The following is a 72089-nucleotide window of genomic DNA, read 5'->3' as shown; positions in this document are numbered from 1 at the left end:
ATAAACAAGGATCGGTGCTGATATCTAATGTTTATGTATCTGTTTGACAGTAGTACCTGTCCTCCATTGGTACATATCTCTACAAATTTCCCAGATTTCAAGCGATATTTACAAACCTGTTTGTTACCCAAACCCAAGAAGATTCACTCATTTCTATTAAGAACAGACTGTACAGAGCTTAAAATACAAGGAGGGCATAGCAGCAGAATGAGCCAATCAAGTTTGTTACAGTGCAAGGAGCTATGCTAATAGGAGGAGAGAGCAGAATTACATAGACATGTGCCACCTCTCTTTCACTGTCCAGTCACAGTGTATTCAAGTGGAAGGCACCTGTAAATAAAAATGAAACATCAGCAGAGAAAATTCAGGTCCCATCTGGTTCTAGACAAGGCTGTTCTGTAGGGCAGAGCTGTGTTATTCTCAGGAATTATTAGACAGCACTAAAAAAACAACTGGCAGGTAAAACATCTGTCATATATATATTTAATTTGGGTATTTAGATTGTTGTCTGGAGTTCAGCTTTATTGGGTACAAGAATTGAAGGAGGAACAGATTGGGGCAGTTCTCAGGTGTTTATCATCTTCTTTGTACATGCTTGCATGCTTTGGTATATTTATTGGTTCTATATGCTCGGTGAAGCATTTTTAGGTGGCATTAGCTTTTGATAAAGCCTTTGTTTCCAGTAGGAAGGAGTAAACAAGGATAAAATGTTATGGTGAATTTTCGGTTACACATGTGTACAGCAATAAGGCAGATTGTCTGCTCTTCCACCTGTAGCATTGGATTAGCACGGGGAGCTGCATTAGGATGCACTGCTTTATAACTTTGCTTTACTGAACATCCCATAATGGCAGACACATGGCTTATTTCCTATGCACAGTCACCACAATCACAGCCGCATGTCATCCCAGCTCCAAGCATTCATTCTTCCAAAGCAAGGATCACTGCTTCTCTGAATCACTCCATTAAATTGCTAATATCTGATTGTTCTTTAAGATTTTGAAACTTGCTGGGAAACATTTGCAGATAATTTTTTTCGCCTGCAGTCACTGTGCCTAATGCCCATCTATTGAGGACCATATGTGTTTATATGCGCTGCAATTTTCCAGTTGATTACATCTTGCCACACGCATTCTCATCCACACAGAGAAGACAACTGCACAGTATCTATTACGTCTATTTCGTTCAGTGCTGGTCTTTCTATAGCTGATCCACAGAGGTGCTTGTGTGTCTCGTGCCTCAGAAGTTCTAATGAATGGATGAGTTGCTACCTGATGAATATTAGTATAGTAAATAAAATGCCTTCCTTCGCTGCATGCAAGATACAAGTGTACTTAAACATCATGAAGCCTTTTCTAAAACAGAGACTGATAGACCTAATTATGGGTGGTTCTGGTTGCTTTACAGTGCAACAGAGAAAGATGATTCTGTTTGCTTTAAGCTTTAAAGATTGCACAGCCCTATAAAAACCGGCATTGGCACACAATAAAGAGCGGTAATTTAATCAAGACTGATGCTACTTCTCCAATGTCCATCCAAGCATCTCAGTGGTACAGAAAGTGTGCTCCATATATTATATAATAATACAAAGCATTAAAGTAACCCCCTCCAAACCTCCAAAGCTATTGGTGTTACATGTGTAAGAGTTATGTCATTCAGGCCAAGCAAATCAATGCCAAAGACCCTAACCAAGAAGAGAACCGGATCAAGATGATGGCACCCACAAAGGAGGAAGGGGAGCTGACTGCAATTTAAAAAAATGCAATAAGACAGGTAAGTTTTTTTTTATTGCAGAAGGGGCATCATCTGTTTCTTCTGCAATAAAGAACCCCTCTGCATGTAATTTTTTTACTTTTAGTTCCACTGTAAATCTGAACATCAGGTGATATAAATGTTATCTAAATCCATGCCATTTGTACATTGCTAGTTGCAGCATCATTTGAATATTTATCTCAGGGTGATTGGTCTTATATCTACCCCTCTGTAGTTTTCTGCCAGCAGCTAGTAATCGGTTGGTGTGTTGGGTCCCTCTTACAGTTCTGCTGTCTATGGGATGTGTGTAGCACAGTGATGATGTAATTGTTACTTATAAAGGCATTTACTGCAATAAAAAACAAATATTTAAACCTTGTGGCTGTCAAGGGGTAAATGAAGATGCTTTGAAGCATAATTGCTCCTCTACCTCCTCCTACAGCCTAAATAAGTCAACGGGGCTACACTGTTCACGAGCCAGCAGGAGAGAGGACCAGTAATAGTAAAAGGCAGGAGTAGACAAAAGAACAAGGTATGTTACTGCACAAGGGCCCCAAACCCTCCTCAGCCAAAAGTTTAGTATGGAAGGCCCAAGTCAGTTCTGCACAGGGGTCCACTGTTGGCTAAGTTCACTGGTACAATATATACAAACCCTGGACTGTGACTCTTTGGATCTTGGTAAGTATGGAACTGTGGAGAGGGAGGATGGATCAGGTTAGGTAAAGCAATGTCAATATGTCATCCAGTTGCAGGTATAAAGTAATTTCAATACTTCATAGGCTTGCATTGTGAAAAGGAGTAAAACAGATCAATGTGCAGCAAAGAAAAGCAAGAAATCTGCAAATATAACAAGCAAATATAGATGCCCCGATGCCTGTTACTATACAAAAGAACATATTTTTTTTTATTTATAGACATGAACAATATTATCCACATCACGCCAATCTTGTTTAAATGTAATAAAAAAAAGTTTAACAAATGGTATTAAATGTAACCCTAACCAGTGACAAGCCTATAAATGTTATTAGAAGAATACCAATAACACCAATAAAAATAACATAAAGTTTAAAACCGTATTGCAAATGGTTTGCAAAAGTCTGGAACTGAAAAATATGGAGGCACTGTCAAAAAACACTTTATCTGCAAAACAATTCTTCAAGTAACGTATTTTTTTCTCAATGTTAATGTATTTCCAAGCAGGATCATTCTTTAATGTATAGCTCTTTGACTGGGAGCCAAGTGCCACCCGACAGAGCTGAATCTCACTTCTTAAACTTTGCAACGATGATCAGGGGACACAAAATCAATATCCTTTTTAAAGAACACCCAACTGGAACAATGTGCCAATGACCCCAGTCTCTCCAGGGTAATACACCACAGCAATGCAATAAAGCAGGTCATCTAAAGACAACACTCAACTGGGAGGCACTTGCTTGTTTACACATAGTAAAACACTCAGGAGTTTTCTCTGCATGTGACATACAAGTTCCAGTCTTTAAGCATCAGACAGTGCTTGAGTGCAGCGACCTTTTAATGGGCACATGCAGATGTTAATTAATGGCTTGAATCACTTTAACAAACCAATATGTGCTCCCTGGATCCTATACATTACATTAGATGACATGTTCATTTATTTAGTGCTAACAGTTCATCGGTGCATAGAGTGGACGTTTCCAGGTGAGTCTAAATTCTATTATATATATAGTTCTCAGAAATATAACATGTAAATAATCATAAGTTTCTCTTATCACTTGTATCTCAAAGTAGAAATAAACCTAATATTTAAACAAATTTGCAAGCAGGCAGGCTCTTTATTGCAGAAGGTAGCGGCTATGTCTCTTTGCAATAAAGAAAACTTACCTGCCTGTTCACAATCTTCCCTATACTGAGCAGCTCAATTTAAAATACCTACCTAACTGGGGATGAGTGAACTCCAGTGCACATGTGCGGTTACATTCTGGCCTGGCCAATCAAGATGCCCAAAGATAGTGAACCGGAAGAAATCAGTGCCAGAGAAGATGTTCAACAGGCTGGTAAATTTGTTTTATTTCAGTAGAAACACAGCCCATATCTCTTGCAATGAAAAATCTGCCTGTTTGCAATTTTTTAATTTCTAGTTTCTGCTAATAAAATGTTTCTGCTAATAAAATTGCTATCTGTTTAATATCTGTATAATACGTCCCACCTTTTGGATGTAGGGGTGAACGTTTTACCTTAGAGGTAATAGAAGTGGGTAAGCAAATGATAAACCCATGCAATTCCCTTATTTTGCAAACCATAAAAAATATATATGCAAAAAAAAAAAAATAGCCTAATCTAGGATCCGATTTTATTATTATTAATATTTTCCACGATAACGGCAATCATTTTTTAATGAATTTGCTCCTGCAGCACCAACAAATAGTGTATTTCTATAATTGTGCATGTTAAGCTAAAAGACGTAAAGGAAAATAAATAGGAAGCTGACAGCCAGTTGTTAGTTTGGAAACTAAATTTAGTTGGATGTGTGAAAAAAGAAACATATATACCCAAAACAGAATTTACAATACTATTTATAACAGCACCATTATGAATGTACAGACACCATACTATTGCTTTAAAGAAAACACATACTACAGCTTATAAACAACTCAGGCTTACTACAGTCCCCCCCAACTACACATCATCACAAAAAATATTCCAAGTTTATCCAAAGTTGTCATGGGGGGAAGAACCAGCTCCTTTTAGACCCAGCACTTTTCAGTAACCACCCACGCAGCCAATTGGGGGCACAATACAGGGGATACCACCCACCTATAGCTTCTTCCCACTCAGCCTAAAAAATATGTGGCTCAATTAAGGTTAAAGAAAGATTTTTCAGAAGGTTTAAAAAACTCCCTTTAAATTGGAAAGATTTTCTGATGCCTTCAAGAAAAACTGACCCATACATTTCAAGTGATTCTAAAATAAAGTGTACAACTAGTTAATATTGGGCTATTTCTTATTACAGGACAAGCACCCTTGCTTGTAGGCCACAGATATGTAAAAATTTTAGATGCTGTACTTCCACCCTTAAAGCTTATTTTAGCAATAGTGTAGACCAGCGGTCATCAAACTGGCAAAAATGGCTACTAGGCCATTTTAGGAGGTCAAGAAGGCACACTAGGCCGGACTGATGGCTCCAACCCGCACCAGGAACTCCCCTGAAAGGTATTGCCTCTCCTCCGCAATGCATACGGAGGAGAGGGAATGTCCCCCTACCCTGGCGGCGGAAGTGTTAACTCCAGCGGCGGTAAACAGGGAAGGGAGCCATAACAAGGAGGTTCAAGGGCCGCATGTGGCTTTGGAGCTGCGGGTTGCCGACCCCTGCCAGCCGGCATTAGGCCAAAATCGACGGGAGCTCGGCGGCATCTGGCCTAAAGGCCGGAGTTTGCCTACTCTGGTGTAGACCATCATGCTTCTCCCAGGAATACTGTTACAATTACTGTTACAATTGTTTTTTAATTTAATGATTCTTTGCATTTTGTTATCTTAAGACGTAATGCTATCTCTGTTGAGAAAAAACAAAAGCCAAATTTTGCACATATACAAGTTGCTTCTCAGTGTTTTTCAGGTTCATATTTTCTAGAAGTAAAGTCTATATATTTTTTATTGTCAGAATTAAGTATATTTAATCCATAAATATTTATTGACGGGTGCATTCTATAAACTAGATTTACAAAGTGCATAGAAGTGGTTTTCTTTCACACTCTCTCCAATTTAAAGCCCAACTCAATCATAAGCAAAATAATAAATAAATGAATATATATATATATATATATATATATAGAGAGAGAGAGAGAGAGAGAGAGAGATATCAGCTAAAATAAAAAAGCAGCTCCAGAAATTCTAACTCTATCTGTGTTGTAAAATGCAGACTGAACACTCTGAGATCGAGCACCTTAAAATTAGGCATTGGTTCAGATGGGTGGTAAGGTTGTAGTGCAGTTACCGTTTCCTCATGCTTTCTCATGCACTACATGTAGTGTCTCACTCATGGCCACCCATAGGAAATTATTAGGGCGCAGCAATGTAGAGTTGAGAAACACCCATTGCCAAATGTTGAAATGCTGTCTCATTAAAAACCAGTGCAGCAGTTGGCACAGCCAAGTGGCTGGCAAGGTGCCAACTACCAGGAGCCCCTGGGGAATGTCTGTTCCCTCCTCCCATCTAAAAGTAGTCTAAAAATAAATGTAAACCCAATACCTGGTTATCCAGCCTTGAAGGTCTTTGCTCAGACATCTCCTGTTTTATGTCTGTGTCTCCCAATTGGGCTTCTGTGTTGTCATCTTTTCACATGGGTTTTGGATGGCAAATGGACTTTTTAACATACATTGGGCAGGCATGGTCCTCTGAGAAATGTCATGAAGCCATCACTGGAGTGCATGTAGACAGATAATGGCTACAAAGAGGCTGCAGAAGGTCAGTCGCACTTAGATGAAACAAAAAATAAAAAAGGTAAAAATGGTATTTTATTTAAAAAAAAAATTGTGTTGACCATATATTGCATTTTAACAAACTTAAACTCATTCAGTTAAGGTGGGGATTTATATTATTACAAAACATCATACAGGAGGCATAGAAATGACAGTTAAAATGTAGTAAACTGTAACATTGTCTAAAAGCAATGTGACATTTCACAGAATACAAATCTGCAGAACTATAAAGCTGTAAATAAACACAACCACTGGGGATATACCTACAGGCATTAATCATTTCAAGAATTAAAAAACGACAAATGCATATCATCACTAAAATATTTTATTTGTTACGTAGATTGTCAATTCCACTGTTTGAATGACTCATTTCCACATCCGTGTTTACAAAGAACGTATTTCTTTTAACCCCTTCTGCCCTCGCTTCTAATGCTCTTGCCCCATTGCCACTTACACTGAGCTGATCCAGAGCAGACAGGTAATGAATCTCTCAGCAATGCGGAACATGTCTGATCATAAACATACATTACAATTACATGTTGTGTACTACCACAAGAACACTCAAATCAATTAATAAAAGCTGAAACCTTCCTGGCAGACACATCTGGGAGAAGAAAAGCTGTCATTTCTGATTAATTAGGTGCCTTTACAAAAAAAAAATATTTTGAAAGAGTGAAAATGTTCCGTCAATTTTATAGCACATAAAAGAGATCATTACCAAAAGCTTAGATATTTTCTAATATTTATTTCTCCTTAAAGGATAATAGGTGGACTGGGCTCATATTTGAACTTATTATACGTTCAGGTTTGGAATACAGATGGGAAAACAATGCAGTTGTTTTTTTTTCACCTTCCTCCTTTCACTTTATTCAAGTGTCCATATGGTTTTAAAAAGATCTGTCATTAATCACTTTCTTCGGGGAATGATGTGGTTATAAGCAATGAAAACAAACGCATTTCAAAGAACCAAAAGCAAATAAGATGAGAGCTGTCTGGACATATCTAGTACTTGAAGATGGTAAGATTGTAGTCTTGAAGATAGATGACCAGTTTGCAGCCATCATTGGTATTCCAAAAAACAATTACTTTTATATGTTCATAGTTACAACAGTCCCCCGCCATTTCTCTTTGAGTCAGTAATGTGTGATGTAAAGTAAAGATCAATGGAGTTACCTGTTTTCACTTCATATATTCAGTTACAGGCAAAAAAATCATTTTTTTCCAAATTCCCAAGCACATGGTGGTATTTACAGTATATACATTAATTAGTAAAAACATCAAAACCACTGTATTGAGAGATTAATAACAAAACATTATCACTACTATAAAATGACGCATGTCAAGGGGTGCAATATGCTGGAGGCTCTTGTGGGGTGTACCAATTATGCAGTGATCAGTACCTACTAAAAATGATCCAAAGAAAGACAAACGGTGAAACCATTGACAGTGAGTCAAAGGTTTATTGATGTGCAAGGAGGGATATTACCCTGTCTGGTCTAACACTGCTGAAGAATAGCTGTAGAACATTTTGGTAAAAACATAATGCATGAAAAAAAAGTGTGTGAGCACCCAAGGATTTTAGGTTATGCATATGTAGCCTCAGACATATGCTGACCTCTGTCCGCTGCCAAAAAGGTTTGGTTGGTTTCGTGGGTAGTCCACTTGGGGTAGAGATAGCAGCAGAATTCTCTAGAGCAGTGGTCTCCAATCTTTTGGATTTCACGGACCACTAAATTTACGGACTTTGGACCCTGCATGCGAGGGGAGCCACGTGTCACTCATGTGATAATACCGTCATGATACCAGAACCTGTCCACTCTCCCATCGCAAGTCTGTGCCCATCTCAGGTCCGAGACACAACCCGTCCGATGCCCTGAGCCTGCAATCCGTATGGGAGACATGGTCTGCAGCTCTGGCCAGTGCTTTTCCCTAAGCAGGGTCCTTTTCCTGACCCCCAAAATTTTCTTGCGACCCACCAGGTTGGTGGCCGATGCTCATAGAGTAGCTTTTCTTTAAACAATGAGCAGTTTGTGACTCCCAAGTCACTTTAGATGAGACCAATGATCTTTTTGGATATCTGTATCCAAATGAAAAAAGAATGAAATTCTTCCCAACGGGCAGCAATATAATAAAAATTTGTCCTATTGACCACACTAATTATAGCAAGGGGTCCCAGAGGATGAAGGCAGACTAGCAAAGGCCTTCAAAGAGGTAAAGGATCTACTGCAAATATCTTGGTGCCAGATACCACCTGACACCATCAAAGGTCTTGAAAAGTCTAGACCTCAATGTATCAAAGCTGTTTTAACAAAACATTAGAACTTACACAATATTAGACAGTTGGTTTTAATGCATCAGATCTGTGTGATCAGTAAAAACTATGATTACTACATCCAACACTTTCGTAAGGTAAGCTCATTGCTACTTGCACCCTGGTAGAGTGACCCACAATAGTCTTGAAAGATTGTTTTTTTTTATTCTTTGACCTCTGATAAAGAAATAAAACAAGCCACTTCTTTTCATTATCATCTCAGCAAATGGCACCCATTGTAAAGTCACAGTTTAGTCTGTTGAAATGATATCAATGAGCAATGTATTGTATTTGAATGTGACCTAACAAGCTCATGGGCACCAGAAATGATTTTGTGATTGTATTTACATGTAAAGAATAGAGCAGCTGCAATTTATAAGATTTCATTTTTATTGTATGCTTGTTATTTTGTTTGGTATGCTATGACTTTTCAAAGAAACATTCACTTATATCATCTCATTGTAAACTAAATCCCCAAAATGTCTTTAGAACTTTAAAGTTTTTAGACAAGGTGGCTATATTTGTTTTTGGGTTTTTGGGTTTCTTACTTCTTGTGGATGTACTGCGGGCCCACATGTGTTCCCATCCACATTCGTTTAACTGAACAGGAGTAGTCTGGAACCATTTTGGGCTGGTATCTGCATGCAATTGTAGTTGAATTTGGCTTGTGACACAGTTCAAGGAAGCGGCAATCTCACTTCTGGCTATGTGGTTGCCTTTCCACCTCTGGAAGAAGAACCAGGGGTTAATATGAGTATTCATTAACAAATTAAAAATAAGATCAATTTTGTTCAATCACAAAGTGGCAGTTATTGCATTTCTGGCAAGAAGAAACTGTGTTTACTAAAATTGTCCCTACCCTGAAACATAAAAACAAATGCATTCAATAGGATTAGTAAGCTGCATTTTGTACTTTGGTTTAGTTATCTTTTAAATAAAAAAAAAAATCTTATATTATCCACTAGCATTGCTTAGGGTCTTTTTTCTGAGGACTTTTTGTACTCATTTTTTTATTATTATCTTACAGGAAGGACTCAAAAAAAAAACTACTGTGTTACTGCTACTTAGATACACCATCATATATGTCATTTTCATTTTGCCCATAGTTAAAGTGTCGTGCAGTGTGCATAAACAATTTAAATATATTAATCAATTGAATGATTATTCAATTATATATCCGAAAAAAAGACTTTAAGCAACATGCCAGGGGCCCCTATTTTCCGAAGAACTGATAAGCACCTATATCAAAGTCAAACCAAGCAAGCCAGGAGCATTACTTTAATAGCTTGCTATAGGGTCACGTCATTGAAAGGCCCCTGGCTTAACTTTCACTTTAAACAACATTTTAATACTGAGACCTGTCCAATATAAAGCATTGGTGAACACTAGTTGTTTGCAATTTGACTGACCTGTCTGCACTACAGTGTATGCAGTGTTTTGCCAACATCGTTGCAGCTTGGTGAAATTATCATCTTTAAAGCCGATGCAAGGGACCCCAATAGGTTTTAGGTATAATGTACATCTTTCAAGAAAACTCCAGACATTAGCTGTATGTTATGGTATTTTATTTTAGTAGAAGTTTTTATACTCCTAGCCTAGCAGTGAAAGAGATGCAACTATACCAATACACTCATTGCAATGTGAGCCTATAGGCTATATCAGTAGCAAAAGTGATAACACATTCAAGCAGATATTGGTGTGGGTCTTTCAATTGCATTGTTGGACTGTCGTCAGCTACCCAGATTTTGATTGGCACTAACAGCAAAAGAAGAGTTGGGGTCCACGCTACAATTAAACTCGAAGTCAAACTACGGCCCCTGGGCCAAATACGGCCCGTTAGGATTTTGTTTATCCGGCCTGTCGAACTCTCTCTCTACTTCAGCGGCTCCGCTGAAGTAGATCTGCAGTCTGCGGCTCTGGCAGGTGCCCCTCCCCCTGGCCGGTGCCCCCCCTTCTCCCCGGGTAAGGAGAAGGACTCCGCTGGGGGTGTGCACAGGCAAGAGCCACGGACCATGTTCCCTGTATAAATCCCGGACCATGTTCCCCACTCTCACATCGCAGGCTCGAAGGGGAGAGTGGGCGAGGTTATGTCATCATGATGTCATGTTCAGTGACACCCGTCTCGGCCCTCCATCGATCTGACCCTGGCCCGGCTCCCCTGCCAAATTTTAGGACCTATTGCGGCCCCTGAGCCAAAAAGTTTGCCCACCCCTGTTCTATAACAAATATATTATTATACCAGACATAAAAAAATACAAATGACCACGTTCCAGAAAGCTTCACCACTACTGCAATCTTCTAAAAGTGGCTAAAACAACAAGTGTAGAGTAGAAAAAGTCATATGAATTGTCATTGAATGTGACTTGTAGAAATGTATTAATATTTAATTACATATATGCTAAAATTGTATATGACATGATAAACTATATTTAAACATTAATATAGGTCTCCTGAGGAAGCGGACGTTGTATCCATGAAATGCGTTGAGAATGATGAGCTTATCATCATTATATAAATGCAATGTTTTTTTGATGTTGGTATTGTTATTTACAAAAATCTATAATGACAATTTAATAAAGATCGCTAGCATTTTATTTGTATATTTTTTTTTTGTTTAATTTGATGCCTACAACGTCCCATTATTTGTTGTTATTTTGTCTGCACCCTAAATCATGCCTGAGTTTTATGGAGAAGTGGTATCAAGGAATTAATGTTAAATCGGTTAGAAAGCTGATGATTTTTATTTGCCATTCAATGGTGTGTTTACATTTCATTTTTTGTATACATTGTATTATGTATTTGTATATAATATTGTATATGTATGTATTGTACTAAAAATTTAGTCCTCAACAAAATACATAAAGAAAATACAAAAGCAATATAACTTCCCCAATGTATTGCTTTTTTCTGTACTATGTATTTGACTTCCTCTTCCTTTTATTTTACTGATTAGGGTCTACTCTGTGGCTCTTACTATGCTCTTGATCTGTCCTATTCCTTACATGATAAATAAACAAACCCATTTGTTACGGGGAAGAAAGATGCAGATTGTCCAGGTTATTTTCCAGGTGGAAATATAGGAATCAGTTCCTAATTTGTAACATGATGAGTCATTTGAAATGGATCACCAAGTTGATCTTTCCGCTTAGTGCTGGAGTGGACCATCTGTTAGGGCTGTTAAGGAATTATTTGGACTTCGCCATGAGCAATGAAATTCATGTGCCAGATCCAAACTGATGAGCATAGTGTAGAGGTATAATGTTTGAGCTTCAGCATAAATGGAATAGTTAGCTGAAGTTTATAAATTAGTTGTATATATAATGGGTTGATGCCAGTGTTTGATTTACATGCGGTGTTCTGCTGCCAGACAGAAAGTTCTCTACATGCCAATTGAGACTCATTATAATCAGATAGCAAGTTTTTTCTGCCATGTACTCTGTAGACTCCAAAACATGGCAAGAATGTAATAGAATACATATATGTTATCATTTTTAATAAATGCCCTGAGCTCATGAATAAAAACCAGTAAGTTCAAGGTAAAGGAGAAAAGGTAATTTAAAGATGATTTAGAGCCTTTATCTACACATCATCTCCAATACAGCTATGGACAGCCATAGTTCACATTGAAACGGGTTCATTTCTAATATGTAACAAGAATAAATATTAGTTGTAGTGGACTCCAGCTAAATTCAGCTTTCACTTCGTTCTTCCACAGTTGCACAGGCTCTTTTTCTGTATCAAAAATGTCGAATAGAACCTGTCTCATTTTATGGTCTGAGGACATCAAAAGATCATCTAGTCCTTTTCTCCCCAGCCTGACTGCCCCTGGCCTCCCATTTTATTCATTGGATTTCAGTTATTTGGATCATGGAGCTCACATGTAGGCATTATGATAGCTTTCGGGGTTTCAGATTTAAGGAACTAAGTACAGCACCGCACCAGACCCTCCAACCATCTATGATCTGCATTGAATAAAGGAGCCCAAAGAGACCTAGGGATAACGTCTAAGGGGTTTAAAATACGGTATGTAAAAAAGACAGAAACATCAGTATGTTTATAAGGAGGTGGTGGACCAGGGAAGGCACAATATAAGCAGCTTTAAAATATGCTTACCCAAAACTTTTTGATTGTGATAGAACATGTGGGGATGGTGGTTAAAATTCCACCAGATTTTACCCCTTTTTTTTCAGGGAACCAACATTACCTCCAACTTTTGAATTGTCAGAGGAACAGGATGTAACCTGAGAGTAATATGTTGATTATCCTCTGTAGCAAGATGAAATATATGATGCTAAATTTGCAGGATATTCGGCATCATCTGCCCCTGGAAAAGGGATTAAAGGGCCTGAATAGTGCCATGAATATTTGTATTGCGGCAGTATTGTGCCATTTTATTTGGCATCCAGGCTTGGAGTGTTTATCTGATAATAAAAATTTACCTGCCTTTGAGACAGAGGAAAGTTGCAGCTTGAGGCCAGGTGGGTCAGCTGCAAAGGCTGTTTGCAGCCTGTGAGCTGGAAGTAAGTCTCCCACAGTAATTGTCTGGTAGACCTAAACCAGGGGGTTAAAGTTTGCATTTTTTTTTCATGTTGTCAATTATTATTATTATTATTATTATTATTAATAAATTATTATTAATTACATTGATCTCCTGCAATCCCACAATCCTATGATGAGATTCCTGCTTGTTTTCCTTAAATGGGTGACACTATCGCTGCCAGGAAACAAAGTAGGCAAGTTGTTCCGATATCTGACCTATGGTTTAAAAAAAATGATGGTGGCATTGTTCAGTCCCACTTCTCTAACATCTGTACATGATTTTTAGGTTTGCTAGACAGCAAGAGACCAAGTCTGCGAGAAAATTTGAGTGGTCCCCGGCTCTGGCCGGTGCACCCCTGAGCAGGGTAAGAAGAGAGACCCCGCTGGTGGGACGGAGACTATGTCCCCCATACAGATCCCAGGCTCAGGAAAGTGGGTGAGTTATGTCTCTGAAGAGTGGGTGAGTTCTGGCATTGTGACATCACTAAAGGGGAAGCTTCCCACGCATGTGCGGTCCGGAGCTGGTAAATTAGTGGTCCGCCAGTCCGAAAAGGTTGGTGACCTTTGTACTAGACTGTTCTTTTTTCACACAAGAGTTTAGAAATAATTTTGCAATGTGCATTCTGTTCTCCAGTCTAACACAAACACTTAGAGCCCCGTCACATCCCCGATATGAATCTGTCCATTGTGCCCTCCCTGGGCTCACAGCAAAATGTACTGTAGGTAACCAACTGTATTTGCATGCAGCTGTGTTTATGGTTGTAGGACATATCTGCAAAAAGCAACTGTGCAGCTAAAAGCGATTTCAGGTGTGTGCAGCCATGTGCAGAATAGGGATGAGCAAGCGAGTTTTTAAAACTCGATCTCGCAGAGAATTCGTCCGTTCTCGCTTACCGAAATTGGGAAGATTCCAAAGGCTGCAAGAATGAATGCAGCCCTGAGAATCCACTGTGATCCTGGGGACCTCTATTGCCAGGGATCCTAATGATTTCCTCGATCTTCCAATGGTTTCGCAAAATCGGTTTGCTGAAATTTTGCGGACCCATCGGAAGTTCGGCAAAATTTTTCCAAGAATGCCAGAGGCATTCTCCCTCATCCCTCTCAACCACTCCTATTCACCTAAATAGGAGCAGATGGGACTGCGATTGAGCCCATGGCAGAATGCTGAAACTCACAGTGGGTAGAAATGGCCCTTACTTGGTAGTCACATCAAAAGCCATTTATTTATCCACACATTAAAAACTGTTATTATGTTTGATATTGCAGGTATATATCTTTGATCTTTGAAATTAAAATTTTTAAAAGATTCATGTAAAATGTAGGCACTTTTCTGAACATTTTTCTTTTGAACTTAACACAAACATATACTTTGAAAACTGTTGTTTTTCTTTAAAAATCAGATACCAATTGTGGTATATCTGAGTCATATTAATTACAGGTAGTCCCTGGGTACATACGTGATAGGGACTGTATGTTTGTTCTTAAGTTGAATTTGTATGTAAGTCAGAACATGTACATTATTTTAGGACAGATGTTTGTCTCAACATATTATTAGGCAGCATGGTGTCAGTTCCTGTATAAAATACAGTGAGTTAATCACAAAGAAAACAAAAAAACCTTATGAAGCCTAGACACCTTATAGAGCCTAGAACTTATAGAGCAAGCTGTGCTTTGATATGCAAAAAAAAAACAACTGCAGAGTTTGTCTTGGTCATTAAAAAGTTACAAGAGGCTGCAGAAAGAGCTCAGTCCTTAAGATCACCCACAACCTCAGCTGTGTTTAGCAAAAGATTTCTTGTGCAAGTCATGCAAACCGCCCTCCACCCCCCATCAAGCCTCTGTCCTGCACAGGAGCGAGCAGGTAAGCCCCGTTCGTATCTAGGAGTCGTCCGTATGTTAGATGTCCTTAACTCGGAGACCACCTGTATATTAAAACATGAAAAGAAAAAAAAGCAGATAGGAATTTCTGTTGACAATCTGAGCACAGGAAGAAATACATTCTCACACCCAATAGATTTTTAGTTTTGATTAGCAGGCGGTGATTGTTGCTGTTCTGGCAATGAGAATATCCATCCAAGACCTGGATATGCTCTCTACCCATTACCAAATGGTTTAAAAACCCATTACCAAATGGTTTAAAAAAAAGGTTACCATCTACTAAAACCAGTGACAACAAATTAAAGTCTAATAAAAAATTATAAATTATACTAGCAATAAGATGCACTATTGTTGTTTACTATTATGTATGATAATTACTTACTGCTACCTGGAGAAGCACCATAAGCCGATGTACAGTTGCTCCTGCTGTGCCCATACAATCCTTGTAGTTATATATCGAACATGTAGAAATGTTTTCCAGGCAATACAATCTGCCATTTAGGGTATGCTACAAACATAATCTCACTTTTCATAATATATACTTTTTTTTTAATTAAATATACGTTATAGATTTGTATATTAGGTGGTCACCGAGGACATGTTTTATGTTAGAATTTACAACTAGCTGGATTAGGGAACAATCTGGAGTTTTAGAATGGATGTCAATGCCATCAGCTTTTTGCAATAAAAGATAATTAGCTATCGGACAGGTAGCAGAACTGTCATACTTACTATTTTTGGGGATTTTGTAGCATTTTGCAGCATCTTTTCCACCACTCTCTACTCCACATTACCAATAGCCATGGCTATGACTTTAAGCTAAGGTTCTAGGGCAGCTATTTTTTGTATTTTCATGCAATTTATCCAATTAATATTTGGAAAACCTAAGGTCATGACAAACATTTTTTTACAATAATCTGACTTATACTGTAGATTCTGATTGTTATCCATTTGAATAATGGAAGGGACAGAAGTTTGAACCACATGAGCCATGGTAAACACATGGGCACATATATGAGAGTAGTTTTGCCAGAAGGGAAGTTCTTGAAAATATATGGCCAAACTTGTATGGATACCTAATCTTTACACCTACAAATGTGTAGAGTCAAATTAGCCTGATCATCTATACAGTATTAGGAATTTACTATCTAAAATATCAAACTGCCTTTAAAAAAAAAAATCTAGACACATATGATTATTGACTAAAAAAAGCTAAAAATATGTTGTGCTATAGTAATTAAATTGTATCTCCATAGACTATGGTACATCAAGTATTATTATTCTTAAGTGAATAGCAACTTAAAATATTCAGTATGCTTATATGTGAGGTAGATCAAAGCTTTCTGAATCCAAGAAGACTTTGCTTCTAAGATAATTAGCCATTTTGCTGTAAAACCCTTTAACAAATATCGGTGGAAGATAAAGTGAAATAGTGTTTTAAACAGCAAGCAGAAGGACAGGATGGAATTGCGTTGATCGCATACTGGCTGTCGGGGATACCGGCTCCCTCTTCATTGCTGTGTCACTTTGGTAGGAGGCAGGGTGATTGGTGAAAGAACACAAGAATGTCAGAAAGGTGCTGGTAGACATTTCTTGGTTGCCTCAAGAAAATAAAGGCCATATCTGAACCTGTCAAAATGATTAATAGCTTTGAGAGTAGAATATGGGGGAGGGAGACTGTGATAGAGCACAGGAAGGAAAAATGGTAGCTGAATATGTAAATAGAAAGAACAATAATTCCAGTCCCCAAAGCACAAGATACAAACATGTTCTAGAGAGAGGACGATCCATTGGTGTAATTTCAACATTTTCTGCAGATACTTGCATGTCTGTATGTTGAGTGGAGAACAGTCATAGCAAGAATGTACAAATGGTTTTGTACGACTATATTTAATATTTTAGCAACATGCACATATCTTATAAAAATACTGTTATAGGATTTTGATATAACACCCTCATTGATGTAAAAAGGAATTCTGATGTGCATATTATGGATTTATCACTATCAAAGAAAACTTCTATTCTGGTAAGAAAGAATAGAGTTATAAAAAATATTATATAAAATGTGGTGTAAAATATATGAAGCTTGCCTGTAATTGAGAACGATGGATGATAAAGAACAGAAAAGAGGAATTGGAGAGGATAGATAGATAGATAGATAGATAGATAGATAGATAGATAGCTAGATAGATATAAAAGATGATACAAGTTATATTTGGTTTTTATATTTTGTATATATTAAAAGTGACATAATATAAAATAGCATATCCACTTATGGTGGTGATCTCACATCTGTCACAAATGACAGTCAGCCTAAACTATCACACAACAACTATTACATAACTTATTTATTAAATTTGTATTGGACTTTAGGATTACCCAGTATGGTTAGACCCACAGTTTAGTACACCAGTAACATCTGCAATGTATGAATAAACATACATGAACTGCCATGTATTTCCTGATATGGTATATTTGTGATGGCCTCGATCCTATTGACTGGACCAAATTTAAAGGTCAACACACCAGAAATGCATCATGCAGGACTTTCTTTTCCAATGAATGGCTGTGACTGCTGACATTCTCATAATTTCAAATATGAGCTCCATTATTCTCATAGGTTGAAGTATACATTTGCTTGAATAATTGTTATCATGGCAGCACCGTACAGCTGTTATAATTTTAGTATTCATTGTAGGTGATAAATATTAGCGAGAATATGCTTATTATAGATGAGAAAATATTTAGGGGGGTTAAGCTGCTATCATAATATATCAAAATTGCAAAATATAGAATAACTAAAAAAGTTAATCATTTAATTTTTCACATTTGCTCCTATTTGTAAATAGTTAGATCTTTTCTAAACAAAATTGTAAATTAAGGTGCTATGTTTTTACACAAAACAAATATTCTTTATACATTGACTTTTTTACAGTATGTTTTGCTATGCCTATTTTTTAATAGTTTTTTTTATCAATGTATAGTAAAAGTGATCTCTAAAGACAAGTGGACATCTTGAAGGCTCATAAATACGAGAGTCTGTGCACAGCTGGTATACCTGCACCCAGGTATCACACATTACCAAAGAAATCCACCTGCTTCACACAATGGAAAGAATTTGGTCCTGCATCTCCAACCCACAGCTTTACTATGACCTCTCTACAGTTTCACGTTGTCCAGAGGCAGACATTAAAAATTGAAGGTTCTATTAATGAGAAGCTAATTGTAGCTCTTGGACAAGGAAAGGGATGGGAGGAGGGATACCTCTCTCTCATTATTTGAAAACAACAACTTAAAAAAATAAAGACATGGGAGAAAATGAAGATCTATAAATATTGTAGAAGAAGCAGAGAAAACAATGGAAGAGTTAATGAGCCCCTGTTTTTGCAACATTAACCTCCTTCTTACCATGGCTTGGTAGTTTGCGGAGAAAATAGAAACACCACAATGAAATCAAGACACTCTCTTCACTGCGGGTTCTCCGTTGGGCTAAACATTCATTCCTAATACAAGGTCAATCTAAGAGCATACTTACTAACTTGTTATCTTATTAGAAAATGCTCTTTTTTTAAGCATATTATTTTCCCATGATGTGGCAGCTCAGGACTAGCAAGGAGAGTTATTTCTAAATCCTGTCCTAAGAGTTGATGTGGTCTCCAAAAAGTGCAATGATACTGGTGATCACTGTGCACAGCCATGCGCACATGCAACTTTATTGTATTTGTCTATACCAGCCTTTCACAAAATTGTTATCCTAGATGAACCTTGGAAAAACCAATGCAACGGAGCCCCTGCTAAAACTGATCATACCTACAGCTCATAGTACATTATATTGTATAAAAAAATGATTTATTTTATTATTATAGTAGATTGCAACATTAAATAAGGAAGAATTTTATGTGTTGAGTGCATTTGACATCCAAGGCAGATTTTTTTTAACATTTGCCTATTGTATACAACAAAAATATATTCAGTTATAACAATTAATATTAAAAACCAAAAGAAATTTAGTACCCTAACCCCACAATGATTAGTTTAGTGATAACTGGTATGCTGACCAATAAAACGTAGTCAGTGTAGACTTGGGCATTTGAACTATACCTCCTTGTATAAGTGGACAGTGTAAGTGGCAGATTAATTTGCCACTTAACACTGCCCAAGAATCTTTCGTTAACCTGCACCATGACTTAAATAGTTAGAAAAAAAACTAACTTTTCCCAAGATTTGTGTGAACTCAGTAGAAAGAATGCCTCCTACATTGCTGAGCACTGGCAATATTGTCATCCTTACAGATTACCAGATCATTGATATCTAATAAAATGACTGGAGAGTCACAAACCGCTTATGGCACAAAGGAGACCTTGGCAACCTCTGGAGGAACCCTGGGGTTCCACTGAACTCTGGTTGAGAAACCCTTTCCTAGAGAGTGTTAGGAAGCCTAAATTCTGGAAAAGACAATCCTGAGAGAAAGAGGATAGAAATTAAAGGAGATTATATTAGCTATTTCCCCCAAACAAAGGTAATTTAAGAAACGGGAAGGAGGGGCCGATTCAGAGACCGACCCCTCAGTATGCAAACAAATGAAATTGCAGAAGGGTCTTGCACTCCTTTGGAAATTCCTCTTTTCCTATGGGGCCCATGTGCAGACACATAATGGTGTTTAGATGTGAATTCAAGATCTGAACTGAATTCTTTAAGAAGGATCGGTACAATAACTATGCTCTTTTTTAACTTCTGTGTACGCCTTGTGCAAACATCCCTGAAGATGATTTTGGGGCAAGAAAGTAGAAATGATCAGCAAGGAAATTACAGTCTGAGCAGTTTCATTTTACCTCTTGTCCCCTCCCTATATCACAGGTATACCAGGAACTGAAATCAGTCATTGATAATTCATTTATGTCCATAGTCGCCTGACTCTGCTATGTTATCATATTTATCCATCTGCAGAAAGTAGTAAACTGCCACAACTAGGTTTGGACTGCTATTAATCAAATTGCTTACCTATGTGTGTGGTTCAGCTTGAGTATCATCAAAACTTTGTATTTTCTGCAACATAGAAACATTCTGTTAATTCAGCATTAGCAACTAAGCATATACATGAGACAGAACGCTGCAATCATGTCATGCTTTGGAATACTCTATTCACTTTCTGTTGATTACACCTTTACTACTTTTTTGGCCTACTTGGTTTATTTAGGATATGTTTGGTCTTCTTATTTCTTCCATCTTCTTAACGAAGATTCAGATTAATGATCCCTCATTCCTAATTGTCAAATTTCTTTTACTTCATCCTGTGTCTAATCACCAGTGACAGAAACCATTACGCAAATGAGAGCAGACGACTTGCCACAACTGTTCTCTTTGGTAAAAACCTTGTAATTTAAAGCTCTGATTTGTAAAAAGAAAGCTGTGTTTCCCCAAGGCGTGCAGGCATCTGTTCCACATATACTGCGACACCATGCACTTCCTTTCCTCTTCCTTTCACCCCCGCCACTGCCACTGCCAATTACTCCTCTGCTTGCAACAAATATTTGACTTTGCAAAGCAGTAATTAGAACTTACTTGGCACGTGTTCATCATGGTAGGATCAGATGTTTTCCAACCCATCATTTCCCTTTACCCATATTAAGGTGAAGGGTTCATTAATCACAAAATTTGGTGTCTTCAGCAAACAAAGTGATTTCCACTACAAGGCAAACCACCCAACAGTGACTTCTAAGAACAAAGCTTTACTATTGCCACTTGTATCATTATAACTTGGTATTGTATCATTACCACTTCTTCTAATAATGACTTATGATGTAATATATACATATATGAGCACAATGATGACTGCAATTCACTTACAGATGCCATCTCCTTTTAGGAAAATCCATTTCACACCAAAGATATAGTAAAAAAAAAAGTCACAAGGCAATAGGTAGAAGTTTCTATACTGTGCATTTTGGAGATACAGTATCTGTCAACGGATAAAGAATACTGTATAAAAAAGTAATACATACTGTAGATCAATGGAAAATACTTTTTAAACAGACTGTTCTTATGGTAATATTTTGGAATGCACATTTGACAGTTTGCGTTGAAAGCAGACACAATCAGAGTAGAAATGTCTGTGCCTGACCCATAGATGTAGAGTGGGACCCTTGCTCTCTCTATGAAAGCCAAGGTCCCAATGTCCAACACTAACTGAATCAGACCTATCACTAATGCTTTTATCTCACCCTTTTATGCAATATAAAAATTCATTTATTTTTTTCCTAATTTTTTTTAACCCCTTTCTTTAACAAAAACAATGAAGCCCTCCCCTACTGTCTTTATTGCTGAGGCCTCCAGGGATAGACATGTCACGCATCTCAGGAGGCTTCTGGCTGCTCAGGCCTGCCCAGAAGGGGCTTTTTTTCCCTGTAATGCCAATCCCACACATGCACAATGAGATCCGCACTTTTACCCAATTTACAGCAGCCTACGTCATCCAAACTTGCACCTGCGCAGTGCAGGATCAGATAACATAGCCAGAAGGAAGAAGAAGGAGGAGAATGGGGGCAACTTTGTGCTTCCTCTGTGCCAGGACGAAAGTGGATTCTGGGATGGCGCTGGACCCAAACGAGGACAGCGCCAGAGAAATCCTGATATGCGTGACATGTGTATCCCTGGAGGCCTCAGCAATAAAGATGGAAAGGGGTGTGTGAGTTATTTTGGTTTTGGTTTAGTTCCACTTTAAGCTTGTACTGCTACCTTATTCCTTATTTTGGGGATTCACCCCTCTTTATGTAGTGACATCTATTGTCTCTAAAACAAAAAGTGAGGGGAAATCTAAAGTTTTAATGGGGCACCTTTTAATTTACTCACATCTTCTATAAATGAATAACATTGTAATTTATTTGGTACATAGACATCTGACATATGTACAGACGTTATTTATCCACTCTCAATTTTTGACGCGTTTCGTAGAATCTGCTTCTTCAAGAGTTATGCGACTGCTATCAAAGTTGGAATGACAATCTAACTTGTTTAAAAACATCAAAAGAGTTTGATGTCATTTATTCTGGTAATAGAAAATTTCCTAATGGAGCCCCCTCCATTATTTATATCGTAATCAGACCTTTCTGCCAACAACCCTTAGCCACCAAACATCTTATAGTTTCGAAATACTGGAAGAGGTATAAAAACATTAGTTAGCAGAAACAAAGAAACAGATTTGATACATACATTATGAATATTGAATGATGTTGGAGGAATTATCTGTTTGATCTGCTTACAATAAAAATAAAGAAAAGGCTAAGGGGTATCAGTAGATGCAAGTGCTGCTTATCTGGCTCCACTAGGAAATTTACCATTACCAGAATAAACTACAGCAAACACTTCTAATGTTTTTAAACAAGTAACATCATCATTTCAATTTTGGTACCAGTTTCATAACTCTTAAAGCAACAAATTCTGTGATCTTACTTGTGATTTTATATATATATATATATATATATATATATATATATATATATTGTCTGTGCATATGCCAAGTATGAAAGGTATATCTTTATACATATAATTATGTAGAAGATGTGAGTCAATTAAAAAATGGCACCGGTGTATACAAAGCTGTCCTTGAGGGATAAATCAAAGGGTCAAAGAAACACTAAAGCCATAATGACTGCATTGGTAAGCATTCTTGTATTCAGAGTTCCTCAATAGTTGGTAGGCAGCAGTTTGCCTCTGTATCTCATAAGTTACTTTGAGTATAGGTTGGTGGTACTTATTGATGATGACACTGGCAATTGCTTCTCAAGCCAAACCTACAATGTATATATGTATAAGATCCATAGGTTACTTTGCCATGAAATTATATATTAATGTTACAACCATGCATTTAACTATACATTTACTGTTCCCAAACTATTCTCTACCTTAAGAGTAAGAAAAGAGAAGCTTTTATATTTTGGAAAAAGAAAAGAGAAGCTTTTATTGAGGCATCCCAAACCTGCATTTTGCTTCATAACAGATTCTCTTTTTGCTGGATGGGGTTCTGGAGAAACAAATAGAACACATTTAGAGACCTGTGGCTCTGAAAACACATGATTCCTTTAGTGTGGATTGGATTTGCATAGCAATGCACATCTGTGTTCTTACACAGCAGCAAGAGGACAACAGGAGCACTGAGGCAGAGAAAGTGCTGAGTTCTGTGTTTCACTCTGAAAAACAAGCAGACATTGATGGCAACTCAAGTATTTCTTACTTATTATACAAAGGAGTAAGGATGTCAGAAGGAATGTACAATAATAATATGCTCTTGGATTTCTGTGATACATAGATAGAGTGCAGTTACCAGTCATACAATATCAGGGTTATTTCAAACAAAAGCCATCAACCTATAAATACTAAACATTAATGAATACTGCTGCTTGAATTTGCCTTAGATCAGTCGGAGGGACATTTAACAAAACAAGTCCAACAATTATGTACTGTAGTCTCTATTTTTCATATCTGAACACCATTGAAGTCAATGGGGACTGGTTTCTGAAAACAGCCAAAAGCACCAAAAAACCCCAATGCACCATAACATTGCGTAATTAAAAAAAAAGAAGGAAACTGTGCACAGTGGAAGGGTCAATTGTGATAAATGAAGGGCAACATGGGAAAGAAACAAATCCTTCACTTTACTGCCTTGTGTGGTCCTTTAATAAATTTAATGTTGTTACGGAGTCACTAGAGGTCATTTTTGGGAGTCCCAACATTGAAAAACATAAGCAGGCAATGCATATTTTTCTCTATAGGTCACAGTTTTTTTTTCACCAGTTTGTACAAGTCCTTGTTATGGGCACAACAATCACCTTGTTATGGGCATCCCCCATAAATATTTTTAAAGAAAAAAAATGAAATGAAATAAAAAAAACTTTTTGTAGTATGAGCCGCAACTGGTGTCAGTTATGCAAACTGTAGTACTAATGGTCTGTTCCTGAAAAACTGCAACCGCAGGGTCCTTCTACTTCCTTCCTTGTCAAATCCTACAGACACACTGAAGCCGGTGACAATGGGGAGTCTGGGAAATATTTCATCATTCTACTGTTTGCATAGATGACACTAGTTGTGGCTCGTACTATATTAAAATAGATTTTCATTTCCCTGACATTTCTTTAAAATGTTTATTGGAAATGCTGATGTTGTGTCCAAAACAAGGCATTTGGGGAAAAAGAAATAATGCTGTTGATGGAGGACTTTGATAATAGAACCAAAGGGAAAGGTCAAAAACATTCCATGCACTGACGCCTAACCCTTTATATTTCCCTGGGAAGGAAAAGGAATAGGAGGAGAGCAGAGAAAGGGCAGAGGAGTGTAGCAGATAGAGCATTACAGTAATGGACAGTCGGAAGACTAGAAAGAAGAAGTTGAGGAGGAGAAGGTTGGCCAGACTCTTTTCATCACAGTCATCATAAGTTAGTACATATAAATTGGCTTTTCTTATTTGTCAGCCGAGGTTAGTAGCTGCAGCTTGTTCTCTAGGACTGTTCATGACATTTTTGTCATGTGTGCATTCTTTCACAATTAGTGTCATCTAAAACATCTGTCAGCAGTACTTGAAATGGGGCAGAAATGTTACCACCTTGGGCACCACATGCACACTGTAGCTGCATCCTCTTCCTCCCTCCCTGGTGAAGCCACACAGGTAACTCAGGTACCTTTAGCAATGATAAGAGGTACAGATGCTGAGTCAGATGTATGAAGTGGTGCTGAAAGTGGAGCGAACCTTTCCAACAATGAGCCTGATTTTTTAAAGCTCTCCAAGACTGGAGAAGATACACGTTAATTAGTAAAACAGGAATTAAAAACTTACATTAACAAAAAGCAAAATACTTGTAAGAAATCCATTCCAGGGTTGCTGGATCACCTGGGTTTGCAGATGAAAGTGTATCTTCTCCAGCCTTGGAGAGCTTTAATAAATCAGGCCCAATGCATCAACTCCAAATATTTCTGTATTGTTGTTTAGTAGTTAGTCTGTCATCTTGCATTTTTAAGTGGCAAAAAAGCACCCACAAACCATTCCCATGTCTAGCACCTTAATGCTCTTACTGCATGGCTCCAGGCACATGCAGACTAGTGGACAGTCACCTTCTGTGAATTTGTGGCCTTTGGTATTCCCCAGTAAAACAAGCCCAAAATCCAATTTCTGCCCACCATGACAATATGGCCAATAACTCAGGTAGTGAGTTCCAGGGTGTACTTGACCATGGATATGTTGTCCAATATGATTGCAGATATCTGCCAAGGAGATGGTAGCCACACAGGTCAAGAGCTGTTGAGAGCTCTGCAAGCCTGGGTTGACCCAGGACTGGCCCTACACCAGCTCCACTTAGGTATGGTTGGGTTTCAAATTGGCCAACCTTTTGGCAGCCCTTTGCCTGTGACATCTGGCATGTCCCTTATGTTCCCTGACCCACATAAAACACTACCTAACAAACTACCCCGGCTTACAACTGCCACTGGATAACATAAGGAAAGAATGATGTCATTTTTGATGACTTACCATGCAGATGTTCAGATGTTGAGTCATTTTTCATGTCTGAACCATCTAACCTTATATATGCTACAGTGGATTTGGAAGCAACAGGGCTTTCATGGACTACAATTTATGCAGATCACATGACACCACTGGAAAATGGGATGGAGGCTACACAAGTGACTTTGTATCCATTGCAAACCACAGGCATGGTAAATGGGGGAGAACTGTCAGGGGCCGATATTGTGCTGCCTGACCCACATGAATCTGGGTTCTCAGCGTAGAGCAGTTTAGGTCACATTAGTGACTTTCTGTTGCTGTTTCTTTACATAGCTTACATCAAAGCTACCGATTATTATTGGGTAAATACCCTTTTGGGTCCACGCTACAAGGCCAAAAAAGACGAACCAGCAAGGTAGAGGAAAGTCAGCATGTGACACTATGAGGAAATACTTTTAGGTTGCTAGTGCAGAGACTTGTAGGGCTTAGATCAGCAGTTGCCAACCGGTGGTTCGTGAGAAAATTTTGGTGGTGTGCCACCAGAACTGGGGACCGTGTCCCCCGTAAGGTTCACAGGCTCAGGATGGTGGGTGGTGTCTCTCTGTATACAACCCACCCAGTCCCCCATCACAGGCTCAGACCTTCGATGGGAGAGTGGGCGGGTTCTGGCATAATGACGTCATTCTGGGGGAACTTTATTCCCCACTGAGTGACACACGGCTCCCCGTGCATGCACAGTCCGGAGCTGGTAAAGTTAGTGGTCCGTAGGTCCCAAAAGGTTGGCGACCACTGTCTTAGATGGACAGTGACTGTAGCCTCCAGAACACAGAGGTGATTACCTGCTACAGCCAATGTAAACCATCTGATTTTTATTACAACGAACCAGGCTTGGATTTCAGATAACTTCTAGACCTGGATTCTACAGATTAGATACACCACATGGTCAAATATTTTGCCTATGACAAAGAATAAGGGCCCTTAAGGGCCTCCTGTCTGACCTCTTAAGGTGCGTACACACTTCCAATTTTTATCGTTCAAAATGAACGACGAACGAACTACGAACGATCGATTGGGCAAAAATCGTTCGTGAAAAAAGTAACCAACGACGCCGACGAACGAGGAAAGTCGTTGGAAACGAACGACCGGACCGGCGGATTGGATTGGACGACGATCGTTGACCATCGTTCGTGTGTACGATCGTTCGTTGATCGTCCATGGTCTGAGCATGCGTGACGAACGAACGTTCGTTCACTTCCTGTCGTGCACGTCACTCCCTCTATCGCTCAAACGATCGTATCTATTGTGTGTACAATATCTACGAACGATCGTGTCGTTATCTGTATGTGCAGGATCGGTGCTATACGATCGTTCGAAGATATCGTGCAGGATCGTTCGTCGTTCGTTTTTCAACGATAATAATTGGAAGTGTGTACTTAGCTTTAGGCTTGTCAGTGCTGCTGTCCAAATCATGTTTCCTATCATGGTCTGTTTCCAAAGGTTGTTTGCATTGTAGGTATGGGTTGCATTGCTTTGTGACCCTGCAATAGGTTATATATTATAAGATGTTATATTTATATATAGTATCTTTACCTAGAAAAAAAATCTTTTGAGTAAAAACACCAGGTATGCTTTATTATCTGTTCTTTGCAGGTTTACACTGCTTACATAAGGGATATTTAGTGTAAAAGCCTTACTACTTCTGCCCTCTAGTGGTTGTAATATGGAACTGTATGATTCTTAAAAATAAGATCCAGCAGACTGTAAAAAGAATGGATCACATTAATTAGCAAACTACAGGCATAACACAAAATTCAGACACAATTATGCAATAATAATAATTAGTTACTCATGTCTACATTTTGTTTTTGGACGCATTGTTTGACAAAAACAAATTAACCAATTTCTGGCATTTGATAATTTATGTACTTACGAACAATAATGTTTATGATTTAAGAATGAGCACTTTGATATCTTCTCCATGGATTTTAGCCTAATTTATAAAATTAGGTGCCTTAAAAAAAAGTAAACTAAAAAAACAGAACTATAGAAGGTAGCGTCTTCTCTGTCGCACCCAATTTTTTTTCTCCTTGGCTTTAGTATATTTTTTGTAGGATGTCTGGAATGGAGTCAGGTGTGCTCATTTGCATGGCTGGATCACATTGTACTGAAGACTGGCAAGAAGTCATTAGTAGTAGCAGCAGAGCAATGAGGAAGATATTGGACAAACTGAATCCTATTTATTAAAGCTCTCCAAGACAGGAGAAGATAGACTATAATATCTACTACTATTCTACTATTCTACTATTGTAGAAAAAAATTCCATGCACCATCTCCTGAATCAATGGGCCTGATTTATTATTGTTCTCCAAGACTGGAGAAGATAGATATCATGGGAGAACCTGGGTGATCCAGCAAACCTGAAATGGATCTGGTCCAGGATTGAAAACATTTGTAAACTAATAGCAAATGATTGTTAAGAAATCTCTTCCAGGTTTGCTGGATCACCCAGGTCCTCCCATGATATCTATCTTCTCCAGTCTTGGAGAACAATAATAAATCAGGCCCATTGATTCAGGAGATGGTGCATGGAATTTTTTTCTACAATGCGCTCTAGAGTCTGCGATAAGGGGGCAGCCCATCAGGGTCATTAAGTAAACTTAATGGGCTCTCATCCTCCATCTTTAAAAGATACAGCGTTGCAAAAGTCATGTTCTTTTATTGGAATCCAATAAACCAATAAACTGACCCTAGATTTGGGGGAAGGCGAAAGTTCTAGTTGCAGGGAAACTTGATTTGGGGATAAGAGAAAATAATATTTAGTACAATTCAGAGTTAGAAATGGGGAAAGTGATACCTCTAAGTGCAGTTATCCAGGGATAAAGACTGTCTACCTCCACATAAACTTTTTTAGTGTTCCAACACCTTTTGTGTGTTGTAGTCCCTCCTGATGCTTTCTCCAAAACTTACTGTAGATATGTCTAGGAGAGAAAGTGGGGACCCCTCATATGGCTACGGCAGGACTGCAGACCCAGGAACAGATCTAACAGTTAGTCACAAAAGTGATAAGAAATTGTCAGGTGGTCTAATTCTACATTGACATTCACTGGTAAGATTTTGTACAATAACTTAGATCTTATGAGTCCTTAGACTTTAATAAAAGTATATTGTTCATTACATACAACCATCCTTCAGGTAAGACGTATTATGTTTTATGTATTTCCTTACACCTATAATAAAATACATATATCTTCCGGAAGACCTGTATTGATGAATCTGTGCAGCAATAAATACTGTATAATAATAAATGCTTTAAATGTTTGACATTCTTCACAAAGGTTAATCATGTTATGCAGGATAAAGGAATGCAGTTTTATTGCTGTTCCGTAGAAAACCTTTCTTTACAAGAAGCCATAATATGCAGAGATACCAAACAACCCTGTGTATCAGATGTACTGGAACAGTAAGTAGTTAGAGAAGCCAAGACAAAGATAAAAGCCCTACAGATTTTATTTTGTAAATGTGCAAACTTCCCCTTAACTGCCCTTCAAAACCTTCACCCAGCTACTTACCTGAGAATGATGGCTACAAGCTTCTCTCGTGTTCACCTGCAGGAGTTGCCAATGGACTGACCTCTGACCGAGAATAAATGCCAACACCTACAATTTTACAATCACAGGTTTCCTGAAGAATTTGGGGTCTCTTATATTTAAAAAAGTCCTGAGCCGTTATAATACGTGTGAATTATTTTGGGTGAATGAGCATAATTTGGTACGGAAACTGTATCTTTATATATGCCTCTGATACAGATGAAAACAAGTTTTTGGTTTATTAATACAGCGTTACATTTTTCTAAATCTCCTTGGATTGTCAAATTAGAGGCAGCAAGACCTTAGATTAACACAGTAGGTGTACAGCTATGAGGCTATAAACACCTGAGTGCCTAGGCACCCTCACATATCAGGAAGTGCATGACAATGTCAGAACCATGTAACATTGTAAAAGGTTCCTTGATGACTGAGAAATCTAGAATTTAATTCAGATGTATCTAAATAGGGTACTGAGGCCATGAAGAAGCCAGATAAGTAAGTCTAGGAGTCTGAGTTGGATCAAATATTGAAAACTTTTTCTTCTCAGACAGTTTCTGCATGTCACCTGTCCAGGCCTAATAAAACATTTGTAGCGATTTATTATTGAATAGTGGTTTGGAAAGGTTGCACGTTATCAGTAGCAATTCCGGTTTATGCCTTTCCATAACAAAATTTACAGTGTGAACTGTCCAACACAGGCACATCTCACCAACAGGTAACGAGAATACAGAGAATATAATTTCCAGATTAGGAAATTGTAGGAGAGTTTGCTTTGAAACAGATTTTTTTTAATTGCAGATGTTTTATATGAAAATGCCTTCTTCTGGGAATCTTCTGTATACATCAGTTCACACAAACGTTGGGAGACATTGAAAATTCCAAACGTGAGATAGCCCATTCCAGATTGTGATCCAAATATTACCAGCCCAAAGTTGCCTGCCTCAAACCATCATCTTATAGACACTAATAACATCCAATACGATGGAGATTTAGGCACAGCTATTCTTCCTTTACCAGCTGGTAATTATACAAATATGGGTACAATCACAGGTTTTTTTTTAGGTGTATAAATGACAATGTATTTTTGTGTTTTACTGATGGATTCCACTATCCAAATCACCTGCATCTTTCAGACAGCTGGGGAGAAGCATCCACTTCACTAGTGTTTGTAATGCTGTATAACTTACCTGCTTAGCAGTATGTTACTATATTGGATCCATGCTGCATCAACCAGAATTCTAACAATACACAAACTTCAGTAGGTACCATACTATCCATAGCCACGACCCAGCAACAAGTATTTCTTTTTCCATATGTACATTTGAGAAGGGGGGAAGAAACATGCCCCAGTATGAGGAGTATCTGCCAAAAACTTTTATTTTTTTTGCTTGCCTGCAACAGGTCTCATGTACGAGACTTCAAAATGCAGGATACAGTTGAACAGGATATAGTTATATTGTAATAGGGACACAGAAGGCATATGCAGACACTGCTAATAACTGCTTCTTAAATCTCTTAGAAAACCCTCAGGGTGGGACAAGAAAGAATAACTAATACGTAGCATTGCCCTTTGACATAGAACCAAAGGATGTCCGAATCTACCTGGGTGGACTGGTCCTTTTAGAGTAGCAAAGAAATCTGTTCCAGGATGTTCATTACTTGCCGCTCCAAACAAATAATTTGGACCTGTATTAAATGAATTAAAAATGTTGATTGCAAACATTTTATTAGGAGGTAGAATTTATTTCCAAACATAAAGATATAAAAAAGGCAACAAAAAAGGGTTCCCTCCAATTTAAAAACAGCCAGAGTAATTGTTTTATTTATTTAATAATCAAAAATACATTAAAAAGCTGCTAACACTGAGGCCAGAAAATCTAACTACAAAATGTACATTAAATAAATGTGCACATTAAACCAATGTTACTGAGAGCCCAAAGTCAATGAGAAGAGGCAATCACACCAAAGCTGCAGTAATTAGGGCAGACTTCTAGAGCAGATGTACAATCGTTTTCTAAATGATCATTTTCATTCCTAGAAAGGAGGTTTTCTTTTACCAAAGGCTTTAACATTTGATAAATAATGCATAAAAGACGATTATCTGATATCTTTAGATGTAGCAGAACGTAGCATGAACCTGCAGGAGCTTCCAGCCATGAATGCATTTCTAAAACAAAGGCATTTATTCTCAACAGTAAAACACAGAAGTAGCTTTTTGTCTCTTAGGATCTATTTTCTCTTCTTCAGTTTAGGGCTTACCTAAAATAAATCAGTATTCTAATTTCAGCTTTGAAAGGTCCTGCCTGAGAGTAGACAGCATGGGGTGCTAATATTCTATTAATACATTTATTCTAATTTAGGGCTTTTTTTAACAGAGTTGACTGGGGGTCCCATAATTTAATCAGAACACACCTAATGGCCAGTATTGTAGAGCTAATGAATGGTACAAAGACAGCATGAAGCTCTAGCAATGAAGTTATGTAATGGTACGTTCCAGAATTAAAGTGAAATAATAGGTATACTCAATTCTCCCCAAAAGTATTTTTTGATTCATATTTCCATCAACTAAAGGTAACCCCTATAATTCTGTCACCTTTACACCATGCCCCTATTGCTTCTTCAAACTTTCTAATGACCACACTCCTAGTATGTCCGATTTTCCATTGTCTTAGTATTATACCAATTCTGTCCAGTGCCCCTGTATTGTGACCTAACCTTTTCAATACCCACCTAAAAACAGTTAGGTAGTTAATCAAAATCTGAAACAAAAAAGTCTGTGTATGTGTGGCCAGGATTATTCTCAGCAAAAGTAGTAGGTGGGCCCCATAGTCCATACGTAGAATTCTACAGCTGTGTTATCGTTTATTAACCAACAGGGAAAGTATTAAGACGACAGTAAAATGTTATGCAGAAACAGTTTCAGTTTGAAGCAGACCAGCTGAATCACGTACTGTTTTCATTTTTTTTTCTTGGTAAATCTATGACAAAATGAAGTGTCAATATCCACAACATTGCCAAACATCTATTTCCCTAGTAAAGCCAAGTCACGTTCCGCTTGCTGTGACAGCTATGAGGAGAGATCACCAACCAATCTAAAACAAGCTAAGCTAGCCAGTGACTCATGTTATCATCCATCTAAAAGGGAAATATCAGTAAGAGGTAAACTTGGCATTAAAATGAAATCAATAATGGTAAATAAAGAAATAGAGGCAATGTCATCACTGGGAAAGGAGGGCACAGACAGCAAAGAAGGAGAAAAAAAAAGTTGGTATCGGAACCCTTCCGTACTGTATTAAAAGGAAAAAAAAAATCTGTATGTTTTTGTCTTAGAAGAGAATTTCCATTACTTCCTGCCCTGATGACCGGGACACAAACAAAAAAAAAAAATATCCATAATTGGAGTTGGGACTTCAGGGCCCATTCCCATTATTGTGTTAGCACAACACATGCAGAAATGAATGTGATAACACAACACAAATGTCATGCCAGCATTCCCCCTAGAGATTTTTTTTTTCATCTGGGAGAAGCTTTAGATGGGTAGAGGAAAAGTAGTAAGGGCAACAAATGTATTGTAGCAGGAATCTAGTAACCCCTATAAATTCTCTCAGCCTTCTAGCCCCCTCCCTCTTGGAACTTTGATCCAACTTTAAAATGCCCACCCTTAGTATGCCACCAACTGACCAGGCCCCTGTATTGTGACTTTTCAGTAACCACTCAAGCACCTAGCTAATCGGCACTAAGGAGAAAACTGCAATGCTGCACTGTTTTGCTATTTTTTTTTTTTAATTACACCCCAAACAAAGCTTTGCAGCTCACTGCAGAGTGTTGCTGTGCATTACACTTTTAACAACCTCCAGCAGTAATCTGACATTTTAACACAGATAATCCTTTTAGGACTATGTACACACGTCAGATGATTCTTGTCAGATTATCGTTTTAGGGCTAATATCAAACGAGAATCTGACGTGTGTACAGTGCTCGTCTGACGTCGTTCATGGATCTGGGCAATGCACGAACTACTGTAATGCAAGTGAAGGGGAGAGAGCGCAGCGGGTGCCACTCACTCGTTCTCCCCTCTCCACAGAACAAAACGGCGCTGTATGTACAGCACTTATTTATGCATCTTTCAGTCTTTTGTCTCTTTTATGATCCTTTCCAATGACAAAAGACTGAAACATGCATAAATAACAAAAGTCTAATGTGTGTACGTAGCCTAAGGGAATATTTGTTCCTATAGCTTGGAAGAGGCAAAGTAAAGGGGATAATAATGTAATTTCTTATGTTAACCCCCTAACCGCTAACCCCGTAATTTTTCGTCTTAAAAAAAAACAAACCACATTCAAGCACTTTCAACCTGTACAATATACACAGCAATAGTATTCATTTTATGTTAAACAGACTGGTTTTAATGCAGCCAATCAGAATGTAAAATTCAGTGCCAACACTTTCAGACACTCAGCCCTATTTAAAATGAGTTTACATTCTTAAGTGCCAGTTCTTAAAGCATCACTAAAGGAAAAAAACAAAAAAAAAAAGGAAAAAAAAACAAACTCCTATTTGTTTCATGATAGATTTCCTTTTAACGTTGTTCTATTAAATGTGTCCCCATAAATACCAGCTATCCATTACAAAAAAAAAACACATATCCCCAGCGCCTTTAGCTACAATTCATGCTCCAATAAAAAAAAAATGTTTACTCTGTAGCCACCCCATTATACTGTAGTGAGCGAATACTACTAATGTATAATACCCATACCCATGATACACAAGGAATTATCGGACATAGAGTATTCGTACAAGTTAGAAGCCAAATGTGCAGTTTTCTGCTTTTCTTTAGTATTCCACCAAAAATGGTAAAAACCACCAGCAACTGCATAAAGGAACAATTCCAGGTAAAAATCACATATTTCAAAAATGTATTACCAATATATAATTAGGTAATCATTCTTAATGTGAGGACTAACTTTAGATGCAGAAATCACAATCCAACTTGTACTGGTGTGACCTAATTCCTATTGGCTTCTCAACTTAAAGTCTATATAAAGCCAAAATAACCACCCCCCCCCATTTGATACATGAAAACCACCACTATTTTTGTCACCAGTTCTTTTTATAATTATGGAAAATCTTATTAACATTCCAATGTAACATCCTGTACAGATGTCAGATTTCTGTCACTGGAAATATTCTTTCATGATTGTTTCCAATGACAGTAGAAAGAACGAGCACTGTACACACTGAATTGTCCTATGGAGAGGGGGGAAAGTGTGAGCTGCACCCCATGGTACTCTTCTCCATAGGAGTGAACAGTGGTCATTCATCAATCTGCCCCATGTTGGGAGACCCGCCGTACATATGCTAGAGACACGGAGACAACTATTTGTCCCGGGTGACAATATACTAGATTAACCCCCTTAGCGGTAATCCCGAGTCACAATGGGGGTTGCCTAAAAAAAAAAAAAAAACCCAACACTTACCTTGCTAAGTCGGCAATCAGAGACTATCTCCGGGGTTTCCCGGTGACATTGGTGAATGTGTCGGTGCGGGCAGGAGGATCGGCGGGAAATTCGAATCATTTTGTATTAGATTCAATACAAAATAGCCGTTTTGAGTCCAATACAAAGAATTCTTCAAATAATATATTTATAGTTATATTATAATTCTAAATGCCACTGTACAGTTATATTACGTTTAACTATTTTTTTTTTGACAGATTTTTGTGTTTTGTTAAATATTGGACATATTTTGTTGAGTAATGCCTAAAAATTATAGCCTACAATGCAAATCAAATTTCCATGTATTAAAAAAAAAAAAAAAAAAAAGTAACCCTTTTTTGCGTGGAAATACGGATAGATTTCCACTCTATTCCTGTTTTGGCAGCAATCACAAATTTTAATATACCCTCACTTGGAATACTGTCAATCACAACAATGGATCTCATTTCTTACCACTCCATCCAAATTTTTCCTAAATATCTAAAAATACCTTTAGTTATAGTTTAAGAATGAGTGCTTAAGACTAGAAACTCTTGATTGGAAAGAACAAAACAATGACAAATTTATTAAGGCTGGAAAAATAAACAATCATTTACAAAAATTACACACGAAAAGTGCCTGAAGGGATCTGAGGGTGTGCAGACATGCACGCACACATTGTCACACACACCAGGATCAGGAGGCATTGTGGTCAAGAAAATGTGGAAATGTCTTTTGATAGACAGGGCAATTGTTATCTAATAGTAATGAGCAGCTCGATCAAAGGCAAACGACTGTTTTAGAATAGCCAAATAATGAGTTCTGACTGATAGTTATAGAATATGTTTTTCAAAGGGCTTTGATCTCAGGAGATCCTGCCTGTCCGAGAAGTTTAGGTGTAACAACTATAAGGTCCTCCTCATGGTACAGGTGCTGAGCCTAGAATAAAAATGAGTTTAGGAATTGCAAGCAGTGCCAGTATGTGGAACCTCTTGCTTACTAGAAAGACAGAAAGTCCAAAACAAACAGGGTATTAAACTTTTAATAAAAAAAAACTACCTGAACCTCCTGCACTAATCTATGTCCACTCCACCAACTTCTTCTCAAAGCAGTACAGATGTATAAATGTCCATAAATAATATTTCTGTGCTTCTTACCTGTGCAAATCAAACCATGTGAGTATAATCCTCTAACTTGTAAAATTGACATGTGAACTTTTTTCCCCAAACAAATTCAGCTGCGGTGTTAGAATTCTAAAACAGATATGGCTAGAGAGGATGTGAACAGGATAGAAAGAGGTAAGCAGGAAGTTAGAATAGGAGAGGGTTTCGTGTAGATGAGTCTAGGATCGTACAGAGGGTGGGTAGGGTAGGTTTTAATATAAAGGTACAGTTGGCCCTTAAATATAGTGTATATTGCCATAATACTTTTATATAAACAGTTATCCATGTTTTTACACTTAAAATGGCTTTTTTCATTGTCTGTAATTTAAAGACACACTTAGACATCAAATCCCTGTCTGTAAACACTAGTCATGGTTAAGTTATATAAAGTCTTAGGTACTCGCTATGGAGAGACTGCAAATATTCACTGGTCTTGGTGCTGACAGATGGGCTGGAAACGTTGCCAAGATTCATTTTACGGTTGTAGGCACAAGCAAGATCAATAATTTGGTTTCCTCTTCCTTAATCCTCAGTATCATACAAAACCATTGCGTGAGCAGCAAAGAGGTATGTTTAATTATATCACTTGTCCTTCGTGTGCAGCCGGGATATCACCCAACTCTTGTAAAGAAAATCTGGGTTTCTGAAACACTAACTTCCACTGTAAAACAGATATCCACAAAAAAATTGGTTATTCTGCCATTAAGAAATGTTATACATGTTATTTCCAAAAATGAAGACATCTGTGCTGCTTGAATATATTGCCTGAGTAGTCAGTAAGCCTTTTTACAACCGGTTTCTTCTTATAATGTCTGTAAAGCTTAAGCTTTAATAGAAAGAGAACAAAGTTCAACGGCAAAAACGAAAAAACTGGATAGAACATCATTAAAAATTGTCCATGAAAGGATCCCTTAGGTAAGCAAAAAGTTTATGGCTGATAGAGGTCTTTGGATATGGTACCTGAAGCAGTGAAGGGACGTGGTAAACATGCAGATTGGAAATGGGCAAATACAAAGCTATCCATGTCCACCGTCTGAACAGAGTGCAAGGAACGCAAGGTGTTGCATTGTTTTGTTGATCATCATCCTCATCTTCAGTAACCATAAAATAAATACAGAAGATCTTTCAGTACAGTAGCTAGTGGTGTAATCCAAAGTACCGCAGAACAGTTGGCCAGTTAAGTGCTTCAAGTCCTTATTTTGCTCATCAAGAAAAAAGAAAGCAGCAGCACACACGCCAGTTCACCGCCCTTGCAGCTCAAATTAATCATAGCGCCCCTTTATCATCGTGTTTAACAAGGGTCCAACCTGTAGACAATATGGCATAAAAGGGAGATTAGCATCAAAATAACCAAAAGCAATAAAAACATTAACATGCTAACCCTGTATACAGATTTATACGTTTTGGTTTGGATGGGGTCTGAGTTAGTCTGCAAGGTTTTTACTGCTGGGTGGAACCCAAGTGATGAATTCTTTCCCCCACCTATTGTGGTAACTAAAGAGGGCCAGGGATACTGGCGCAAAAATACAATCAGATTGTACAATCCACAGCTTTCTCACAGGGAAGTATTTCCCTGGAGTTCCCCAGGAGCACAAAATTTTTATGGATATGGTTGTTAATTGTTGAAAACACTGATGGTTAAGGGGATTTAGAAGGAGCAGAAAAAGCCTGGATAAAGCTGTGCACCCAAGAGATCCAAAGAAAATTATAGGAGGCGCCATTTAAATTCCCCCATATCTTTTGAGCAGTCATAGAAAATATTGCTGCAAAAGGAAGCTCATTAATAGTAAACACAAAGTAGAATGTTTATTAATTTGGGATTTGGTTTATATTGTGACTTGGTTAAAGGACAGGTATTCAAGAGGAAGTTAAACTATGTACAGTGACAAAAAAAAAAAAAAAAAATATAAGACCTACTAATATATGACCACAGCAATATATAAATAATGAAAATACTACTGGGTTTCCTTCTAATGGCAGGCATGGAATAAACTAAACAAATCATTTGTAGTAACACCAATACCCCCTTGGAGCAGGTTCAGACCAGTCTTGGGATCGAGAGATCTCACGTGGCTCCCTGCCAGATATTAAAACACTGGCACTGCAGCTTTTTGGACCAGCGACTGCACATTTGACAGCTTGCGGCTATGTAGCTTAGAGCCCATGCACCATTACATCATCCAGTCAATGAAGGGGGATCGGCATCACCGCCGCGGAGCCGGCAGTAAAGGTGGCGGTGCCCATACCATGCAGTGATGACAGGTCCAGTACCTGTCTTTGATGCAGGATGAAAGCACAGGGTATGAGCCATAATTATTGCCCATTTAGGGCAGACCACGCACCAACAAGTTTAGTTTGGGTGGGTTGGATGCAATTTGTGAGGAAAAGTAATAGGAAAGCAGTTCAAGAGTACCAAGAGTCAGTTAAATAAAACAAAAAAAAGGCAGAAAAAGACTGCATTCTGGTTTACAAGAGAGTCCTCACATACCTCTTGTGGGCTTCCAAGGGCTTCTCCAAGCATCTTTTCAATATTTCGCATTATTGCCACTTTCTGGTGAGCCTTGAGTGGATATTCTATTCTTTTTGGGGTTGGGGCACCCTAAATGGATAGATCGGCACCCAGATGAGTAACAAGTTTAAAAACTTATATTTTATTACATTAAAAGGTCAAGACATCGATTCAAAACCTATGCAATTTTAAAGAACCCTAACAGAGTATGTAAGCTATCACATTTCTATTATTTATCCTGCTTGTTAGGTTTATGACTGTCTTTTTATTACAGTCTGAGTCACTGATCCAGAATGAGTAGGCAAACCAGGTGTTCAACTAACTGTCACGCAGTTATCTGCATACTTGTTTTAATGTGTGTGACTAAGAGTATTTAAATCAAAAAATCAGATTTGCATCCAGGGGATTTGCATTCTATTTAAGGAGTTTGCAAAGGCAGCTTATATAATCTTTGTATAGGTGAACATTAAATTTAATTACATTCAGGAAAAAATCCTGTTTCTCTATAGTTTGTTGACTGTATGTAGAAAATATATACAACCATTACAGTTTATACTGAAGAACGCATTCCTATTACAATATTTATAAAGCAACATTTTCAACTGAACGTACCTTATACCAGAAGTTAACCGTAATTGTTACCCCTCCATCCAGTAAGGATTCAATATGGTGCCACCTGGAATATATTCTAAATGTTAATACATGACTTTACTTTGATGCTGCTGACCAACAAAAGTGTGCAATTATCATGTGTCTTACCAGTACATAGGTATATAAAGAACATCACCGGGTCCCACCACAGTCTCATAACCAACCACATTTTTGAAGTTAGGAAATCGCTCTAAATCCGGATTTTCAAAATCCACCTAGAACATTGATAAGATAACTGTGAGCTTGTAGTCTATGGAGAAATGAAGTGCAATTTATACTATAAAAAGAGAGGGGAGATTGTTGCACTGGAAAGTAGCTGAGTGTAATAAAAACACAATCTTCAATTTAACCACTTACATTGAATATACGTTCAGACGGACATACACTTAAACTACGTTGATAGTTTTAATGTACGTCCAGGAATTTCCAAACCTTTACTCCCTGCACCTAAAGGATATCCCAGTATTTTTCTTTTAACCCGTTATTGTAGCAAATAAACCAAGTTTTATTACTCCACTCAGGAGTAGACCAGAGAAGAGTATACGTACAAACAATGCTGGACAAAAAAAAAAAAACACAAGCCTATGAGAGCATTGTTGTGATCTGGGGTTGCTTTAGTAGGTCAGGTCTAGGTCTGCTGACTAAGTAAATATCCTGAATGGCCAGCTTTTTCCTCTTCCCTGAGGGCAATGACATATCCCAAGATGACAATGCCAGGATTTATCCAGACTTTAACCCTATTGAGAATATTTGAGATGTGTTGGAGAAGAATTCATCAATAGAAAATCCTAGCAAAAAAAATAATGCAACTATGGAGGTTATTATTGTAGTGACATTGCATAAAGCTATTACGACAATACCATGGCGAATGTATGCCATAACCAAAGCCTAAAGCAGTCCAAAAAAATAAAGTATGACTTATTTTTGGAAAGGCAGTGAAAATAAATAGGAAGTGAGTGGTGGCTTTTTAACAGCTTGCTGAGATTATGTAAATTGTTTATAATCTAAGTAAAGGGGCGCTTTGGGCAAGAAGTGTGAGCCATAAAAATAAAACATAGGATGAGAATTCCTTAGGTCCAGTGCAGATGGGATTTTGCTCACTTCAAAACGGCTTCTCTTCCAAGCAAGTCAACTACACAAGCAATGTATTCTAAATGATATTGGAAAGATTTCAAACTGATGCAAATACATACTGCATTTTCCCATCCAAGCTCATAGACAAAGGCCTTATGTTGGTAAAAATCAAATGCTTGCAGCAGCCATGCTAGATCTCAGGTTATTTCAATCATGGTTTCCCACAGAACAGCACATTTCTGCTGTGGGACTAAAATCTTGGATATTTTCATATCCAAATGCTGGATATAGTTATCCAGATAAATATAGTTAGCCTGATGTTGCTGTAAAAAAAAAAAAATAAACAAATTATATAACACGCAATGCACACAATAAATTAAGTAACTCATTTTCCCTATGAAAAGCAAAAGGCCTTTCTGCAGTGACATGAACATTTAACAAACTAAAGTGGTGTGTTAGCCTGCCAGAGTGTGGCTCTCACCTGGCTCTGTCTGTCACAGGGATGGTGAACTGGATAAGGATAGAGGCATTCAAACTGTTCTGGTGGAAAGAGGATACATCGCTTGTATCCCTTAATCTGGGCAAAGAAGTTCTGCTGCTCGTCATAGTGCGCCGGAGTCACATTTCCTGTACACAAACAGCAACATGAGCTTGAACACGTACGCAGCAGATCAACACATGTCAATGTGTTACTGAAATATGTAGAGCTTACCACACATGAAATACATTTGTAAATACACTGCTACAGCGTTACAGTCCCAGTATTAAAATATCAACCAAACCCTGCACAGCAATGACAAATGAGTGTGGAAATACCTACATTTACATAAACTGGTTTAGGACGTGTTTCACGTATAGATTCACACACTTAACAGCTGGAGCAAGACACTTCCTGATCTGACATTCCACAAAAAGTATCTTACGTTACCAGCACAAAGTCTTACCTTCCATTCCAATCAGCAAAAGGTTGGAAGTCAGCTGGCCCCAGCCATGCTTTGCTTGTTGCCTATTAATCCAATTCCAGTTAAAACCCAAGAAATCCACCACAATCTTTCGCCCTACAGTATCATTCAGAGTTTGTTGTAAATATAACCTGCACAAGAAAAATATGAATAAAAAGATTTTAAATGAATTTCAGTGACCTGGACAAGATTATTGCACCCAGTTTATTGCCGAATAGAACTAGAACACAGTATATGTAAGGCTGCGTACACACGCCTAATAATTGTCAGTGGAAAGGACCTTTCACTATCCTTTCCAACAACAAAAGACCGAAAGTTGCAGGAATAAGTGCTGTACATACAGTGCCGTTCTGCTCTATGGCGTGGGTAGGGTGGAGAACGACCGAGCGGCACCCCTCTGCTCTCTTCTCGCTTCACTTGCATTGAGGTCGTTCACTGACCATCATTCGTGGATCCGCCAGGACAGATCCATGAACGTCGGACAACGGGCATTGTACGCACATCAGATTCTCGTCTGATACCAGCCCTGAGGTGTTGATTGGATGAGAATCATCTAACATGTGTACGTAGCCATAGTCTGTCAATACACAGGTCAATTATCCCGTTCAGGCAGCAGTCCTATTCGATCATTTTTATTGGAAACATTACTCAAAATTTTTTTTTTCTGAATTGACCAAAAGTAATCAGAAAACATTACAATCAAATAGAAAAAGCCTTAAATCGGTAAAGTCTGAAAAAAAACTGTACATCTGATGTGTTTCCAAGACCTCTTGATTAATTCTGTTTGAGCCGATAGATATGGAGGCACAATCTCTTGTTTAAAGGCTCAGAAAACAATGATTTGAGAATTCCCTTTGGTCTCCCTTAGATGAGTGCTCCCTTTTCTCCTTTCTCTATATACTTTACATTTTTTTACCTGGGACTGTTGATGGATTATCATGATGAACCCTGAGGTCTGTCAAAGATTGTACAATGTAGCCTTGTATTGACTGGGGTTGTGGTTAATAAGGGCTATAAAAACGCTGTTTTCTTTATTTCCCACGTTATGAAAGTTGGTATAATATTGTAATCAAGTTAATTGAAAAAACACAATATAATATGTATACCAATCCAACGCAACAACCTATGAATTTGAAAGGATGGAATTTACCCTGTTCAGAGTAAAATCTGTAATTTTGGGATGTAGACAGAGGAGTGCATATCTACTGGTCATGGAAATATGATGGATGCCATTGTTGAGCTCCTCCAAAAATCCTACACTGGCTGCATCCAAACTGAATTCCTCAAAGTCACCGAGCGTGAGAATAGAATATCTGTACTTGTTCCAGGTCATCACACGAAGCAAAAAGAACACAGCATTTTGGCAAAATTACTTGATATTTTCTGTACCTGCTAAAATGGCTTTTAGCCTGAAAAATGGAAACTAATGCAGCCACCACATGGTGCTAATTTTTACATTTGGGTTTCTGGATTTAGATATCCATTAAGGACAGTATTTTAACATTTAATCACTTGGGTTATAAATATCTCTATTTATGTAAGCACCAACAAGCAGACTGCTACACCATCATAAAGGTTGAGCACTGCAACGGACACTGCTTTCTTCTTGGTTTTTTTTTAACAAATTAATTTGAATAGTGCTCTGCATACTTTGTGCAATGTGATTCTATAAAGAACGCTGCTGTATGCCTAATAAATGAGCATTGTTGTAAGACCATACCAATGCTTTATAAATTGGGCCCTAACGAATTCTGACTATGTAAGAACACAGCTTTACATTTCACAAAGATTAAGTCATCTTATCTTACCTTTCTTCGGCTCCTCTCTGTTCTATATCTCGGAGCTTCTCTACAAACTCAGGAAACTTCATTTCTTGCCTAACAGACTTGGGCTTGAAGGTCTTAGAGTTAACCATTTTCTTCTCGTCATAATAGAGAAACTTGTGACTGTTGGCACTGTACACAGAAAAGTCCCCACTGCCAATGTTTTCCTTCAGATAATCTAAATCCCACTTTAGAGCTGGGTGAACCAGGTTTGTATCGGTCAGGACTACAGGTTCCTGTTTTTGAACAAGAAAAGGAAAGTGTTAGGCTGGAGGACTCTGAAGTGTTATCAACAAATACATCTGAAGGGCAGGATATTCTGCATTTTTATATTTTACAAATCCACAGTGAATGTTACATGTACAATGGAAACATATGTGAGCTACGGAGAAATGTTCACAATGACATCTGGAATAACTAATGATACAAATGTGTATACATCAGAGAACAACTAGATAAATATATATGCAGATTAGGTGACAGGACCATATGCCTGAACAGAAAAACCATATTTCTCAAAATCTTGTACTATACCTTACGAAGCAATATTTTCCCAGCACCCCTCAGCCAGACTTTCCTTAGCTTTGCCCTTCCATTTATTGTATTTAAATCCTTTTATTAACGAAAGCTCAACATCACATGTGGGTGTTACCTTCCTAAAAATGGGAAGCTGTAGCATGTACACAGGTGGTGGGAGGGGCTGACAGACCAATTTGTTCAGAAAAGCACAACAATGAGGTTATCTGTGGCTCTAAAATAAGGTATGTCATTAAAATGTAAAGGTTGTATTTATGTTTTTATTAGCATGTTGATGAGGGAGAAAGAAGGAACTAGGGAAGGAAAAATATAAGCAGGTAAATCCTACATATGTAACACCTGGAGGGCCTGGAGCTCCATCTGCTGGAAGTGAACAGTAACGCAATCAGCTGACAAGCCCCAGACTGATACTCCCCCCTAAACGGTTGCAGCGGGCCATGCTGCTGGCACCTTTGTGCCTAAAAACCTTTTTCCAGGGTGAATAAACATGGCAGCCCTAGCATATGCTTGATAGGGGGAAAGTGAACATAACATACGGCAACATTTCTCAACTAGGGTTCCTTGAGCAAATTATGCCCTCGGGTCATTGTTAGTGACACCAATTATTTTTTTGGCTATCTGTAAGGGTCACATTCTTTCCAATGGTCATCCATATAAGACGTGTTCTTCCTGCTGACCACCACACTAATGTACTGTGATCTGTGGATATTGTAATTATAAGCGGTTCTCATGAAGACCTGAAAGTTATTTCCAGGGATCCACCATGTTAAAAAGAAACACTGACACATGGTAACCTGGAAGGCTTGCTAAAGACATGGAGTGGTTCATTAACTAGGACTGAAGAATGCCTGCTATCAGATAAGTCTGCCCTACATACTTGCGGCGGGCCAGACCTGCAATCTCTACGCTCAGGTTCACATTAGTACTGGAAGCGTTGTTGCAGAATTAACTTGTTACACATTTACAGGTGACAAGCCTACTGGATCTGTGATATTAATATTGCTTGGCAATATTTACGCCTGTGAACTTTAAGTGCAAAGTAAGAATAAACAGAAGCCAGTGTTTTACATCAAAGCCATCAGGCAGAGTAAACATTGCTCTGCCCTGTTTTTTCTAAAATGAATAGATGGACTTTAATGTAGCCGCTCAATCCAGAAGAGCCAAACACGCGATTCCTCAAAACACTGCTAAGTGACTATGTATAAAACCAAATCATACTACAGGAGCCCATTAAACCACTAAAATGAGTACTAAAAGGAGTTCCAAAAATCAAAACTTTTACAGCAATTAAATAACATATTGGGATGAGGTTTAACCACAAACTATGTTTTCTGTGGCAGACATTTAAGTCTAGATCATTCTACTGCCTGCTAGTTCTGCTGCCACCACAAAAGTAAAAAATCTGGTGTGGACAATAAAATGAATAACAAATGTCAGCATAGACAAATAATTAGCATTTACTACTGCCAGGGTTAACTAATATAATGAAATCATGATGTTTGGATCTGCTGTCTGGCAGGGGCTTTTATTACACAAACCGGGATTACTAATGTTTTGGCAAGCTAACAGTTTTCATTTCAACCTAATATCTATTAATATTTTCCCCCACCTATTAGATTGTAAGCTCTTCAGGGCAGGGTCCTCTCCTCCTCCTGTGTCATTGTCTGTATTAGTCTGTCATTTGCAATCCCTATTTAATGTACAGCGCTGCGTAATATGTTGGCACTATATAAATCCTGTTTAATAATAATAATTATACAGGATTTATATAGCGCCAACATATTACACCGCGCTGCACATTAAATAGGGGTTGCAAAAAAGACATATGTCCCATGATGTACATTATATTACATTACAGATCTCCTCCTTATTAATGCTGAGAGTTATTGGATGTATTTACAGCTCCTATCAATAGAATATAATCATTGTACTGCAGCATTCAATGTATTTCACCCAAGGAGGGTGTGTCAGTACAGAAATCACTGATCTATGTGCAGGTCAGTAGTAACAGTGACCAGAAATGTGAGCAGCATTCATAACACTACAAATGACTAGGATGACTTGAATTTGCTAGAGATCAATAACTAATGAAGCCGATGTAATTCTGCAGTGATAAGCCGCAGTGGTGCAGAACAGGGAGAATACATAAAATCTGAGACAAAAAAAAAATATTGATATGATATATAAAAGATTTCAGCATTGCCTAATAACATGAAGCATGAAGAAGAACATGAAGCATGTGAGGGGGGGTGTACTTTTTTAATTCTTTTGTTAAATGATGAAAGTTCAGTTGGTAGTTTATTCTTTGATCACATCAGCATCCCATCCTAAAGCACTATGGGCTCGTTTTATAAATCAGGGAATCTTACATTCCCTTAAAGCGTACCTATACCCAGAATTTTCACTTTACATAAAAGGGTAGAGAACCCCTTTATGTAGGGACCTAGGCAGTCGACATTGAACGAGAGCGCAAAGCCTACGTCAGGCATCCTGGAAGGCTCTTGGGGGCTCCTTACACATGCCCGAGCATGCGCAGAAGGAGCTTTTTTGCCAAAAGAGAAAAATCTGCTGATCTTACACATGCGCAGTGAGATCACCAAACTTTTCCCCTTCTACGTCACCCGATCTCGCCCCTGGGTCAAATGGCGTAGGATGAAGAACCTGGAAGAGAAGACGAAGATGGCGGCGGCTGGAGCTTTTGAGTATATAGTTCCTTTCTAAACATTCCCTGGTGGGAATCAATTACTGCTATCGTAACACATGGACCTGGAAGATTACAAGGGAATATTTAAGGGAATGTCTCCCTGTGAGGGGTTATACACATCCAGCTGTGATACCTGTGAGCTTTATACTTTACAGAAATGTTATTCTGTAACAAGATCCCAGTTCTGATCCAATCTGACTCCTCTGGTGAATAGCGGTCCATTCCCCTACCCTGGTGACCCCTAGGACCAGGACACAGCTCTGATGTAAGCTTGTCAGAAGGAGCAACACATCCTCCACACCAGAAGCTCAGAAAAGTTTTTACAAACTGGCTTCCTAAGGAGTGGAGCAGAGACGTTCTGTCATCACCTGCTGTTTGTTTACATTACAAGGCTAGGTTACTGCATGAGAGCAGCCACCAGGTACCAACCCTCGTTCCTGTATTCCACCAGCCCTATCTCAACTACCTGGTGGTCCTCTGATACCCTATATCCACCTGCTGCCCATTACCCACTGGGGGACCCNCCAATCATTCTCTACCCACCATGTGACCCACATGTCATATTCTACCCACCTGTCACCTTTTACCCATGTGACCCACATGTCATATTCTACCCACCTGTCACCTTTTATCCATGTGACCCAGATGTCATTCTACCCATGTGACCAGCCCATCATTCTCTACCCACATGTCACCTTTTACCCATGTGACCCACGTCATTCTACCCATGTGACCAGCCCATCACCCTCTACCTACCTGTCACCTTCTACCCATGTGACCAGCCCATCATTCTCTACCCACATGTCACCTTTTACCCATGTGACCCACGTCATTCTACCCATGTGACCAGCCCATCACCCTCTACCTACCTGTCACCTTCTACCCATGTGACCTGCCCATCATCCTTTACCCACCTGTCACCTTCTCCCTGTGTTCCCACCTGTATCTCTCCCCACATTGTAACCCCTCAGTACTCTCTCCCACTTACCTGGGACTTACCTGGCACTCCCCTCCCCCCCAGTGACCTCTGTGACCCCACTGCCCCTCCCCCCTACATGTAGTACGTGACCTCGCGCCGGGCAGGTGATGTGAGTACCCGGAGGAGTAATAATAATAAAGCCTCCATAACCTAATGTTCTCACCTCATTATCAATAAGCTCTTCCGCCCTGGGATCGGAGTGCTGTAGCCGCGGGATCTGCCGGGTCTGGAATTGGTAGGAACGTAACTGAGATTCATTCCAGCCGGGGCTTCGGAGCTCGGCCTCCCCGCCACCGGCTCTCTTCGTTTCAGCCACCACCTCGGCAGCCGACACCCCGGCCTCCGCCATCCCCCGGCGGCGCACACAGCCCGAACAACAAACACTGAACTACACCGCGGCCCGAAGCGGAGCAACGAGACGAGCGCCTGCAGGCAAGAGCGGCGGCGTCCTACACGGTGTTCTCTGTCGACACCTAGCGGGAGACTGTGTGCATGACACCAAACAGAACTTCCAATGAACAGCATGCTCACCACAATGTCCAATGCTGATTTTTATTTACCAACATAATTAGGGGGCTAATTAAAAAATCAAAATACAAATTTACCTATGGAGGAGTTTCAATAAAATCAAATATATATTCCAATTAAAATTGGAAAGAAGGTTTGTTCACATGCCTGACACTAGAGCAAGACTAGATTATGAGAAACCTAATTATTACCAGCTAATTTATTTACCAAAAATATTCCAGCAACGAAAATAGTGTACATTCACTAAAAATGTTCTGTGTTTTAGGTAATGATGTCCCTGCCATTGTCTGTCCAGTCTTTTCCGATTATGCAAATGCTAATTTTTGTAAATTTTTATTTATTACCATTTATTATACTGATTGACCAAACAAGGCACTGATAATAAAATACCTGTACATGTGCTATGTTGTTACATTGTTTGTATGACAAATGATGAATAGGCTAGTGAGGGTAATACCAATTATGTATATTATATGAATGGGACATCAAGGCTGTAACCCCTTTGGATTTTCATGTGGGTGGAGCCTTTGTCTCTGACTTAATGTGTTGTATGTGCATATAAGTGTATGCAACTTTTTTATTTAATACCTAGAAAATAAAAATATTGTACTTGGTCTTCTATTTTCTCCCGTGAAACTATGTTTGAATTTCATGGAGGTAAAAAATAGTGAGAGCCTGAGAATATGGACCTGGGGGTAACGGATTATGGCATGGGGGTCTAATGGCTGGAATATGGACCTGGAGGTTATAGATTATGGCATGGGGGTCTAAAGGCTGAAATGTGGACCTCAGGGGTATGGATTATGAATTGGGGTGTAATGGCTGGAATATGGACCTGGAGGTTTTTAGATTATGGCATGGGGGTCTAAAGGCTGAAATGTGGATCTCAGGGGTATGGATTATGAATTGGGGTGTAATGGCTGGAATATGGACCTGGGGGTTATTAATTATGGCACTGGGTTCAATGGACCTGGTAGTTATGGATTATTGCATGGGGGTCTAATTGCTGGAATGTGGAACACAGTGGTATGGAATATGGCATGGGGGTTCAATGGCTTGAATATGAACATGGGGTTTTTTGATTATGGCATGGGGGTATAAAGACTGGAATATGGACCTGGGGGTTATGGTTTATGGCATGGGGGTCTAATGGCTGAATTATGGGCCCAGGGGTTAATGTATTATGGCATGGGGGTCTAATGGCTGGAATATGGAACACAGTGGTATAGATTATGGCATGGGGGTCTAATAGCTGGAATATGGACCTGGGGTTATATATTATGGCATGGGGGTCTAATGGCTGTAATGTGGACCTCGGTAGTATTGTTTATGGCTTGGGGGTCTAATGGCTGGAATGTGGACCTCAGGGGTATTGAATATGGCATGGGGGTCTAATATCTGGAATGTGGAACACAGTGGTATAGATTATGGCATAGGGGTCTAATAGCTGGAATATGGACCTGGGGTTATGTATTATGCCATGGGGGTCTAATGGGTGGAATATGGACCTGGGGTTATGGATTTTGGTATGGGGGTCTAATGGCTGGAATGTGGACCTGGGGGTTATGGATTATGGCATGGGGGTCTAACAGCTAAAATGTGGACATCAGAAGTCTGTAATTTAGTTCCCTTAGAAACTGTTAAGGGTTTCTTAGGCTGTGGCTGATTGTCCTCCCATGTAATGATACCGTCACAGTTTCACTATAAAAAACACCATTTGGCAGAGCCAGTCATGGAGCATTGATACTCTTTTTGTAAGGTTGTTTGTAAGGGTGGCATTCCACTATCCAACAATGTAATGTAATGACCCATATTAAGTTGGTTTTATCAAGGATTCTCTCAAGACCTGAAAACTATTTAAAGGGTTCCTCTGGGTAAAAATGGTTGAGAAAGTCCTAGTGTATCGCGTCTTTGCTGTATCCATTTTACCAAATTGTTTACTGTTTTTGATTTAGCATTTATTTTGCCTAAACCAAGTGAATACTGACTTGTCCTCATCCCATTGGGGATGCCCCCATCTTCTTCCTTCTTCTTTTCCGCATTCCAATCTTCAACCATCTTGATTGGCCGGGGATGGGATGACCTAACTTGTGCTCAGGTGTGTGGGAATTCATACAGTCCTTGCACCTGCAGATGAAGCCGGGACTGCTTGATATCCTGACAACTAACACTGAGCTGCACATGTGAAATTTGACAGCTGGGATGGCGTTCAGGCAGGTAAGAATACTTATTGCAGAAGAGACATCACATATCCCTTTCTGCAATAAAGCTCTGCCTGTTGCCATTTTTCTTTGAACAATAACACTTTAATAATCTTTACTGTGCATAAACTCTTTACTTAATAATTTACCCTATTGTTTATATTGTAGTCTGTACAGGGCCTCAGAAGATGATGGTGCTAAATAACCCAAAAAAATGTAAAATGTAAAGTATAAAAGTGTTTTGTCAATGATTAAAATTTGCTTAAACAAATAAAATAAAAAGAAGAATAATATATTCTTATTACCTTTGCACCAAGTAAGTGTAATATAAAAATATATTCTAAAAGTACAAGGAAGGAAAGACGGATCATAAGCAGCACAGATTCTCCAACTCCTAGATTAGGACAATATATTGATCAATGTAAATCACTGAGTGCCATATTTGGCTTTTTATTAAATACAAAACAAAAAAAAAATTTTCTTTCTAGAGGTTTTCTCCACATTGATTTCTACAAAGCTATATTAAAAAAAATCAGCCTTATACATTAGCCCAGATGCTGGAATTTGAACAGGGGTAAGGATAATTGATGAAAATGACTATTTTTCAAACAAATGGCATTGTGTAATGGGAAAGAGGATCAATACTACATAAGGATCATCTAATAGCTGACTCTGTTGTGTAAATTGCATTTGTTACATTACCATCAATATTAGGACTAATACTTCGACTTCATTTAGACTTTGTATTTCTTGGCAGTTTGGCAGTGATTATAAAATAGAAATAAGGAGAAAATGGGTAATTCCCTATTATTGTTATTATTCAAATATAATAACCCAATATATTATCCTAAACAAGATCAATATTAGTATTACCAGCTTCTATAGCAAGCCTCATTCTATGAAATGTGACTGTTGTACTTAAAGTAACTTTATATCGGTTTTTCTCAAAAGCGTTAACGCATAATATATTCATAATGATCTCCATAACTTTTTTTTTTAGATGTGAAGCCATTAAATATTATGTATCATTAAATCCAATTCCATGCCTATTGTTGTTTTATTAGATGCATTTATTCTTTGCATATTAGCTTAACGAAAATAGTTATGGCCAACATAATTTTATAGGTAGTTTCTTTTTCATTTTACCTCTCTAAGCTTTTTTTTTTATTTGCTTTTTGCCACATATGATTGTATCACTTATAGTTAAAGTATATGTACACCCTAACAATAAGCTTCTATTATTCCCTCTCTTTTGATCTATTGAATAAAAGCGCTTTAATACATTGTTATTAGTGTTGTGATGTCAAGAAGATGGTAGGAGTGCTTCAAATTTCCGACACTTCAACAGTTATTATTCTGTACCTGCAGGGTGTAAAAAGAGATAAAAAAGCAGGAAATTTGCATTTATTACAAAGCAAATATATACTATTCATCCTAAATTTAGGCTTTCTTGCGCCAAACACATAGGGGTTTGTCTATAAAGCAGTGATTCTGACATTCACTGAGAATCTTCCAGGTCCATGTGTTTCATTGCCAGTAATTGATACTCCACCAGGTAATGTTTCAATGATTGTCAGATTCACTGCTGCATAGAACCCCTTAATATAGGTTGGCATAGGCACAGCAACAGAATTTAGAAATGTGCTGAATATATGCATCAGATTAGTCCACTTTGCATAGAATCATACGTTTCAGAAATTTCAGTGGCCTAGATTCTTAAATTGTGTGGTCATCTGCAAACAAATTTAAATATAAATAATCATAAACAGAGGTGACACTGATTTTCCTGATTTAAGCACAATTACCATTTATTCTAATCATTTCTGGTCTGTGACAAGGCATATGTTATGGTATACTACGTATCTGCTATCAGCCATTTCTGGTTCCAACAGACTATGGGCAAATGTTTTATAAGAGGCCAAATAGAGGTCAGTCTTGAGGCGTGCAGGAATTTAAAGATGCAGTGCTGTGTCAATTATAATCTGCAATGGTTGTGTTGGATGGAGAATGGCAGCTGGAGCTGAACAGTATAAATGCACTTGTATTGGATTTTAATGTGCAGTTATCACTTTTGCTACCTTCCAAACTAATAAATACCCCTACGCCCATCCTAGATGCACAAGTATCCCAAATGGATGGCCACATTTGGCAGGAACCCTAAATGACTCTGAACAAAGTCTTCCTTTGCCCTAGGAAACCCTGCATAGTTGATCCTCACAGACCTCTATGGCAGTCACTCAGTACATAGGACAATTTGAAATTGGAGATCCAATAAATAGGGTAAAAACATTTTTGAAGATTCCTCACGGGCACAGCCATCAAAGCCAGTTAAGTAAACGTCTAGGACTGGGGAGAATTAGTTATTTTTGGTTAGGTTACAGTTATGTTTTGGATAGTAATTCAAACTTACATTGGTATGCCTATGGCTTACTTGCTAATGGAGATTTATATATCCACTTTATATCAGCTCTACCATAGCAGCTAGTTCCTCTTTTTGTTTTCAGTGGGAGTTATGCCCACTATGTGCAGTGATAAGAAGAGCACCACCATTGAGGAACAAGGGGTATATCTGTAGTGTGCCCTGATCAAAAGAAATTGACTTTTATAATGCTGGAACTTTTAGATTTTAATAAAATTATTAAGTATCCTTTCCAGAAATTTCTGACGGCAGCTGAGGATACGAATATCAACTTAGATGTCAGCATTTAAGATGCCAAATAGAAATGTTTTCTATTGCAGCTTTTGCTTCCATAAACCTTCTTTCTCCTCAAGGTATGTAGCTATAATATATGTCCATACTATCTGCATGTTATAACTTGTCAAATCTATGATCCATTAACTTCTTTTTTTTTTAGTTCCCGATGACATTAATGATGTAGCCACCTAGATCAGAGTGAATTGAGTATTCCTGATCAGCATGCTAGTTGGGGGTCAACATTGAAGCTTGATTTCATACACAGACGCTGCCTCCTGCATTGTTATATGATTCTGTGTACGGCTCCTTTTGACATTAGAAGTGTGTGCGTCATTGAAAACTGGCAATCATACTTTTAAATACCATATTGCAGGCTGCCATAAATGTGCAGATATACACTGTGAAAGAAATCTATCAAATAATAAAATATGAGCAGGCTTGGAAAAATGTTAAAGTTTTTCTCTTTAGAGAAAGAATCCAAGTTTTGCTCATGTGGAGTATAGAAATAATTTCGGTTCAGTGTATACTTACCTTCCTTTTGGATTCCCCTCCACCGGTTTTGCTAAACTTGTAGCTTACACAGGACTAAGGACTCTTCTATGATTTTGTTGATTGGCTCAGCACGGTCCTATGGTTGAGTCACATGCTCTAACCTACATAAAGGAAACAGGTTCTATCTTTGGCCATAAGCATTGCCCGTGGTCTCTCTGCAGCAGATATTTCTCCATTACTAATTTCCAATGCTTTGTTCTCCTCTGTGTAAAGGCAGCCAACAATATAGTAGGGTTTTGCTTCCCAATGTCAGATTCTGCTGCAAGGCCATCAAAAGCAGCATGGTGGCAACTATTGGGTTGCAAGGATCCCATAAGATCTGAAGCACCTCTGGGCTTTATAGTAGGTATGTACTGCACACATCATGACATAGCATAATCTTGAGATGCCAATGACTGATTGTGAGCAAAGCCATCTAATGGACCTAGGGTAAAGGCAGACAATCAAATATGAAAATTGACCTATTTTCCCAAACAGCCCAAAAAACATGGGGCATCCTTTATGCAGATGCAAAGTAATGTACTACACAAAAATGGGACTGACTGTGACACATTTGGATCTAGTTCACCACACTTCTAAATTCTGTTAAGTTGTGCCTGTGCCAAACTATATTAATGTGTCTTATTGATAAATCAGTGAACTTGACACTCACTAAAACATCCCTCATGGAGAATCAATTACCGCCATTAAAACACGGGAACATGGAAAATTCTGCACCAGAGAATGTTTCACTTAATGGCCAATTCACTGCTTTATAAATAGACCCCATGGCTGTCAATGCTATTCCACAATGCTTTATATTCAGATCAGTAGGTAAATTTACCAGTAGCTGATACAACTGGTTTTCATTTAAGTAAAATAGATGTGCCCTAAAATACCGGATAATGACTGTCGCTTTATGCCCCTCCAATTACCTACTGCAAAAAAATCTTCAAATTCAGGTTGACATTCAAAAACCCAGAAACCTACAGATCGGAGAAAATGCCGGATTTTTATGGTATATATGCTGTATATATTTAACAGAAAATGACTTTCTCTGCAATCGACAACTCACGATGTTTACGTTTTACACCACCTCTTTTCTTTGCTGAATCCATAATGGGGCTATACAGCAGCAAATAAATGAAAAGATGAGAAGGAATTAGCAGGAATGCCTGTTAGCACGTGCAAGCAAGACCCAACAGCTGATTCTGGAGTACAGCGCCATCAAAACATAAACAGCGCCTCCAGAAAACAGTGGCGCGCCAACGCAGAAAATTTGAAAATGTGCCCTGAAATCCATGCCGGAAATCTGAAGGAACCCGATTATTGATGGCCGGATTTTTGAATGTCGACCTGTACCAAGAAACTCTAAATACTTCTAATAAAGCCGCTTAGTTCAACTGCCATAATTAATCAGTGTGTTCAATTCCAGATCTCATAGTGTTGATATGCTGCAAAAAAGCTGTATACATCGGGGTGCATAGGCACTCTCATATAATGGGAAGTACTCTGATTTTTTCTGGTAGGAATTCAAGGCAACTGTTGTTTTTTTCAGGCATAATTTACCATTTCTATGTTCCTTGTACTATAGCACCATCTTCATTCTTTGAGTTCAGATCCACTTTAAGATTGGCCTGATAAGCAAATGAAGAGGAATGCTAAGCTCCAGCTGCTAAATGGAGATCATAAAAATGAAAGATTGAGATATGCAATGTTTTATATATATCTAAAATAATAGGAATATATTTTCTGGTTCTCAACATAACTGATTAAAAAATATACACACAAAACACTATACATTCCCTTTCATTGTAGAATCCACAAAATAGAATAAAGTAAATAGTGTATAACAGTACAATTGATGTACAGAACAATAAACATAACAGTTATGTTTTGTAGTGTGAATGGCTGTAAACACATTGTAAATGGTCATCACCGGAATATTATAACAACTGTTAGAATTTAAACTCTGAGCTCTATTGATCCTTTAAAATACAGAGGTGGCCTTCCAAAAACAACTTGTAACGTATGGTAGATTAAGCAACACATATAATCTAGACATACTGAATGAAGTGAAACAGGAAAAACTACAGTAAAATTAAAGCAGATGTATTTGCAGTTTGAAAATCAATAATAAATGTGCTGAGCAGATGTAAATCAATAGGGGCCTATCTGTCTAGAGAAAAATTAGAAAATCAGCTGTGTTCAGTTTGGCAGAAAATATTTAGTATGATTGTTGTAAAAATGAATGAGAAATTGTCATGTTGATCTGCTTATTGCAATATTCAATGCCAGGTGAGTGAGCACAACGCTATGAGTAAAGTCATTAAGAAGTCAAGGTGGATAAACACATATTTCGATAACAATGCTTACTATTATATGTTTCTAAATTGTGTATAGATTATTTCCAATGCTTCATTTTTCTAGCCCTTTTCTATATACTGCATGCATTAAACCATAGGATGAAAAATATGTATTCTAATTAACTGGAAAAAGAAGATAGCTTTAGTCCTGCATCGGTGATCAAGTCAGGTACCCAAGACAACTCTTTAGAAGAGGCATGTCAAAAAGAATGAAAGGTTAACAATAGACTAAACTGCTAATAGTTTATAACATATATAATAGATAAGTGATACATTGGCTTCGGCATAGGACTCTTAGGGGTCTATTTGTTAAGCAGTGAATCTGACATTTACTGAAAAAATCCCTGGTGTAGAATACATTACTACCATGAAAACATGTGACCCTGGGAGATTTTCCACCAGGGAATGTTTCAGTGAACATCAGATTCACCACTTTATTAATAGGTCTCTTAGATTCATTTTTCCTAACTGTTATATTGCATGTGGATAGGAAAATATCAAAAACTTTGAGATCCCACACTTCCAATGTGTAGTTTACACGTGACCTTAGAGATGTTAGATAGACGTGACAATAGACGTGAAAATATTTGTGATAATTTCCACCAACAGATGAATGAACAAGCGCTATACACACAGTGCTATTTTGTTCTATGGAGAAAGGAGGTGGAGAAGGAGTGAATGGCACCCCACTAAGCACTCTTCCATAGGAGTGAACAGTGGTCGTTTTCAAATAGTGGCTCATTATATGATAAATTAATAATATTGGGGGGCTGTTGTACACATGTCAGCATGACTAATTATTATCTGACATGTGTACTTAGCTTTAGGATGAAAAACTAATAAAGAGTTATCATCCTTGAGATCTCATACTTCTATTGGTTGTACATGTGCACAGTAGGAAGTGATCAGCCTACCTGGGAGGAATTGAAGACACATGAAATGCTGTCATGACCCATCATCAGAAGTTGTCCTATATGAACGGTAAAGAACACAAAGTACAGAAACACAGGACCAGGACATATTTTTTTCCTCTGTCACATGGATTGCTAAATGATCGCTCTAATTCTCCTGAACAAGTAGATTATTCCCACCAAACGCATTGAGATCAGTGGGGGGGCCGTGAGGGCACCCCATTTATATGTTAGAGCAATACTTCGCTGCTTATTTCTTTATCAATGGAATAATGCTAATAGGAAAAATTGGTTATGTCCTGCAAATTTTGTCAAATGTGACTCTTCAAAAAAATGTTGTTTTAGATAAATTGATTGATAAAATGAACTAATGAATTAGGTTTTGAAAAATCTTTTTTAATTTGCTGAATAATTATCGGCACCTTAAAAGTCCCACTTTGGTAGGCATTCCCTCTAGTGTTGTTATGGTTTTCTATAGTAAAATCGGCATGTGGTGTTTTTTCACTTTGCAAATTGAGCCCATTTTAAGTATAAGATATCAAACTATGAATGCTATGTTAAAATGGGAAACAAATCTTTACAGACAGGGGCTTAAAGCTGCACAGGGGCCCCATTTTTAATGCCTTTACACTTTCCTGATCTTATTGCCTGTTATCTATGTACTCCCTGTATGTGGTGACAGAAAAATGACTGCAGGAGGTTAATCTGCATGTAAAGGCAAGAAGTTTTCATTTGTTAAGTGTAAGTTGAGGTAAAAGTCCCTGTCCCAGATAGGTAACAGGATGTGAGAAGAGATTGGTCCATTATTTCCTGTCTCATTGACAAATATATGGTGAACCTCTCCAGCAAGCCTCCGATGAAGCATTAAGGCTGGATCTACAAAGACGTTTTAAAAAATGCATGTTACCGTTCCTACTGCGTTTATATGCGTTTTTATTCACTTTAATTAGCGTTTTAAAGCTTGCCTGCCTTTTGCAGTGTGCCTCAAGGAAACTGGTGTAAATTAGCCCATTGAAACGCATTGGAATTTCAAACATTATTATTTATTAAACAGGGTTTATATAGCGTCAACATTTGAGGCAGCGCTGTACATTAAATAGGGCTTTTAAAGCTTCAGGTTAAACGCTGGGGAAAACGCCCGTGTAGACAAAGCCTAATAAAGTTCAAAATTGAACTTTGGCTGCTTTGTTAGCATTATATTCATGTATTTCTGATAATGTGACCACAGTCACTGTGGAATGTAGAACTATTTTATTAATAAGTCAGCTTCAGCATGCACAAAGTATTGTGATCTATTAACATTTTCATGGGAAGAATTACAGCAGCTGCCTGTGGTTTACCACAATATACAAATGACAGCTCCCACATGTGTTTTACAGGTCATTGATATTATGGCGTGTTGCCATGGTGATATTTGGAACGCGTTCACGTGATCAATTTTGACCCCGCGCGGCTTTCGTCATCTGCAGAACGCGGCAGTGTATCTGCGCATGCGCAGTGGTTGCTGCAGGTTTAGGAATCATGGCGGCTTTCAGGGCCGGGTTGGTAGCTGCTTTGGCCCGCAGCGCTGACAGGGTGTCAATAGCCGGACAGAGAAGCGGTCCTGGAAGTTTAGTGGCGTACACCAGTGTAAGAGCAGGTGGGTAAAACATGCCAGAAGCAATGGGAGACATTGGAGGAGTGTGAGACCTTCAGCCAGGCCGGAGTCACCTTCACCCTGTACATGACAAGCCTTGTCGGTCATCTTCATCATATCACAGCAATGCCAGGCCTCTGACAGATATAGGCAAAATAATTATTGCACCGAAGTGTACACACAACTTTATTTTGGGTAGAATATGAAATGGTGACATTTATATCTGTTCCTGTCTGTACCATTGGGGAGATTTTCCTTCACTTCCCGTATGAGAGACACAACAGAAAGTTAGAGGAATTCCAGCCCTAAACTCCCCCCCCCTTTTCCTTTAAAGCATTACTTTAATATTAATTGCTGCATTTTACTTATCTACAAATTATTTGTTGGTTGACTTACAGTATGTCGGTGACCTGGTAAGGCAGCTGACACTCCAGAAATTCAGTTCTCGTTCTGCATTCTCTTATAGGAAATACTGTCAATGCTGGCCCAGCTCTATCACCCCTACATTACCTGTTATAACCATGGAGGTAATATAGAGTGTTATTTTTCTGACAGGCAATGAGGTTGCTGTGCTGTTAGCGCTTTTTCATAGCCACTACCTCTGAAGAGAAACTGCAAAGAGCTCTATGGCAGCCCCATAGAGAATGATCTGGGTGCCAGTAAGAGGTGCAGTACTACCTACTGCCACCAGTTGTCCAATCACTCCTAACATCCTTCTATACACATACAGTGTTCTCCCCAGAAATTGTTTAAAGCGTATCTAAACTTTGAAATTTTACTTTATATAAAAGTGTAGACAACCTCTTTACGTAAGCTAAAAATTCTGTTTGTTTGTTTTTTAAGGGCAACACCCTTTTTATTTGATAGAAAAAAGGGTGCAGCATCGCCCCCTATAGGCGATCGAGAGTGAATGGGAGCACAAAGCCACCCGGGATACCTACGTCACACATACCGGAAGGCTCTTGCGTGCTCATTCTGCACATTCCCGCAGAAGGAGCCTTTTCGGGAATAGGTGCAAAAAATTATTGATCTTACGCATGCGCAGTGAGATCGTCAGGTTTTTTTCCAACCTATGTCTCCCGATCTCGCGCCTGCATCGGGTGACATAGGAGGAAGAACCCAGAAGAAGGGGCGAAGATGTTGGCTCGGGGACGTATTACATGACGATGCGGTACCAGAGGGAAGACACCTCTGGACTGATCGACTGCTGTGTGGGATTGAAGGTAAGTTATTGATCACTGTTTGTGTCCGTTGATTCCTGAACAGATGGAACAAACCGCTCTCTAGCACATTGTGGTCACTAATTTCTTATGGTAATGCAGTAGCACAGTCACATCTGAATATTGTGTAGCTCATTGCATAATTAGTTCTATCTACAATTGGTTGCTCCACCTTCTGACATTCCCTCAAATATTCCCTTCCAGGTCTATGTGTCCCTGTGACAACACTGTAATTCCTTTACTTTAATCTGATTGTATAAACTATATATACAGATTTAATCATAAAAAAAGATTGTTGAAAGTATAGGGTTACCAACAGATACTTCTTAATGTCTCAACATGTTCATTTATATTTAATGCTACTGCATTTTGTTTCAGCTCACGACCTTCCCCGTCATCTTATGCCCGGACCCTATCCTAAGACCGAAGAAGAAAGGGCAGCTGCAGCTAAGAAATATAATATTCCATTGGAGGACTATAAACCATATCCAGACGATGGAATGGGGTGAGCTCAAAGTTGTGCTGTACAAATGCAATTTACTAAAGTTATTAGAAAACCTTATGCATTGACTGAAGCTGGTGTTGTAAAATACATTGCTATAAAATTGAGTTGGTATTCATGAGGCATTGTACACATTATCACACGCTTTTATAATTTGGCAATGTTGTCAATCTAACAAATGCATTCCTATAAAGAAGTTTCCTTTTTTTTTTATTTTCCAGCTATGGAGACTATCCAATGCTTCCTAAAAAGTCACAGGAGGAAAGAAATCCCTATTACCAATGGGACCATTCTGATTTTAGGGTCAATTGGGGCGAGACGGTAAGGAGTTGGTAATTGTATGTTTGCATGCTGAAGAGTCCTGAATCTTTTATTTATGCTTCAGTGTAGAAAATTGACCTCCTGCGACCACCTTTATTATTCACTATTTGTCAGTATTTCTGCCAGTATGGATAAGTTGGGGAGCCCAGCGATTTACTAGTGCCACCTGGGTCGAGGGGCCCCTGGACATTTGAGCAGCTACTTAAGGTGGCTGACTTCCAATTCCTGGCAGCCTGTGATTAGCTATATTTGATGCAACTATTAGACTGATCTGCACTTTTTAGGTTAGATAAACATTTAGAGTGAAAGTTTTTACAAAAGTGCAGTTTTTAAAGTCTGTAACACATCTCCAGTCCTTCTGAAAGCCAAGGTCCTGGCAGGGCAGGGAAGATCTGCATTTGCAGTGCTTGCAAACGCTTCCCCATCCTGTGTTTGCACGTTGGCTAACATCAGGGCTGAGGGAAGAAGCTGCTGCCTTCATGGGGAATTATTTTCAGAGGTGATCTGTTTTCAAAACAGCTAGGAGTTATTTGCAAATACAGCCCAGAATATGGTTATATGAGCACTTTAATTTAATTGCTTAACCTTCTTGGCATGGGGTGGTGACAGTGTCTATTTTAAATGGAAATGATGATTTTGCTGCAGTTTTGATTTAGTTGGGTGCATGTAAATTTTAATATTTTTACATTTGTAAAATGTTCTCTAAAGAAGATAAACTGTATAGCTCGACAAAGGGAAAAGGCACCTAAATCTGTCAACTTTATTGTCAATACTGATTGATAAAAAAAACCCTAAAATAAAATATTTAATCTACTGATTTTTTTCAAGTAATATACTACAATATTATAATCTTGTTTTTTTTTTTGTTTTTTTTTTATTAGCTGCACTGGGACTTTGATATGTACCTCCGGCATCGACTTGATACATCCCCAACAGTTGTACCATTTAATTGGATTGTGAAAGTATTCTTTGGGTTCTTTGGCTTAATGTTTCTTGGTTTTTACCTTGGAGAAAAATTTCCATCGTATGCTCCTGTTGTACGTATTGCATCTTTATATTGCACACTCTTGTATTCGGTGACTTGTCACTAAATGTGGTTAAACCAAAACTATCTGCAAATACCTCCAGCAGACTGTAGTTCTGGTGCTTCTGTCCCCAAATCTTTAGAACATTGAGACAAAAGCGTAACACAACAAATTGAGGCAATTGAAAAAAACGTTCAGTTTTCATTGCATGCCTGATTTAGATGCATTGACATCATCAATAAGCAGCTACAATGCTGGTAGGAGGCACTCTACATTTTTTTTTTTTTTAACTTTGTTAGACTAAATTCTATTGTGCAGAATTACTTTTTCCTATTGCTCGTGTTTAAATATGGTCAGTGAGATACAGAAAATTTGACTGTTATGCCAATCACATGAACGTTTCATTCAAACTGCATTCACCTATAGTTGAGCCAATCAAACTCTGCTAGTTCAGTGTTTTGGCTTAGTTTCAAGTTAGTATTTGCATGTTCTTTTTGAGTATTTTTAATATTACACATTAAAAAATTATTTATGTATCATTTCAGGCTCCCAAGCAGTATCCATTCAACAACCTGTACTTGGAGCGTGGTGGGGATCCTTCTAAAGCACCTCCTGAGGTCAAAAACTATGGGTTCAAATAGAATGGTAGACCCAAATTCCTGCTGTACAAATGCTCCTAATTCAATAAATTGTCACTATTACAAATATTTATTAAATATACATGAATGTTTGTATTCTTATAACAATTGGTAATGTGTAGCATGATAAAACATAGGAAGACAAATTCCAAGTTTGCTAAGATGACTACAGGTAATATATGAACTTCATGGTTTTAATGAAATAATACAATATACCTTTTTTGGTGTAATCAGCAGGTAAAGATATGTCACCAGACAAAGTGTTATTTCCAAACTGCACACCATCAGACTTTTGTTCTGACCAATATCCAATATACAGGTAGTCCCTGAGTTAAGGACATCTGACATACGGACAACTCCTGGCTTCCCTGGACAGAGGCTTGTTGGGGGAAGGGGGCGGTTTGCCTGACTTGAGGAAGAAATCTTTTGCTCTTTTTCAACATTTTGTAACTTTAATGACCAAGACAAATTCTGCAGTTTCTTTTTGCATTCAAAGTACAGCTTGCTCCTGAAATGAATAAATGTCTAGGCTTCATTAGGTTTTTTTTTTTTTGCTTTGTTTTTGATTATCTCACAGTGAGGATTTTTTTACAGTAACTGACACCAGCCTGCCTAATATTATGTTGAGACAAACATCTGTCCTAGTTGCATTTAATAATAATGTACTTGTTCCGACTTACATACAAATTCAACTTAAGAACAAACCTACAGTCCCTATCTCGTTTGTAACCAGGGGACTACCTATAAATGTATCACCCTAGTTCCTATACCCACGTTTGTCCTACTGCTGTATAATTGTCACCAGTGTTTGTGATTCTGTTATTTTTATTCATACAAATACAAAGATGGCGTGCAGTTTAAAATATTCATGAGGAGATTGTTCTTGTCGAGATCCAAAGTTTGTTCCCCATGGTCACCAATTAGTTTCATACTTTCAGGGTTGGTTTGAATCTGATAGGTGTTAGAAGGGGAAATATCCCCAGTTCTCAGTAAGAACTGTTTGATGCATTAGATTTTATGATTACAACATCACGTCAACAAGTGAAATGGGATATTTCCATCAATAATACATGAGTGAATCTTTCACTAAGCATTTTTAGGTATTACATCAGTCACATGTTTCCTCACACCCATAGGACTCTCACTAAATTTCGCATTACTATGGAGGGGAATATGAAAAATATCAAAGGTGCATTGTCCATGTACTGCAAACTCCAGAACTGGGTCGCTCCATGAGGAAAGAATTGGAAAACCTGATATCAGAATCAATATCTAAAGTAATAATAAGAGGAATAAAGTGTTTAAAAAAAATCTTCATTACCTCACTGTTGTCAGTAGAAAGATTCTGATCAGGAATCAGGTAGTGTGTCTAGTTTGTTATTCAATATTTACTAGGTATGTATGAGGCACTAGCAGTTGTGTCACATGAGAGGGCATAATACATCCAGCAAACTATTAAACTGTTGAAAGTTTTACTAATCATTCAACTTCAGCCATCAGATAACCAGACATATTTTATATTTGATGAGACCTCACCAAAGACCCCAATTACAAAGGTTTATAAATGAAATGAAGCTGTATCAGTCAGCCAACCAGTTTTTTGCTAGCATATTTACATGTCTGTTTAAAAACAAACAAAAAAAAAATTCCCTTAACATAATTTAGTAAACAAATTCACGGTGCCATTCACCGTGTAAATAGCCGTGACCTTTGTAAATTATTCCACTGTAACTTTTTTTTACATGCTCTTCTAGCAAGCATTTTTTTTGCTATGGAGTGCATTGCTACAAACCACAGAATAGCCCCGCTTTTTTATTAAATATTATAGACTTGCTGCAAGCTACCTTGGGTGAAAATCTAGCATGTGCACAGCTCTCCTCTTCTGTCACTGATCTATCCAGGTGGATTGTCTCTAGTGACTTGTGTACATAGCCTTAGGAGTATGTCTTTTTATTAGTGGTTTTCTAGGAACAGATGCTAGCATTGCCAACTTTATAACAAGGACTGGACAAGATTTAAATTGTATTTGCTGGTGTAAACAAGGCTTGGTGTACGAAACTAATATGAATACTGTTCATGTGTTTTCTAGTCTGTACACCTATAGGCCTTACGGTAACACAGCTCCAGCCCCTGGGATTGGAGTGCCACCCACATGGTGTAAATGACCCCCTCATTGCTAATCTAAATTAACTACAATACATAACACGGTTAGGGGGGGTTCAACAGGGATTCACTTATTTCAAGAGACCCTGTCCTATAAGAAGTCTTTTAGGAAGGTCAATACCTGGAAACTGAATACTTACATCTGCAGTGCCGCTCCACTCCTGAAAAACGTTCTCTTGAACCCTCAGAAGTGTCCATCATCATGGACCCCAACAGATCCCAATGACATGAGGAATAAGCTGAGGGGACCACAGAGATCTGACACTCCCGCTCTATATCTTAGCCAACGGAAGAGGACCAGTTCTCCGCAATGGATTGGCAGGGGGGTATTATGGACTGTTAGGAGGATAAGTAATAATCTGTTTGCAGTTATGTGCTTTGGTAAAAGACTTTTAATAAATAACATTGTCACAAGGTACGGGCTTGTTCACCCTCCTCTGTGTACATGGCACATGCGTTTCTTCCTATGTAGCTGGCACTTGTGGGGCCCATTCACAGCCACACGCATGCTGCAATGTACACAGGACAACAACCAGCTGCCCAAATATATGTAAGATTCTACGCTGTATTAAAAGATAAAGGTTGCCGCTTTACTCATTAGACCTGTGAAATATAAATTCACATCCATATTACAGATTAATTTTTTGTCTGAATGTCCAGCCATATGTCTGATGGATCCCAATGAAGACAACCACCAGGAATATTAAATAGAATGATCCAAATATTTAATTACAACACATCAAACCCTTAATGAGGAGACATGAAGGTAAGTAACATAGAGGGGTGTATGGCAGGCTGGTGGTGACCCTCAGATAAATGACACATGTCTGGCTGGGGCTGCGCTGGGAAATCACTGTACGGCTCAGAGGTGTCAGCACCCTGGGAACCAGCAGATGGCAGCACAGGCGGCTCCTCCTCCATTGGCCTTGACCCGCCAGCCCCGGCACACAACGCAGGCTGGGTTGCGGCTGGGAAGCTCTCACGCGTTTTACTCGGTGCGTCCCGCTGCGGCCGCCGTAAGCACAACAAGCCGGACTACGAGACCTTCCAGGCTGGTAAATGGAAGCGGCGGGGTGAGGGGGGCCGGGAGACGGGGGGAGTGACGGGAGGGACTCGGCTACCTGCTCAGGAGTTCTCCTACATACCCGTGACGTAGTTCGGTAGTTACCGGTCTGTCAGTGTGATGGGGGCGCCATGGGCGGGGGGGCAGAGGGGCTGACACTGTAAATTGGGGGTGACACCACAACAATGACCCGGGGCAGGTTCAGTCAGTGCACAGATACTGCATACCGGGGTGTGTGACTGCCCGACATTGTTCTCCTTACATGGAAACAGTTACAGCTCTCCCTCTGACACCATGGAGACTGTGTGTGTGTGTGTGTGTGTGTGTGTGTGTGTGTCACAGGTGTACCACACTCTGCTGGGTGTATCCACAACCACTACAACCGTGTCAATGGTGTACCCATAGTTACAATAGTTGTGTATACAGTATACCTGTATATACTACAACCGTGTCTATACACCGCACCTATAGATAACACTAACGTGTATGGTGTACCCATAGTTACTATAGTTGTGTATACAGTATACCTGTACATACTACAACCGTGTCTATACACCGCACCTATAGATAACACTACCATGTGTATGGTGTACCCATAGTTACTATAAATGTGTATACAGTATACCTGTACATACTACAACCGTGTCTGTACACCGCACCTATAGATAACACTAACGTGTATGGTGTACCCATAGTTACTATAGTTGTGTATACAGTATACCTGTACATATTACCGTGTCTGTACACCGCATCTATAGATAACACTACCATGTGTATGGTGTACCCATAGTTACAATAGTTGTGTATACAGTATACCTGTACATACTACAGCCAAATGTAAACACAGCACCTATAGATAACACTACAATATATATCAGGGGTGTCGAACATTTTTTTTGCCCCCAAAGGAATCCTAAATATGAATCGCAACTGGCCTGCCACTGCATTGAAATACCGCCGCTACTACAATTCCCGGCATCACTCACGTCTAAAGACCAGCGGCCTCTGCTTATGCATGGCCCAGCATTGAACTGTTTTATAGACGCAGGGAATTGTAGTAGCTGTGCTATTTCAGTTTCAAGTTTGGCCCGCAACTTTGTCTAAGTTTTTGTCTCACTTTGTATTAGAGTTTGGCACCCCTGATGTATATGGTGTACTGATAATTACTATAGTTGTGTATACAGTATACCTAAAAATACCTACATTGTTCCTAAAAATAACACAACCATACAAATGGTGAGCATATGAAACAATACTTGTGTATATGATATATGTAAGGATACAACAACTGCGTGTGTATATAGCGTGTCTTTAAATGCTACATCCGTCTGTACACTATATCCACAAATATTACAACTGCCTATACTATATATATATATATATATATATATATATATATATATATTTTGTCGCTTTATATACTACAACCATGTATATGGTGTAGCTATGGATACTACAGCACTATGTACAGCATACCTATAAATACTACATCTATGTATATGTGGTGTTGCTGTGACATCATTCTATATATATATATCTATATAAATGATGTATCTAAAGATACCACAACCGGGGGTGTACATTGTACCTATAAATCATACAGATTTATACATACAGTGTCTGCAGTGTAGCTGTAGTTACTTAAGCAATGTGTACAATGTAAAGATGATGCAACCTTGTTATGGTGTAGCTTTAGATAGTACATCTGTGTTTATGGTGTAGCTTTAGATAGCACATTTGTGTCTATGGTGTAGCTTTAGATAGCACATTTGTGTCTATGGTGTAGCTTTAGGTAATACAACTGTATGTGCATTGTACCTATAGATACAACATCCATGTATATGGTGTAGCTTTGGATATGTGTACATTGTACATATAGATACTAGAACGATGTATACAGTGTGCCTTTAGATGGTACAACAATGTATACGGTGTGCCTATGGATACTACAACTGTATGTACACTGTACCTGTAGGTACTACAAATGTTTTTACACTATACAGATTCTCTGCTGCTGGCTTTCTATCCCTGGAACCTGGATGCTGGCGAATATCAGCACAGATAGCAACTTCCCTCCAAAGGTTTACCTTTTATGTGGAATAGTTCCTTGTTTAACTGGTCTTTGCCCTGCCAGGTTTCCAATTCCAATTTCCTGCCAATATTCTCCCAGCGATGGATGGGCCTGGTTGATGCAGAGAGCGGCTGCATTGTTATTCCGGAATACTGTACTATGACAATGCCCTGTACTCACAATATGTCCTCAGTTCTCCCAATCAGCTACTCTTGATGTCATTCCACCTACTAGACCGAGGACAACTTGTGGTGACTGAGCAGTACTGCACTGGAGTATGCTAGTCTGAGCTACATTTTTATTTTCACACCTGCTAGCATCTCATTTGATATTAATTTTTTTATCTGGAGTTGTGCTTTAAAATGTTGTTACTAAGAGAATCTCTTCACAGTGAGAGAATACATTACTGATGATGGTGGAGGGGTTTGCATGGTCAAAAACTGTACAGGGAAGATCCACTATTTTCGAACACAACCTGTAAGCAGAGGCCTACAGAGTCTGATGCTGACATCAGTCATCCTATCTGAATGGTGTGAATGTAGTTCACCTAGCAAATGAAAACAGTTGCCTGACTCCTGAAGGTGTTTTAATATGGTGTAGGATAGGAGATGACTTTTTTCCTGTACGGTGTGAAGATGTCAGTAGAGACAGACACAAGAAACTTGAAAGCACCTTTTGAATATTCTTTTATGGAATATTTACATACAGCAAAAGATGAAAGCTAAAGAGGAAGAAAATAAAACTGAATAAAAATGAGAAGCAACACTTACAGCCTTGTGAGCACAGCTAAAAAAATCACTTAAATGTATACTTAACATTGTCAAACACACAAGACAGGTTGTGAAGCAGAGTTTATGCTAAGTGTGACATCCAGGTCTGTGTGAGTGATCAGCTTTGCTGTGTCATAATGCAAACCACTTGAAGTGCAGGAAGATGAAAGGCAGGAAAGGAACATTGTGAATGTAATTCTGCATATCACAGACACAACTGTAGGATGATTTTATGTTCCTGAGCAGGTTTAGATAAAGCTTTTCCTGTGAGAAGCATGGAGGTAGCATTCTGTAAATACTGGCTCTCATGCTGACCCACTTCCTCACCCTGCTGCTTCAGTACTTGTTCCATATTAGTTCTTGTTCCTGTCCTACAGCAAGTAGCAGGACTTCTTGCTTATTTCTAACACTTGATATGCATAGCGGGTGCCTGACCTCCTGAAAATGCTTGTTGCCTGGTTGTCTTTGTCTTCACTACTGTTTGAAACTTTTGTAGAAGGCATTCACTGGGTAAAGTCAGGGTGTCATTGGAACTCCTGATTTGCATACTTTCTATGAAATGTTAAAGTCTATAAATCAGCATGACAGCCAAACAATTTGCAGTTTTTAATCTGGTTAGGAATTGAATAAAAATACATCTGTAAATAGATATTTGTTTAGTTAGCTAAATAATACTATATTATTAGTTACATTTGTTGAGGCAGTTGCAGCTTTCAGCTCTTCTTTATTTTCCAGGCTCTTATTGTCTTTGCTGAAATGGTGTTTGTGTCCATGAATGTAGATCAGTGGAGGTCAAGTTTCTTGATATGGGAAGCCTCAAGCATGGCCTCTGATGTCGCCAAAAGGTTGCACACAATATTCAGTCAATGTAATGCTGCAAGCGGATGGTTAGAGACTGCAGAAATTGTCCCAAGCACTTGGTCAAACTGTATACTGTACATGCTGCTAATGCTTGGTCAGAGACGGTTTTCACAAAAACTGAGGATATGTTACATGGGACTGCCAGAAATCACTGCTATAACTGTCCCCTTAAAAATCAGTGATTCTACATGTGTGCCCCCAAGAGCCAACATTTTCCTTCACTGGTCTGAGTAATAACCTAGGTAAGGTTCCATGGGGCATCTGGGCTGCTGGTTGCACGAACAATGTTGATCTATAGAGAGTAAAATGTAAAAATCAGTTCATAAACCTTTACATTTACAACTAACTCTTCATTATTAGAGTTCCCCTTAATGGTATATATTCCTACCATGCAAACCAGTGCCCAGGCCTTGAACATTCAAGCCTTAACCTATCCTTAACTAGCGTTTGCATCTGCATTTGCTAGTGAATCAAACATTCCGGTCATTCCTGAGAATAAATTGCTCTTCCAAGATCGCTCTTACAATCTGGGTTTTTTTGGTGGGTCATCAGATGTTTGGGGCAGAGCAGGAAAAGGGAACGTCTTTAATTTTGACAATCACCCTTGCAACACGTTGGGTAAGAACTGAAAGAAATAGGTGTTAATGTACAAAATTCAGGTTATTTGTAAGTACAGAAATCATACTTAAAGAATAGAACTGGAAACGCAAACACAGAGGAGGATTTGTAGTCTTGTGTGAATAAGATTTTTTGCCATACTGGGATAATGTAGTCCGTGTATAGAAAAGAGTATGATCCTTGTGCCTAAAGTGTATCCAAGTCTAATAGTTTTTTTTAATTTTGTCACTTAAATAGGAAGCCAAGTCTACCAATTATATAAAAAGTTTTTGTTTCATTGGTATTTCATTTGACTTCTTGAACTGCTTGGGTTATCTCATGGATGGTAGTTGCTTACTTCTCTTCCGCCTTCTTTGTATTTGTTGTCCTTTTGTGGACAGGGAAAACTGGACGGTTAGGATTTTGTGATGTAGAATATTATTTTGTAAATTTTAGGGAAAATTATCCTGCAGCTCAGCATAGTTTCAGAACAAATATGATACCAATGAAAAGTCCAGTCTGACCAGTAATTTGGTCTGCACAAAATGATATGGCTCTGTGATCCAGGCTCCCACTTGTCATTCTTAGAATGTTCTCAAGTTTGGTCAAGTAGGAGGACCAACAAGTAAATAAAAAAAAAAAACTAAAGAGGACTAAAGTTAGCTGGATGAGAGTATTCACAATATGATAAACTCGCCTACTAGAGTACCATCACACAGCGCTGAAAGATCCAGGCTCACAGTTGCTGCTTTGTCTCCCATTGTTGTTATCCTCTTTACTACTTCCTCCCCAGTGTTTCTCTGGCCATTAGAAATCCTATTTTGGTACAAGTTTGGTAGACTTTGCCTGTCTAAAACACTCAAAAAGCTCTCCCCTTCTAGCATTTACTTTGTTTTAATGTTAAATGTTAATTGTTAAATGTTTAGTTCTACCCTTGATATCTCTATCTCCTATATATCAATGTAAAGTGTTTTTAAACCTTGAGGAACAAGCCACATATGGAGGTGGTAAGTCATTGTTTCTCCGTGGTGAGAGCTGTTTAGAGTACAGAATATATCTTTCTTAGGCATCTGTTTTTTGACCATCCCTTGGCTTTACAGCAGTATATTTGCTTACAATATTACATTTTTATTGTGTGATGCATGTTTGTGACTTTTATAATCTATGTTGCATTAGAGGTATTACTTGTTTACACTCTTGTTCATTACTGTGGTTGTGTCAGTGTTCTGCAAGCGCTTACTTTATAGGAGATCATAACTTCTTCAGTTATTTGTAAAAAAGCCTGGAGATCAAATTTTCTTTCCCTGAGGCCTATTACCTTTTGCCACCCATCTTAATGAATGCAAAGCATACACCACCAAAACTAACTATGCCATACAATTTTCTAACAATGGCAGGATCATGCTTTTGGAAGTTGATTCAAGGTAATGCAATCATAAACGATAACATGTCTACACAGACCTCAAAAGAACCTGCACAGTGACAAAATTAGTATTCTAATGGCACTACAAGCAGCTTGTGAGCAGAGACACATTCACTGTTGTACTGACAAAACCAGAAACATGCCTTCAAAGATGCAGTCGTTGGCATACTGACTCGAGTACTAGAAACACCCACAGAGATTGAATAGGTAACAGAATCAGTAATTACTAAAACGGAGGGGGCTGTGGGTATGGGGTACTTCAAGGAATGGGGACACTGGAAGTTAGGGGGGTGTGGTTGGATCTGACAGAGACTACACATGGCTTAGATATGGTTCTGCAAGTGGCTGTGGGGGGAACTGCTGGTAAGCTGTGTATGGGACTGGGGGTCCTGCTGTTGGCTAGGGATTTATGAGTGGGATTGGGGGATGCTTCCCATGGGTGTGCATGGAGCTCGAGGACTGTTTATGATTTGCATTACATGAATGTCATCTGTTAGTACTGCTGGCCTGCCGTGATACCCTCTGCATTGGTGATTGCATCCCATGATCCATCATGGTGCCCCCTGTAATATTAAACCCCTCACTGCTACTCAGATATGGCATAAGCATTTTATGTATTGCTGTTTAGTTACTAGAGCCTGTAACACTGTTTTTGCTAGCTACTAGAACCAAGATGTGCTTACTTAATTGCATCACATAGCCTCTCGAGCTGCTTATATAAAGAATAACACTGTCTCTGGCTCAAGCATCACAATGCTGAGGGTGTGATATTACATCAGGCAGCAAGCCAGGAGACTAAGTTGTGCTTAGTGAATGTGTGCAGAGACTTTCCATGCTGGCCAGCAGAATTGAATAAAAGTTCCAAGGGTGGGCAGGGTTTTGCTAGCAATAAGATAAGGAGCCTAAAATGACTAACTGGGACCACAAGTGAGCTAGGTGCTGGCCTATGTCACCTTAGTCCATTGTCTATGTAGTTTAGTTTGGCCCTGACTATATTGGTAAAGTTTTAGTAACATGAGCTGGGATATACTTTAAGCATACAAATGAGTCTTTCCACTGACCTGTTCACTTAGGTGTAAATTCTAAAGAAGGTATATTGATGTTTGTTAATGCTGTCACATGGGTGTAAGGGGTAGGATTGGAGCAAAGTTTTATCTCAAAATGGCCTTTAAATTTTTAAGCTGCTTCTCAGTAGGGCAAATCAAAGGGGGGCAACCCCCAAATCTCCAGTATAGAACTCAGACCCCATCGTGCTTTTTCACATACTTTGCATCTTGACATAAGCCTGAGCCTACAATAGGTGAAACAGAAGAACCATCTTCCTTGCCTGTTTACCCAAACTTTATACCTTTGTCTTCTGTATTCAGTTCTGTCTGTGTATGGTGCTGCTTTTCAGGTTTATTATTTCTAGTTGTCAAAAAACCTCTTCTCTCTAGTTGTATACTACCCCTGTTTATAACCTTTAAACCTTGTTTTCTTTTACTTTCCTTATCATCTGTAGTTTCCTAACATAATTTAATTACATCCTCACTAGATGGTGGGGTTATTTCTTGAAATATCACTCAAGCACAAATGTCATGTCTGGCTCTGCCAAGTTACTAAATCAAGATTCTCTACTAGGTACAAAAGTAAAAAGTCACAAACTCCTTGTCAGTTCTCAGACTTCGCAGACTTGAGAGGG

At 38.6% G+C, this 72089-nt stretch overlaps 3 protein-coding genes across 10 annotated transcripts in view; 2 read left to right on the top strand and 1 right to left on the bottom strand.

Annotated features, from left to right (window-relative positions):
• Positions 1 to 35036: 35036 nt before the first annotated feature.
• HIF1AN (hypoxia inducible factor 1 subunit alpha inhibitor) lies at positions 35037 to 47320 on the bottom strand. The gene is made up of 8 exons (XM_072423733.1): positions 47050 to 47320; positions 42652 to 42902; positions 40826 to 40974; positions 40363 to 40508; positions 38916 to 39022; positions 38769 to 38832; positions 38136 to 38246; positions 35037 to 36954 (listed from the first exon to the last, which is right to left on the bottom strand). Exons 1-8 carry the CDS (start codon positions 47233 to 47235, stop codon positions 36910 to 36912), a joined length of 1059 nt encoding a protein of 352 aa, XP_072279834.1. The 5' UTR covers positions 47236 to 47320; the 3' UTR covers positions 35037 to 36909.
• Positions 47321 to 57596: 10276 nt separating this feature from the next.
• Positions 57597 to 61538, top strand: NDUFB8 (NADH:ubiquinone oxidoreductase subunit B8). Its single transcript, XM_072424161.1, has 5 exons — positions 57597 to 57757; positions 59353 to 59479; positions 59698 to 59797; positions 60679 to 60834; positions 61368 to 61538. The coding sequence occupies exons 1-5, from the start codon at positions 57640 to 57642 to the stop codon at positions 61461 to 61463; spliced, it is 597 nt and encodes a 198-aa protein (XP_072280262.1). The 5' UTR covers positions 57597 to 57639; the 3' UTR covers positions 61464 to 61538.
• A 2998-nt stretch (positions 61539 to 64536) lies between these two features.
• SEC31B (SEC31 homolog B, COPII coat complex component) overlaps positions 64537 to 72089 on the top strand; it is a 52231-nt gene continuing 44678 nt past the window's right edge. For all 8 annotated transcript variants that reach the window (XM_072424845.1, XM_072424844.1, XM_072424842.1 and 5 more), the window contains exon 1: positions 64537 to 64678. The gene's annotated coding sequence lies outside the window, so the exon portion shown is untranslated. The remainder of the gene's footprint in view (positions 64679 to 72089) is intronic.

Source organism: Pyxicephalus adspersus, chromosome 10, assembly GCF_032062135.1.
Source record: "Pyxicephalus adspersus chromosome 10, UCB_Pads_2.0, whole genome shotgun sequence".
NCBI classification, from domain to species: domain Eukaryota; kingdom Metazoa; phylum Chordata; class Amphibia; order Anura; family Pyxicephalidae; genus Pyxicephalus; species Pyxicephalus adspersus.
The sequence above is the reverse complement of the archived record's forward strand: the minus strand, read 5'-3'. Positions and strand labels throughout refer to the sequence as shown.

Excerpts from the sequence above, each read along its gene's own strand:
- HIF1AN (XM_072423733.1), bottom strand. The coding sequence starts at position 47,235 with ATGGCGGAGGCCGGGGTGTCGGCTGCCGAGGTGGTGGCTGAAACGAAG. Across the intron at positions 40,975-42,651 it reads CAGAGAGGAGCCGAAGAAAG|GTTATATTTACAACAAACTC; the intron begins GTAAGATAAGAT and ends TTTCTTGTGCAG. Across the intron at positions 40,509-40,825 it reads TTTGCTGATTGGAATGGAAG|GAAATGTGACTCCGGCGCAC; the intron begins GTAAGACTTTGT and ends GTTTGTGTACAG.
- NDUFB8 (XM_072424161.1), top strand. The coding sequence starts at position 57,640 with ATGGCGGCTTTCAGGGCCGGGTTGGTAGCTGCTTTGGCCCGCAGCGCT. Across the intron at positions 59,798-60,678 it reads GGGTCAATTGGGGCGAGACG|CTGCACTGGGACTTTGATAT; the intron begins GTAAGGAGTTGG and ends TTTTTTTATTAG. Across the intron at positions 60,835-61,367 it reads TTCCATCGTATGCTCCTGTT|GCTCCCAAGCAGTATCCATT; the intron begins GTACGTATTGCA and ends GTATCATTTCAG.